We start from the raw sequence: 71,834 nt of genomic DNA on the forward strand, positions 1-71,834 counted from the left end.
CCAAATCTAACATGCCAAATTCTTTCCACAGGTAAATATCAGAGCACTCCCACTTTGAGTTCCTCTCTTGAGTAGTTCCCCCCCCCCCCACCAAAGGGATTTAAATGAATTTTATAACAGGTTTTGTTTTGTGTGTATATGCCTATGCATTTTAGGAACAGCATTTCCTGACAGCTTTCACATGAAAAAATTTCCCCTTTCAACAGGATTCGTGAACCTCTAAGAAGACTCAACCCCATTTACAAAGTGGTTGTCCCTTCTTTTCTCCCACAGTACAAATAATAATAATGAGGGGATATAAACAGTAATTTAAATATTCTATATCCAAGGTTGTCAGAAAAGTAATTGCATTTGTATTAGTGGCTTTGAAACTTTTAAAGTTACAAATAATCTGTTTCATTTATTAAATCAGTTTTTCCATTATGTCTATGAAATTAATCGAAGCACAACCAAGTATTGTTTTGGAACTGTATTTTGTCAGGTAGTTTTTAAGCAAACCCATTCCCTTTTACCCTGTTTGCCTGAATAATAATTATTAGTTCTGTCATTGTGGCTAGTTTGAGGTACTTGCACAACTTTAAATTGCCATTCATCTTTTTTTTTTGGTATTAACTCATTTTCCAATATTTTGCTATTAACATTCTAGCTGATGTTGTCACATCAAGAAACACTCTTTTATTTTCATTTGGGATGCTCATTGTTAGAATGCCAAAATAGATAAGCGTAGAGTTTCTTTTAAAATTGTGTGTTTTAGCATTTATTTATTTTTGGTTCCTCATAGGTCATGTAATTTTTTCTTTTTTTTACTTTGGGAACATATCCATCACATGTGGAATAAGGTTCCTTCATTTTGTTGCATCTCCAAAACTTATTGCTGATATTTATTTATTCTGACTGATTTGGATGGGATCAGGTACTATATGTAAGTCATTCTCATGAAGTTCTGTTTTATCAGATAGCACATGGTGAATTTTAAGCCTTTTCCCATTGTTTTCCCATTTTTCAGTCTAGTAGTAATCTGTGTGGTTTTGATAATATCTTTGTATTATTTAATAATAATTCTTTTCTAAGTCTGATGTCTTTGTGTCAAGTCGGATTTTTTTTTAAAATGGTAATCTAATTTTTTTAATTTTTGTTTTCTTTTTAAATGTTCACCTTTCTTGTATTTCTACCCTTTTCTTCCTGTATATGTGGAGTAACTAAGTGAAGGAAAGCAAACAAACTTAGCAGATAATAACAATAATTTTATGGAAATGTGATAATTATATTAAAATGAATAAAATGCTTAACACACTAAGATTTTATTATTTGCAACTTCCCAAGATAACTCAAGATTTTTGTGTGGCTTTTGCCTCTTCCTTTTCTAACTGTGTCTTTAAGTCCCTAAAAAACCCTGCCCCCTTATAGGATATCACTGCTACAGATGTTAATGCAGACCCAATAATGGAAAACCCTCAGCCCAACTCCTCCTGACTACAAGGCTATTTATTACCTGCAGCAACAACAAAAGACACCAGAGTGGCCACAGCTATCTCTTTCAAAGGATATAGACTGAGGGGGGAATGGGGCTGACAAAGGGGGGAAAGTTGAACTGCAAGGATATTCTCTCACTTTTAAACCTCAAGACTGTGCTCCAGGACTGAAAAGATATGTAAAAGATCACGATTGCCTCAAGATATGTGACTGATATTTAATGGGTTTGTTGTGTTTTGTGTGTTATTATGTAGGAATATTGAAATATGTTTGATAGTGTGTTATTTCCACAAAGGGGGGCCCCAGTTTTTGCGCGTAATTGTTTTTATGTTTAATGTATAGTGTCTTATTGCTTACACCCCAATGGAGGATTCTCATGCATTTTATGTTTTCTAATAGATCAGGCTATTGCATAGTCCAATATTTAGATAAGATCAATTTATGACCACATTTCCTTGTCCCACCTGGCACTCTACCAACCTTCCCTACCCATTTTAAAATGTTTTTTAACTCGTTTTACCAAGGAGAAGCTTCAGGGTCCATGAAAACACCAGATACATGAAGGTATATATGCCTTGATTTCGCTGGAATGATCCCTTATAGAGTTAAACTGACTAATTTGGACAAGTGCCCTTTTTAAGTATGGTTTTGTTTTAACATTGGTTTAGAATGTGTTAACCATCACACTAAATAAATTCTAATTGGGCTCAGTTCTGATTGGGCATGTATCCCAGGTGCACTGAACTTTCTCTGGTCCCCTTAGAACAACTGAGCAACTTTCCTAGAGTGCAAGACAAATGCCAATAATAAAAAAAATGCAATCCCATAGAAAGGCAAAGACATCTCTCTCATTAAATGTCCAAACCTATGCCAGGGACAAGGCGACATGGTCAAGATGAAAGCCCTAAGGGGATTCACCAGGAGGTGTTGCTGTGGGTATGTTGGAGGTGTGAGTCCAGAGAACTAACTTTGACACTTGGGAACACACAAAAAAGGAGAAACAAAACAAACTGCATTTTTCAGTCATTGGTGGACCTTCCTGCTAAATGTAAAGCATAGACCACTATGGAGAAAATGTTTCTCCCAAAGTGCTAAAATGCCACAAGTAATTTAGTAACAAAATGCAACATGTGTTATTTTTATGTGATATCCTATGTTCAGCTATGTGCACTGCTACAGTTGCAAATAGCCTTAAGGGGCCTGACATGCAAGACTTTTCAGATTTACACAAAGGCATCCATTTCCAACATACTACGTTAACATTTTGTGGGGCAAAGAATTTTTTAAAGAAAAAATTATAGCCCCAAAGGAGGGGGGTTGAAAAAATAAAATAAAAATAAAGATACATACATACACACACACACACACACACACACACACACACACACACACACACACAAATGTACAAAGCAAACACGTACATAAATAAATAAACCAAATGTCTGAAGCAGCACAGGAAAACAGCCATTAAGCCATTTTGGCTCCCCAACTGAGCAAATGTTTTCTCTGCAAAGGAAAATGGAAAAGCCTACCCATTGTCTTTTCCTTCACAAATCCTGTCTTAAGGGTATATCTGTGTATGAATAAGGTGAGCCTGTGACCTGGCTCAGGAACTAAGTACGCACTCAGATTTCTGGTAAACATACTCAGATTTCTGTTGTAGACAACCCCTTTCTGTGATGTAGGTATGATGTGCCTGGGGGGGGGGTGTTGAGCTACACCCCTTCTGTGATGTATGTATGATGTTTCTGGGGGTGGTCTTGGACTCCAGGGCAGGCAATTTAAAATGTCTATATAAGGGCGGGCACACCTGGGTTCTGGGTCCTCCTCCTCCTGCATGTTAAGGGGGCACCCTGTTGCAACAATTCAATAAAGATCAGGGGTTTTATTACTCAGCTGATATGCACAGGAAAAAAGATTAGTATACAGGCACACAAAATATATAATTATAATTCTAACCAGTCTGACAATTGAATATAGCTTTGGAGAAAATAGCTCTATGTACGTTACCTTAACCCATTTTTATGAAGCAATTTAATGTCAAAACGAAAGCTCAGGATGCAAGCAGCTCCCTTTTAATCCCATTTTACGGAGCTCAAACAATTGAGCCACTGAGTTTGAGGTCTCTTCTTGCATAGTCTAGTCTAGATGTTTTTGGGACTCCCAATTCACATCAGCACCAGACATGGCAAACAGTCAGGGATTATAGCAGTTGCAGTTCACTGATATCTGGAAGGTCACAGGTTAGCTACCCGTACTCTGACTGCAGCACTAGAAATGTTGGATATTTCTGAACAGCTCTCTGCTCGTGTGAAAGTGTGTTGGGTGAAAGTGTGTTCTGGTGAAACAATTCTAGATTCAGGTGCCATGTGCTGGGAGTAAATTCAACCGAGCACCTGACAATGCCCTAAATGTTTAATTTTTCAGCCCTAAGTTTTAAGAGAATTCCATGACACAGCTTCATTTTAAACACTGGCATGGATCCAAGATTCCTTTGAGCAGAACTATCCTGCTGGTGAAGGGAGTGGGATTCAACTCCCCGCTGCAATGGCCCTGTAAATCTGCTCAGTACAGAAAGAGACACTGGGGGGTTGATGGTGAAAGTGGCTTTCCAGCTTCCTACAGTAGGTACCTTTGCTGTAGTCCCTTCTGTGATGAGGTAAAGGGAAGTCCTCTTTCTGCACATAACTGTTGCATTATGGGGAAGCATTGCTTCTTTTCTCTTGCATTCTGGGAAGTCTTGCTTATAAGCTTTTCTCTGCTTCTGCACACACTGTACAACCTGTTCTAAATACCAAAACATTCCCTCATTGCTAAGTTCATGAAAAACACTATGACCTGTACTTAATACACAGCTGACCACATCTACGGAATTCAATTATTATATTCTTTCATGTTATGATCAATCATTAGTAATTGTTTTAGTCATGCTATATCAATCTTTAGTTATAATTTAATTAGGAGGTTTCATGCCTGTCTAGTTCCACCTTCATTTCCCAGCCTTTAATCTATCGGTGATTAATGTTCACATGTAATTCCCGCCTTGTATTTATGTTAACCAATCAGCAACAAGCTGCTTTGTGTTTGTAGCAACCAATCAGCCACAAGCATACCTGTGGCAATGCTTGTAATATTCAATAAAAGAGAGTTCCCGGGGCTCGCCCCGGCAGACGCCTCTCTCATGACACCTGCTACTCGTCTGTCATGGTTTCATTCCAACAATGAGGAGCCATTCTGTTTGCAGAAGGACATCTCTCTATCCCAATCCATAGTTCTTAAATGGTGTATACATTTCTTCTGAGCCTTAGGTTCGTTAAGTGAAGTTTCAGAAACTCTGTTCTCACATTTAACAGCACACTTCTCTCACACAAACCCATTTTCTGTCAGCATAAAGTGCCACATCACAAAACTGTGTTTCTCCCCCCAAAAAATTTTAAGGAACAATATATACTATTCCATACAAAGACAACAAATCTGTGAAAATATGAGAGATTAAAAATACATTCAAGTCGGTCTGAAACATAACAGGCAAAACTCCCTAGTCTGAAATTTGCTTCTGATTCTTAACAGCTATTTGCCTCTCTATACAAACCAGCTCATTTCCTCTCTACCTAGTGCTTAATGGCTAGGATACATTCAATAATTGGTTGTTTTGGTACTGTGAGTATTTTGTTGGATTATATAAAAGGTAAGCATTGAAGTTAAAAAAGCAACTTTATAAAATAGTATATCCTTGATTGTACCAAGGCATGTTTAGCTCTAAATGAACATATACTGACTCTATCATGATTTGAGGGGATGGCAGCTAAAAAGAACAGTAGGATAAGCACTTTTATCATAAACAGGAGATAGGCAAATAGCATAGGCTTGTCCCTTCTTTTATGTTTTTTCCCAAAAGCTTTTGAATTTTAACCAACTAAGTTGTACTCAGAGCAAACTAACTGAAATTAATGGAGCTATATTAGCCATGTCCATTAATTTCAGCGGTTCTACTCTTAGTAGGACTTACATTGGATACAACCTATTGTATTTTAAATACTTTGTTGGAAGCTGCCCAGAGTGGCTGGGGAAACCCAGCCAGATGGGCGGGGTATGAATAATAATAATATTTTTTATTTTATTATTATTATTATTATTACCTGTTTTTATAAGTAGACCTTTCTTCACCGGCACACATTTAGATTAACAAAATAAGAACATTGCCGGTCATCAAAATGTCCATGTGAAATTTACAACAAATGGAATTTTAACTCATTTGAGTTAAGACTGACATTTTCCACTACTGCTTTTCTTTCTACGTTTACATTTTTTTATAACACAACCTTCTTATAGAAACCATAATCAATCAACAGATGGGGTTGAGGTCCATATTCAAGTTTCCTTTTGAGGTCCATATTCAAGTTTCCTTTTGGTTTTTGAATCATGCTTTTCGTCATCTCTGACTACATTCCAGTCTGCTTTCGTTGGTGTAAGTTCAGGGGCAACAATATCACCATCCTATTAAAGCATCAAAATGAAGAAAAGTTCAGTTGTGCACTGGAAATTAACAGTCAATACATTCTGTCATCTTCTTGGCAAGTGGAGCAAGACACTCACTGGAGCCTTTTTACACATCATATTACAAGAAAAACATTCTTGCGGTGCCCTTTCCCACAGTCAGGAAAAGGTAATGGGTGATTCATGCTGTACCCCATTTATTTGTGGTAGTCCCCTCTCAACAAATTTTATGTACTCATCATTTGCAAGGAAATTAATAAACATAACAGATACAAAACTTCTAGTTAGTGGTAGTATTACAGTTGTTTTAGAATGTAAACCATAAACGCTAGATTGTCCTCCAACGAGATTTCTGAGATTTTTAGAATTCTCAAGTCCCTTGTGTTCATAATGTGCAGACGTAATAATGGGTTGGTGATAGAGGAGACTATGGAAGAATGAACGGGATGAACAAAAGGAATACAGAGAATGAGGTAGATCTGAATCTCATAGCTCAGTTGGTTAGAGTGTGGTGCTGAGAACGCCAAAGTTGCAGGTTCAATCCACGAATGGAATACCTGCATATTACAGCATTGGACAGATGATACTCAGGGTCCCTTACAACTCTACAATTCAATGATTCTACATTGAGATGCACCTTCTCAATGTTAAACTTTTCTTACCTGTGGTTTAGTGAAATTGTTGTCTATACACCACTGAACGAAATATTTTCTAGCACCACAGATTTCATCTGCTGTCTTACAATAAACCCTGATTTGCTGCTCTTCAAATTTTCCTGGTAGGAGCTGTGAAACCTTAAGACAGAAGGAAAAAGAAGTCACATACACTTAATTTTATCACCTTGTCAGAAAAAGTTCAACAAATTTCTCAGCAGCACCATTCAGTTACAAGAATGTTTGCACAGGGGAATTTCACCTTAAAACCACTTGCATTCAGTGGGCACTTACATAGCAGGTGATATTAGAACTCGGTTGCTACTATTGCCATGCAATTCTGTAGTCATTTTCACATGTATTCAGATACTCTTTAAAAAGCTATTGTAATAAAACAGGAAGAAACTCCCCTCCCCACCTTACTTACCTGTTCTTTAGAAATTTTGAATGCCTTCTCGCGGTTATACTTTGAGTAGAAACCCACGTTATTGACAGGGTTCTTCTTTTTCATTCCATAATCCATCTTGATAACCTTCACAGAGGCAAGTCAAAAATAAAAATGTACTAAAGTACATTGTAGGCACATATAGAAGAAGAAGAGTTTGGATTTGATATCCCGCCTTTCACTCCCTTTCAGGAGTCTCAAAGCGGCTAACAATCTCCTTTCCCTTCCTCCCCCACAACAAACACTCTGTGAGGTGAGTGGGGCTGAGAGACTTCAAAGAAGTGTGACTGGCCCAAGGTCACCCAGCAGCTGCATGTGGAGGAGCGGAGACGCGAACCCGGTTACCCAGATTACGTGACTACCGCTCTTAACCACTACACCACACTGGCTCTAGACATATATTAAGAAATAAAAACATTTAAAATGACCATTTAAAGAGATTATTCTTACTTCAACAATAAAGTCTTCAGGCTTTAATCCAGTCTTGTTAGATAATGTGCTGGACTGGGACTTGGCAATTTCTTCAGCCATCTTACTATATCGTTCCTGCAGGGCATAAAACCTTTTACTTTTTTGTGTATTTGAATCACTGTATTTGAATCATACTCTCAGAAACTGATGAACCAGACCCATGACTAATTTTCAAAATAATTTTCTCTCTCATGCACTGTACAATGTGACAAATAAGGTATTTGATATCACCATACCATTTCCATCAGTAGTGATGACTTTTAATGCTGTCACAGCTTCTCTTCAGGCAGACTAAGGCAAAATTAGTTATCCATTAGAGAGAAAGGAAAGAAGGTTGCAACATTTTATTATTGTTGATAAATGTTCAATATTTTGCCGTGCTTTTATTATGTTGAAAGCCAAAGTAGCTGGGGCAACCCAGTCAGATGACCGGGGTACAGGTAAGAATTTATTATTACTATTGTTGTTGAGGGGAAGGAGCAGTGCGGATGCCTTCCTCACTCACTTCATGCAGGATGCCCATGTGATAGGGAAGGGCAGGCAAGAACAGCCTTTTCCCAGCCTCCAGTGGACTTTTTCAGCAGCTTGGATGTGGGAGCAGGAGAGAAATGCAACAAGGATGTTGCCCTCAGTTGCATCATGACTAGTCAGTTTGTGCTGGCAAAGAAGGTGTGGGCTTTTCCAAAGGTTCTTTTCAGTCTAGAAGGTGGTAGTTGTTGTTTCTGCATTGTGGTGTGGCTGGAGAGAGAAGTGACAGAGATGGCCTCCCCAGGCACTTCATGGACCATGCACCTGCTCAGGCAGGCTTTTGCAAGGCATTTGCGGCAAGATAGGGGAGCAGGGGAGAGATTAGTGATCTGTGAAGGAGAGAGAGAGAGAGAGAGAGAGAGAGAGAGAGAGAGAGAGAGAGGTGTTATGTGTGTGTGTGTGTGTGTGTAAAGAGAGATATAGAAGCCAGAGATAAGCAAATTGGTACTGAAAAAATCAGTACTTAACAAGTACTTAACCACACTTAACAAGCTAGCAGAGTTAACTAACCAATGTCATTTGAGAAACTGTGCCCACCTTCGGAATTTCCTTGCCCTCTGGGGGCTGAGTCTGTCCCAGGTACTTATACAGGTCACGCTGTTCTATTTTACATAAAATTTTCCGTGCTTCTTCGAGGTTGGGCTCATCAGAATGAAGAATGCTTAAGAAGATCTCATCTGCCAGTATTAAACAAATCAAGTCATTAAAGCCAGCTTTTCTTTTGCATAATTGAAACATGTGTTATGTGTCAGAATTTAAGAATTGTTTTTTATGCTATTATAATGGTAGTCAGCTAGAAATGATCTTTTACATATCTGCAAAACGAAACTCACAAGACCATATTCAATTCAACAGTCAGATTCTGTTGTGTTTCAACAGGGTTAAGATATAGTTCTGTGGGTCTCTTCTCTAACTGCTTTGGCAGTAAATGAAAGGCACCAGAAGGTAACATTTTTGAAAAATTATATCCTCAAACAAATCAAAGCCCAACAACCTCAAAGTAGCTTATGGTAAAATGTGCATAAAATGAAACCAAATCAGGAAATAACATTTTGAAAAACACATTAAAAATGTTCACTCATAAACCAAAAGAGCACAAAAGAAAGCAGCCCTAACATAGTCATAACAAGAAGAGTCTGTTTTTTGAGCTGAAGACCTTCCTAAACAACCAGGTTTTGTGCAATGTCTATACACCGCAGTAAAGAAGAGCACAGCTAGAAGCATCTGACACTAATTTACAAGTAAGGTAAAGGTAAAGGTACTCCTGACTGTTAGGTCCAGTCGCGGATGACTCTGGGGTTGCGGCGCTCATCTCGCTCTATAGGCTGAGGGAGCCAGCGTTTCTCCGCAGACAGCTTCCGGGTCATGTGGCCAGAATGACTAAGCCACTTCTGGCGAACCAGAACAGCGCATGGAAACACCGTTTACCTTCCCGCCAGAGCGGTACCTATTTATCTACTTGCACTTTGATGTTCTGTCGAACTGCTAGGTGGGCAGGAGCTTGTACTGAACAACAGGAGCTCACCCCGTCGGAAGGATTTGAACCGCCAACCTTCCGATCGGCCAGTCCTAGGCTCTGTGGTTTAGACCACAGTGCCACCCACGTCCCACTTTACAAGTAAATAACACTTTAATTACCACACAACTGGGATTAGAAAGGTGAGAAGGGTCAAAGGCAAAAGGCTGGACTTCCAAACAAGCATTTCTTAAGGCTCTGTGAAAATGCACCTCTCAACGACATCCCCCCTCCCCACTGACAATTTCCTGCTTGTTCATCTGCGTCTTGCTCCAACGTGGAGGAGATGAACAAGGAGCATCTCCACTCCCATCGTTCAGCCCAGACACTGAGGTCCGGCGCTGAGGGCCTTCTGAAGGTTCCCTCCTTGTGAGAAGTGAGGTTACAGGGAACCAGGCAGAGGGCCTTCTCGGTGGTGGCACCCACCCTGTGGAACGCCCTCCCATCAGATGTCAAGGAAATAAACAACTGTCTTGACTTTTAGAAGGCATCTGAAGGCCGCCCTGTTTAGCGAAGTTTTTAATGTTTGATCTTTTATTGTGTTTTTAGTCCTCTGTTGGATGCTGCCAAGAGGGGCTGGGGAAAGCCAGCACCCAGCCAGATGGGAGGGGTATACTTTATTGATTGATTGATTGATTTTTCATTCTTCTTCTTATTATTACAATGGTGGGAAGAAAGAGTAGTAGTAACTGCCACGGCCTGCTTGCTCATTGGGTTCCTCTAGCCAGCAAGCAGGCAGCTAGCAATAATGAGGCAGAGGAGCAGCTGCCATCATTGGAGTGAAGGGACATACTTACTGAGGTAGAGGGGTATACTGAGGGCATCTTGTCCAAGAACCACCAAAAACCTGGGCTCAGCACTAGTAACCAGAAATCTATACATCCCTCATAGCTTCCTTTCCCTTTCTCCGTTGCTTTCCGTTTTATCCTGCCTTCCTCCTCTTCCTCCTCCTCCTCCTCTGCTTATACTCAGTCACATTAGCTCCAGGATTCTCACTAGCCTGAGACAACAGGAGCATTGAACAAGAAATGTTGGTTACAGTTTTGAATCAACACCATCCAATACACACCCATCCTAACAAGATTTTACAGGAGCAATAAATCAAAAAGAGAATTTGCATAAGTGGTCATATATCAACCTATTCAAATTAAACAAAGTTGATAAGCTCTTTAATGGCTTACAGAGGGGTAAAGAGAGGCAGGGAAAAAGAGGAGGCAATTTTTATTTTTCTCTTTCACAAACCACCCCTTAATTTAAACTAGGAGAGGGGGAAGTTTGGAAAATGTGTGGCCATAGGCCTCACCCTTGATAGTTCTGCCACTTGCTTCCCTTCAGCATAAATCCCAACTCTGGAAAGTGAAAGCTCACTTCTATGTGCTGCTTTCTCTTGTGCACAAGCTCAGTCCTTGATCCCCTCCAGGGTTTTTTGGGGGGGGGAGGTGGGGGCAGGACTGTAATCCTATAAACATACATAGAGGGGGTTTTCTGGCATGCATCAGAGGCCTGTACTATCTGTAGGGACTTCCTTTAGCCATCCTTTATACTCATCTTCTACACACAGAATGTGCAATTTAGAAATAGGGAGAGAAATGCTGCAAGTTTGCAATACCTAATCCTAGTTTTCTGGAGAGATGTTAAGCAGGGGAACAAATCCGTTTCTTATACTATAAATAAATTATTACTTCTTCAAACCTAGTGACAGAAAGACTTCACTTCCTTCATATGCATACAGCAGAATATATAACTCTTTTACATAATGCAATGTACAATGTTTCATTTAAGTGCCATAACAAAATGGTACCCTGACAGAAATGCTTCCAAAATTGATGCAATTAGAATTTAGGTGTCAGTCCAATAAGCCCATACCTGTTAGCTTAGTGTAGGCTTCCATGTCTTCTCGCGCTGTAGCGATATTGTACTCTTCCCCTCCAGATCCCTTTATGCGGATATGTGGGTTAGCTTTCAAAAGGGCATCTGTAATCCTGATATGAAACATGCAACACAAATGAGGAAGAATCCATAAATTCAATATTAACTCCAGATCAAGGATTTCACAATGGCTTTGGAAATAAACTTTTCCAGATTAAGACTGGTAGCAAAGAGCAATACAAAAACACCACTGTTTTTCTAGTCATCAAAATCCACTTTGAAAAACGATTAAGGAGAAGGGCAGGGACATTCAACAGAGTTTCTCAATGAGACACTCCAGAACTAGGGCTACAACCTTTAATTGATCAATTGATTAATATTGATTTTTTTAAAAATTAATTAAATTCAAATTGGTTGAATTAAAACACATCCCTAAATAAATCAGGCAACACTTCTTTAAAAATCATTTGTAGCTGGCAAGCACCATTGTAGAAGAAGCATTCCTCCTTCAGTCATATATTATTAAAATGAATTAATATTCAAGCTCATACAAATGTAATTAATCAACTAATGTAAGATTGGCTAGGATTTATTTGGATACTGCCCTGTCTAGGGCATATCAACATACACTTACTTACATAATTTCAATGATGTTGCTTATTTTATGTTGATAGGCTCTGCGGTGCAGGCAATTCCGTGTGTGGAACATGTCATACAAATTTCCAACCTCCTAAAGTCCAAGATAAAAAGTATTTTATTCATCTTTTATATTAAAACCACAGTTCCAAGACTTGTACTTTTAATTCCTCAAATTGGTTGTTTGTTGCTGAACAACCAAGGATAAAATAAAAAAGGTTCCTGGACATAGAAATAATTAGACCCTTCTAAATAATCCATACACAAGAAATATAAAAATGTATTGCAGAACACTAGAGTAATCATTTTTGCAATTAAGATTACTTTCTGCTTATGTGGAGAGGCCTCATGGGGGCTCCTGGAAAGTGGAGCAGTGCATGAAGCACGGGATCCTTAAGATAAGATGATTCCTTGCATGCATGAGAGCAGAATGCTCATTAAGTTGGTGGATACTTTCCTTGCTTCTGTATTGAGCGTTGCCTTCTACAAGCTTGTGGGGTTACATTTCCTTTTTGTTCTGTTTAATGAAAATACAGTAATCCCTTCTCTTACGCACACATATAGCCAGACAACCCTTGGAGCTGCCTTGCAGCAAGCGGGTGAGAGACAGCATCCCCAGGATTCAGAGAGCCAGTGTGTTGAACAGGCCTTGCCCAGCAACCAAGGCCAAGACCTTAAAGGCTCATTTTGTGCTGGGCTGTTTGGGTTACCAGGTTTGAAAAGAGCTCTTAAGCTCTCTGTCTAACTTGCTGGGCAAGGCCTGTTTGACATGCCAGCTCTGGAAGATTATGCATGCTTGTGTGAGATCTCGCAGGAAGTCAGATTATCTCGTGGGAGCGCCCCAGAACCTTGCACAGCCCGTATGCTGAGTGGGCCTTGCCCAGCAAACAAAGCATATCTTAAAAGCTCATTTTGCGATGGGCAACGCTAAGCAGAGCCGGAGTGAAGCTTTTAAGCACTCTGCCTTGCTTGTGACTTGACTTGCACAGACCAGGGAGCACAGTGGAAGAGCAACCAAATGCTTGGGGATTAATGCTGGAACTAGAGAGAATAGACTGCGATGATTTGTACCTTCCTTCCATGATAACCCAAACCTTCCCTACCCACTGTCTCTAAACCTATAGTCATGATGGCTATATTAACTCCATTATCAGAAGCAGTATGCCTCTAAAAACCAGTTTCTGCATATGACAAGTAGGAGAATGTTGTTCTGCTCATGTCCTCCTTGTGGGCTTCCCACAGGCATCTGGCTGGCTATGGCAAGAATGCAAGGTTGAATTCAACGTACTTTTCAACAGTAGGGTTCTTTTTATGTTCTAATTTATGGCCCTTAAACACCAACTCCAACCCATCACCACATGGTCAACCATATGCTATAGTAAGCCTATATACTCCCTACATGTAGTGAGGCTGGTTGAGATGAAAGGTAATGGCTTGACCAATACCCCATGCTCCCCAAATTCAGTTTTTTCCTCAAACTTTCTGTTCTCAAACAGCAGAGAAAACATATATTGCACTGTCTCCTATTCACTTGGAGGTGCACTTCTCAATTTATGCAGCACTAGCAGACTGCAAGTTTATCTCCATCTGGACTCATTATACCCACAGTCATAAAGCTCACTGGGTGGCTTTGTGTAAACATTAGCTTTCAGGTTAATATACCTCTCAACACTGAGTGACAGCAAAATGAGACAGTGTTTCCCTGAGCTCCCTGAAAAGGGGGGGCATAGAAGAACGAAATAGACAAAAATTTGACAGCGAGTTTTTCAAGCTGCCAACACTATTTTAGTTGGCATTCTCCACTTTCCTTAAGAAAGCTTACCTTGTCACGGGTACAAATATGCTTCTTTCCGTCAAATTCACAGACACGAGCAAATTTAATGAAGCGTACGTGATCAAAGTTGTTCTGGATTCCAAGATGGTGACAATCCCTAAATATATTCCAGAAACAGGCAGGAGATAAGGTCATTCAATTACAAATTGAGGGGTTGCATGGACCAAGGAAAAAGGAGGGGGCATTTTAAAATTAGGGGGAGGGATCAAGAAGATGTCTCCACTGGGGGCCTCACCTTTAAATAATGTAAAAGGACTCTCAGGGGATTCTTTGAGACTCTATATCCAGCAATTTACTCAATGTATTAATAATTTAAAAATCAATTGCCAAAGGGTTCTATTTTTTTCACATTCCCAAAATACAGATATACAATCTCCAGACACACATCCATAATAGCAACTGCAATTATCTTCAGACAAATTATGGTTTAGCATGAACCTGCGGCTGCTTTGCTCCTCCCTGGCTGTTCTGCTGCACTAAGCCATAGCTTGGCTTACAACTCTCCTGGAAAAACCAAGAGCCTTAAACCAGAGAACGAAGTCACTGTTTAGTTAGAAAAATATTGCTAAATGTTATTTAAAGTGCTTAAGACAGTGAAAATCTCTAAGTGGTTTCCATAAAAACAACAAAAATGAGCCACTGAGGTCACTTGAGCCTCTAGTGACAGCAATGGATCTAGGAGCACCCCCAGACTACAGCCCTTAGAGGAAATGCAAACAGCCCATCCATAGGGTTTCAATCCAGCCCTCATTTAGCCCAGGCACTGGTTTAAAACATGCATGACTTCTCTTGGTTCATATGTTACAGAGAAACAGCTGGGTATCATCAGCATATGGTGCTACCTTGCCCCAAATCTTGTAGAGGTCACCCCCAGCAGCTGCATATAGATACTGAATTTATTTATAAAAATATTCATATGCCCTGCATCATAAAAATATATCACAGTGGCTACAACAACACAAGACCATAGAATAAAATCATAGAAAGTACATGGAGTACATGTACACGGAGAAATACCTGGGCTAGGTATCTCTCTATATGAGAGGTGGGGGACCTGGGCCCTCCAGATGTTGCTGAACCATCCCCAACCATTGGCCATCCTGGCTGAGGTTGATGGGAGCTAGAGTAAACCATCTGGAGTGCCACAGGTTCCTCATTCATAGTCTATATCCTGCTCATACTGTATATATGGCTTTCTCACTTAGAAATATTTTTTCAAGTATTTTTATTAGTTTTCAATATAACAAAATACAGGGTTAACCAAAAAGCATACGGTTTATATGGTATGACACCATACAGTATTTAAAGATAGATAAAGAGTTTTTAATGATAAGATAGATATCCCATTTAACTTGGACCGATAGGATATTCCACTAATTGGTTTGTCTATAGGTAAAATATTCCCAAGTATAGTTTATCTATAAAATAAATCTTCCAAATGCTTTAAAATGAGCAAGGTCCATACCTGGCAAAGTAATCCCATTTATCAACATCGATGCCACTTGTTTTGTTGGCCACTATCTCATAAAGAAAGCCTTTTTCTTCAGGTCGCCCACGGTAAGGCCACTGGAGAAAGGGGTAGAAATACCCAAAAGCAAATAATACATTACAATAAAGCAATCTACTCTGAGCACCAAACTGGCAAAGAAGCAGGGTTCTAAGAACTCTTTGCACATGCTGGAACAGATTAATTGATACCTGCCAATACTTTATAACAAGAGATAAAAATTGGTGGAGCTAATAATCACAGCCTAGTTTTGTGATGGAAACAACCTTGGCTAGCCAGGTAAATGACTTACACTGGAATATGGATGCAAGGAGCACAGCCCTATTGGTTCTCCTGAACTGTATTCTTATCAGTCAATTGTCTGGTTTGGGTCTAAGTAGTACTACTCCTTCCTGGACAACTGGTTTCAATCAGATTGGCAAGCACACAGAAAAGGACATTGTTGGCCACAGCAGCATGTGGGAAAATGATTGCTTGTACATGAGAGTATAACATTTAGGAAATTCAATTCCATGTGATATTAGGCAAACTCCAGCTTTACATTTTGAATCTGACCCTGGAAACCCATTTTTCCCTCAGTCACTTTTAACAGTTAATTTGAACTGGGCTGCAAAAACAGTATTACTATTTGATTTATAGTGTGCTTGCTTTTGTGGTGGCATTTAAAGATGATAAAAAAGTTTGGCTGTTTTAAACATATTTTGCATTGTTTTGGTGGCTGAAATTTTTATACTTGTACATCACTCTTTAAAAGATGTTCACAGAAAAATATTTATTGAATAAAGATTCACTTTCATCCAAATATCAGGATAAGCAAATGAAGTGCCTGCAAGGTGACCTCTTATTGTGTCACTTGCAAATATTCCCTTCATCCAAAAGGAATGGAACCATTAGATGCACCTCTGTCTTTTGCAAGCTTACTCAGCAATACTTGTATCTGCATAGACATGCACAGAATTGCATGAAGTATGAAGCAGCTCAGATCATTCTTTGATCTACCCTAACGCATAGCGATTCTCCAAAGCCTCATGCAGAAGCATTAACCAGCTCTGCTGCCGTGCATTTTTTAACTGGAAATGCTAGAACAGAGTGGAACCTTCTGAACACAAAGCATATGCTTTGCTGTTGAACTATGGCCCCTCTTCAAGATCTATAAAAAGCTCAACAACCAATGGTTCACAAAAAGTAATGAATCTCCCACATGCAACACCTGTCAATTTTCCTTCAAAAATATAATGCTATTAAGCATTATATTCTATTAAATTGCACAGTATTTACAAAGCAGTAAGACAGAGAACAAGACTTACTGAACTACTGGTTTTTTCAGTCTTAATGGGTCCTGCTATCTGCTCTTTGATAAAGTCTATATCTTTATCCGGCTTGAGACCATAATACTCCAAGACTAGTCTTAGATTATTGGAAGTAATCAAGTGTTCAAACATCTTAACAGAAGCATCTTCATGCTACAAAAAAGGAAGTTTTAATTATTATTAATCACAGCATATGCTGTCAAAACAAGCCATCATAACTGAATGCAAAAACATTAAGACAATTTGCATGTAATGCTACCCCATGGTTCAATGTCAGGTGGATGAGCCTGAAGCAAAGCATTGTGTGTGTGTGTGTGTGTGTGTGTGTGTGTGTGCTCCTGCTCCCCTCACAGGAGCTTGAACAGAGTTCATTTTCACTTCTGCAAAATCCCAGCTTAACGTCAGATTTTTTCCAGGGATCCTGGTTTTAAACAAAATATTTAAAGTGCCACAAAAAGCAAATTTAACTAGCTTGTTAAACAAGCCAGAGTTTCTTTAAATCAGGTTCCCTCATTCAAGCATAATGCTGGGTCTCCCACTGCTGCAATAGCAAACAAATACCAGCGGGGGGGAGAAGAGTTGTTTCCTAGTTTCACATTCTTGCTGCAGCTCAGCTGCTGAAATCACTAATTCCTGATAAGCAATGGAATGTTCAATAACCTGAGATGGCTGAAAATAGAAAGGTACTTAGAACAGCAAATGAAGCAGAGAAGCCACTGAAAGAAGACCCTAGAAAGGTTAATGGAACATAATCTCTGAGAAGAAAGGACTGAGAAAATTCATAGAATTGAAGGGACCCCCACGGGCCATCTATTCCAACTCCTTGCAAAGCAGGTAAACAATTGTGAGGAGAATCAGAATATGATGGCGCCCGGCACAACAATCACCGACAGATGGTCATCCAACCCGTTTAGAAACCTCCAATGAACTTCACCACTTTCTGAGTGAGTCCATTCCATGTTTAGTCAGAATCTTCTTTCTTGTAATTTGAATCAAATGGTTCAGGTCCGACCCACTAAAGCAACAGAAATCAAACTTGCTCCATGTCCCATGTGACAGCTATTCAGTTAATTAAAGATGGCTATCATACTGTCTCTCAGTCTCCACTTCTCCAGACTAAACATACCCAACTCCCTCAACCCCCAGAACTGGACACAGTGCTCCAGGTGGCATCTGACTAAGGCGGAAGAGAGTGGCAAACAGTAGGAATTTTAGTGACTATATTTCACCAATATGGTAACTTTTTTAAAAAAAAAACACAAAAAACTTCAGAAAATGTCTGGGTACTTTGACTATAAAACACTATAATTGTTAAATGTGGTTAACATATTTTTAGGCAAGGCAGCTTTCCCTTAAAAAAATAAAGCAGTAATAACTGGTTGCATACCCACCTTCCATGCAGTTCCTGGACAAACACGAGGGATGAATCTTTTATCATACATGTGTGAAAATGGGCCATGACCTGAAAGTAAGAATTATGCAATTCATTTGTGTGGCAAACGTTTGTGTGTATGCATGCGTGTGTGTGGAGAGATGCACAGACACACATCTTCAGTATATTCTGGTATTTTTTTTAACCATAATAAAACCATTTTGTAATACCAAGCCAAAGACTCAACTTTCAGTCCATTAGACCAGGCTACCCTTTGTGCTTCCCCCAGAGTTTCTAATAACCACACAAAAGATATAAAAACAAAATATAAACATGGAGTAGGTAAAATTTCTAAGAATTCTAAGCAAATTCCCACTGGAATATTATTGTTTCCTATTGGCCCTAGAAAACAGAGAGAGAGGAAGTCAACCAAACCTCTGAGGGTAATTTGTTGCAGGACCTGGGTGGCACCACTGAGAAGGCCTTCTCACCCATCACCTCAGCTGGAGATGGAACATGTTCAAAGAGCACATGGCAGTTCAAACAAGAGGACGCTGTTCTGCAAATATCCTAGGATAAAATTCAGTGCCATACTCTTCCAAACATATTTGTGCAAGATTCCAGCTAGCCAGAAAGAATGATGCCTCCTCCTTCATGCACTGTTATGGGGGTTCTCCCAACTCCTCCAGAGCCAATGCTTTTTTGTGGTGGAAAGAAAGGAGGGGCAGGTCTGTTGCACAAGAGGAAGATCTTGAGCAGGCCTTCCACGGACAGGGCTGGTTAGGTTAGTCTTGTCCTTAGTTTAGAAACTTAAAAGTTTAAACCAATACTTCACAGCAAAAATCACCTGCCCCAAATCCAGCTCCTATCTAAATATTTTAGAATGGCATAGTACTTTTATTTACCTAGCATGCATCAATCACTTCATTAATATATTTGGGAAGTGGCTTACCCAAATCATGACAAAGACCAGCGATCTGAACACACAAAATATCCCTATGGTTGATGTTCAACTCTGGTTGTCGCTTCTGCAGTGCCTCGATCAAATGGCCTGCTAGATGGCAGACCCTGTTGCAAGAAGGCAAAAGGTTCAGTTCTCCAGTTCTTTGGTTTATAAATAAAATAAAAACTTGCCCCACATTATATATTGTGAAATACCACTAAACATACTCAGCTCATGAATTGTAAACCTATAGAGCAAGGTTGGTCCAAGGACCACATTGCTGGTCAGCCACATCTCCAAGGCCCACATGCCAATGATGGATTTGACCAGTGTATGCACACAGGGTTAATCTCAATAATATCAGGACCCAAGCTAACTGCTGCAGTTGTGGTTAAGCAGCTAGCAGCAGCTGTAGTCAGACCGCAATTGCTTCAGCTATGTAGGCCAGAAGCTGCTTCCTGCTTCCTGTTTCAGAGATGCAGAAATGCAAGGTGGAGAAAACACATAGAAAGGAGGGAGGGGAGCTTAGCTAGCCATATGCCATATAAGGTAATAAGTTGTAACCTTACCAGCTGATTGGGGAGACAAATGTATGCCCCCAGGTATAAGAATGCTTGCTGGACACAGTATAGGGGCCGCCAGTCTTTGGAAGCTATTCCGCTGGCTGCCTCTGCGCAGAACTCAATAAACTCTTTTCTCCAGAGAAGTGGACTCCTGGTGCCTTTGTCTCCTCCGGGTCAGGGGGATTGCAGGCGAATGGGCTCCAGCCCTTGGGATCCTCAATTAAATAAGGCTTCAATGCCACCCACAAACACCCACATTCACTTGACATACAGGACATAGCACACATTTTCATTCTCTCACACCTGCTTATTAGTTGACTTTGGGTTTGGTGAGCCTACAGCCCCATGAAACCAAATATTGAACACACCAGCATATGAGATGAAGGGCACTTCTAACTTTTAAAGATATGGAAGTATGTTACTAGGAAATTGGAAGGGGGGTGAGAGACCTCCCCCCCCCACAGGCAGAGACATTAACAAACCATTCACTCACACATTTCCCTGCCTTTCACCTGTCAAACGAAATCCTCTAGTGTTAAGAGAAAACAGCAACAAACAGTGGTACCTTGGTTTATGAACTTAATCTGTTCTGGAAGTTCTTTCTTAAACTGAAACCGTTCTAAAACCAAGGCGTGCTTTCCCTAATGAAGCCTCTATCTATGGACTGGCTCAATGGGCTAACTTTAGAAATTCATAATAAATGAAGTGAGTCTGCAGGGCCTTCCCAAGGAGTCATGACTGGTGATATTCTGCCCCAAGGGTTTCAGACAGATAATCATCTCAATCACAATGCCTAACCACCCCATAGTGGGATGAAGCCTCAAGACAAAGGGGTGTATTTTACTTGACTCAGGGACCTGGAAACTTTAAATACTTTCCTTTGTACTGTGTTGGAGTAAGTGTGAAAGACTATATTTGAGTGACAGGGGCAGTGATGTATCCCAATATGTATTATGGGAAACTTTGAAATACTGATGTAACCCACTGATCAGGGCTTCTGGCTGCTTCATCTTTGTAGTACAGTGGTATCTCGGGTTACATACGCTTCAGGTTACAGACTCCGCTAACCCATAAATAGTGCTTCAGGTTAAGAACTTTGCTTCAGGATGAGAACAGAAATCGTGCTCAGGCAGTGCAGCAGCAGCAGGAGGCCCCATTAGCTAAAGTGGTGCTTCAGGTTAAGAACAGTTTCAGGTTAAGTACGGACCTGAGGAACAAATTAAGTACTTAACCCGAGGTACCACTGTAGTGGAAAGTCTTGTTGCAACAATAAAGATCAGGCCTACTGGCTGCTATTTTGCTTCTATGTCCTGCTTTGAAATCTCTTGCTTGTGACCCTGATCTGAACCTAAGAGATTAAAGGTTAGGCGATTGTGGTGTGCTCCAAGGACTGTTACAAGTAGCAGTGTTTTTGTTTTACGATAGGTTACTGTCGAATTCAATGAAAATGCAGTTACTCATGTTCAGAGGCACAGCCAGTCTGCAGTAACCTGAGTGGTGGCGTATACCAGTTCAAGAAAAACAGAGATCTGCAAAAAGAACATGTGCCTTACCCAAGGGAATGCTCAAAACGGTTGTGCGATGCTCCTGGGAAAACATAATAAGTGCCACCCAATTGTTTGATGTATCTTAGACGCTGAAATTGAGGTGTGTCAATGATCCGAACAAGAAGAGGATGCATTTCAATGTGACCATGAATCGGGTCATTAAATACCTGGAAGATGTAAAACAAAATGTAAAACTATTGCAGATGATATATGAAAAGCTGCAGAAGAAAATGCTTTAGCTATAACTTGCTTTCGCTATACACAAAGCTGGGACAATCACTGGATAACAAAAAGCATATATGGCTGCCCCTGTATGCCAAGATGAGCTCCAGCAGATTTAGCGGACAAGACCAATAGGACCAGCAGTCAAGAAGGTGGATTCTGCACATGATGTAGAGGGAAGTGAGGGGCAGATGGACCTCATCAACCTGGGAAGGTAGCTGATCTAGGAGAAGGAAAACCGACCCCAATCGAGAAAAAAAGCAGATAGTTCAATACCACCTTCAAAAATAGACTAACATTGCTTTCAGATTAGTGCAAATGCTTCTCTCACCTTCATTATGTCAACATGCCTTTGTCCCTGTTTGCTCAGACAATTCAGAAGCCTCAGTCTCACTCCGGTCCTGAAAGTTATCAAGTATAAGTTGACCATTCCATATTTTATTAAATAATGTAGTGGACGCTAATATTAAGTTAATTTCTACTGTTCACTGCAAGCATTTTTAAAGTTTTCAGTAAAAGATCTTCAAAAGATCTGGAACATAATACTCTTAAACTCTACCAATTCCATGAAGATTTATTCAGATGTCAAACTGTAGTGGTTTTAAAACATACTTTCTCCAAGATATAATTTGTGCTCAATATTTGCCAATGTGGTAGAAAAGAAGATGACTATACACCATTTTCATGTACAGGCTCCATCATTTGTGCATCTGTTTCTGCACACACGGTCACCAACATATATTTGCTTCATTAATTTGATGGTGGTTTTGTCTAGGAAAGCTCATCTAAACAATATGCAAAGGTAAACCTTGTTTAATGAGACTGTGCAAAAATGCAGGCTATGGCAGAGAACCTCACAGTTTCTTTACTCCTTCCCAGTCCTTTTTGCTGTTGTACCACGATGACCTAAGCAAAGATTTTGCTTAGCATGTAATCCAAACCAGGGCTCATGGTTAACCTCTCACCTAACTAACCACCAGCAAATAGTTAGGGTGTAGAGAGGCTAACCATAAGCCCTGATCTGGATTACAGTGGTGCCTCACAAGACGAATGCCTCGCAAGATGAAAAACGCGCAAGACGAAAGAGTTTTCCGTTTTTTGAGTCGTTCCGCAAGACGAATTTCCCTATGGGCTTGCTTTGCAAGACGAAACGTCTTGCAAGTTCTTGCGAGTTTGTTTCCTTTTTCTTAAAGCCGCTAAGCCGTTAATAGCTGCTAAGCCATTAATAGCCGCTAAGGCGCTAATAGCCGTGCTTCGCAAGACGAAAAAACCGCAAGACGAAGAGACTCGCGGAACGGATTAATTTCGTCTTGCGAGGCACCACTGTACATACTAAGCAAAATTTTGACTTACGACAGCATGGCAGCAAAAAGAATTTTGGAGGAGAAAGTGGCTATAAGCAGCTCTCTGGAAGCCTGTGCCATCTCACTAAACCAAGGTTTGCTTTAGCATGTTAAGAAGTGCCATAAATCTGTCTGGAAGGGGTGCATTTCTGCATCATAAACAACAAATATGTTTGATTACCAAAAACTGCACAATATTCCAGTAGGCCTCTGTGTAAAAAGGTGTTTTTCATAAATTGTGTATGAATAGAGGTGTTATGGTAATATTAAAGGTATTCTTTCAATACAGTTTTAGTGACATCCGTCAAGTGTGAGATTGCAGAAAAGTAACATCCATTGTTATGATGATTAATGTTGCAATAATTATGTAACACAATATGGCAAGTTCAAGTCCTGTTTCAGTTTCCTGATTTCATGAAAATGCTTTACACACTGGCTTGGTTTGCATGTCACATTAAATCTTCGTTACAACAGAACTGCAGATTAATGTGAACCACTGTTGAAATCGAGGCAGCTTCACTCCTCCTCTGCTGATAAAAGATCAGGGTCACTAATCTATATTTCTTTAGCAAATGTACAAAGCTCAAGGTATGCACTAAATATAGCAATGAACCATTTGGGAATTAGAAACACAAGCAGTCCAATCCTATGTATGACTATTCAGAAGTATGTCCCACTAAATTCAATGGGACTTACTCCCAGGGAAGTAAATATAGGATTGCAGCCAAATTCAAACGTCAATAGATTTAAGTTTCCCTTACCCAATTCCCATTTCTTCAAGTTCTGATTCAGTGAGGTAAAATAAAGTTGAACCAGGAAATTTTTTTCCTGAGGAATTAAGGAGACAACAGTTAGCTTGTTTTGTTACTCTTAACATTTATGTTTCTGAAATTCTTGATAATTCAAAATTCTCAGGGCAGATGACGAATGAAAATCACTAGAAAAATGAGAAACGTTGAGCAACTATGCTATTCTGAATTCTTGGACCCAGAGATGTCTTACATGAATAGAAAGACAGCTTAGAATGTAGCACCATTGAATTTTCCTGTTTTCCCTATCCAGGTGCAGCCCACTGTGCATCACACCCTGTACCAGGCAATTACTCCAATTACAAGGTGGACTTGCCTTCATGGGAAGTTTTTAAGCAGAGGTTGGATGGCCATCTGTCATGGATGCTTTAATTACCGTATTTTTTGCCCCATAGGACGCACCGCCCCATAGGACGCACCTAGTTTTTTGGGGAGGGAAATAAAGAAAAAAATATATTTCCCCCCCAGGCGCGGGGCTGGCGCGGGGGAAGCCCAAGCTTCCCCCGACCCCAGCCCCCAGAACAGGCTGCTGCCTGCAAGCCTGGCGGGACCTCCCGCCGGGCGCACGAGGCTTGCGGACATCTGCCCGAAGCATGGGACGTGCGTCCTATAGGGCGAAAAATACGGTAAGTTTCCTGCATGGCAGGGGATTGGACTAGATGGCCCTACAGCTATATCTAATATGTTATAGAATCATATCATCAGTAGAAGCTATACACTGGTACCTCCAGGTGCGGACGGGATACGTTCTGGAGCTCCAGTCGGATCGCAAGGTTTTCACTACTGTAGGTGCCTGTTCTGCGCATGGTGCGGTAGAGGGCTTCTGCGCATGCGCGCACGGCAAAACCCAGAAAAAATGCTTCCGGGTTTTCTGCGTGAATATCCCAAAGGATACGTAACCAGAGGTGTACGTAAGTAGAGGTACCACTGTATTTGGTATTACTTGTTCCTCCTTAGACAAATAGGGGGTAGTGGAAGTTCTGTAACCACCACTAGCCAGTATTCATTCATACTTTCACATGAAGAGTCGCCAGTATTTCTTTTCTGCAAGTATGCTTTGGTGCAACCTGAAATATTTTGCACTGGGCATAAGCTAACTAACCTAATTAGCCTCTTAATAACATAATAACAATAATAAACAGTTTACAGTTATACCCAAATTGAAATAACTGCCAACCCCAACTAAACATTTAACCAACATCAACCCAACAAAAAGAAAACAGAGGAACCAAAATTAGAACCCTTCAAAATATTTTAAAACAGAGACTTCCGGAGGCGGCGCGTTCGGTAATGGCTGCCTGCTCCTTGTAAGGAGAGGGAAGCTCCGCTGAAAACGGGTCGTCCGCTACGGCGAAGCGGAGACCCACTTAGGAAAACCACAGGTGGCGGAAGCCTGTGGTCTCGAGACCCGGCGGGCGCCAGAAGCAGCCCCCAAAACGTTGAAGGGACCCCGTAACGGGGCTCCGGATCGCGGAGGGGGTAGCGGCGCTGTGGGTCGTTTCGCAGTCAACGGAGCGAAGCCGCGTTGCTGTTGCCGGTCAGCGCTGACCTTTCTTCCTGAATCCTCCAAATTCGGAAAGTTACAACCCGTGAGTAATTTGGACTTTACAATTTTAAGACTTTAAAGACTTTTAAACTTGAAATTTGGCTGAAAGCGGAGTGACGATAAACAGGAAGTCCGTCTTCCGCTAACACTGAACTTGAAAGCAAAGAGCAGGAGGAGTGGAGATTAAGACAGATGCTTTAACCAATTGATCTGGCACCCATTTGAATTACTTTTTTCTGTGTGGATAAAAGATTTTAAGTGGCTGTTTTGTGACCTATATGGAGACAAGGATACCCTTCTTCTGCTGAACCAGTGGATTACAAATTAAATAAGAACCCCAGGTGCTGGAGCTGCCTGAGTAACTGAGCACCAGTCTGCAAACCTGGATACTTTGAATTTAGACTTTGAGACATTCTGAGCTCGAACTTGCTACTTTGAAACAACTGTTGTTAGCACTTTTAGAAACATTGTTTTGTTTAAAGAAACAACTCTGCCAAAACTTATCTTTGTGGAGGTTTTTGGACGTTGAATCAGTTATATTAGATATATAAATTTGAATTGGATCTGATTTCTCTCTAAAGACATTTCCAGCTCCCTCTAGAGGATTTTGGAACTACAGCAGTGACTTTTTGTTTTACTTTCCTTTCTCGGCCTCCTGCTTGACTGTTGCACCTGGGCTGCTGTTTTCTCATGGGAACAACTCAGGTGACCTTGGTTTCTTGATAACTTTGGAATGAGTGGAACAAGAAAAAGGGGAAGAACCAGACAAACAACTTTAACTTTATCTGCAGCCTCACAGCGTAGATCATCTGTGCCTGCGTTGCTTTCCACTTTGCCTCCTGAGGTAGAGGCGGCCTCCCTGTCACAGGCAGGGGAGGGAGAAACAGAGGAATTACAATTGGAAGATATGGCCTCAGGAGCAAGTGGTTCTGTTTTAGAGAAAATTTTTGAAAAATTGGAGGCCTTGGATAGAAAGGTTGACTTGTAAACAGCTAAAATTGACCAAAATACAGAAAGTTTGAATAAATTAACTGGACAAGTTGCACAAAATGTTCAATCTATTGGAGAATTGAAGGAGGCTGTAGGTGAAAATCGGAAACTGGTTGAGGATACTAGCCAAAGACTGGGAGAGCTTGAAAAAGAAGTAAGACCACTCAGCAAACAAGTTGGAGAACATCAGATCTACTTTTCTATGACAGAATTGCGGAACAGGGAGGCCAACTTGAGGATACGGTCAATACCAGAAGTGGAAGAAGACAACCTAACTGAGTTCTTGACTAAAGAATTTTCCAAGTTCTGGAATTTAGAGGAAAAAGACTTTAAAATAGTATCTGCTTTCAGGCTTGGAAGGCTTAGAAGGAAAGAGAAGCCCAGAGACTGTCTGATAATACTGAGATCTAAGGAGGAAAGGGATAAGATTTTGGGCCTACACTACGGAAAGTCACTGGACATTTTGGATAAAAGAATTGAAATCTACAAGGACATTCCTAAACAATTGTTGGACCTTAGATCTGACTATTCGGAACTAGCAAGACTGCTGAGGAGTAACTCAATTATCTTCAGGTGGGAGTTTCCCCAAGGACTATCTTTTACTTTCAGAGGGAGAAAGATTAAAATTAGAACACTGGAGGATAGAGACAAGTTTTTGGCGGCACACGGAGAAGATCTTCACAAAGGACTTGGAGTACTCCCAGGGCCCGAATCTTCGGGGGAGCCGGCACCCTCGGATCCTCAAGAACCGGAGAACAAGGTACCACCCCAGCAAGAATAACCAGACTTACTCAGGATGTCTCTGCAACTTTTGAGTTGGAACATAAATGGCTGTAACAGTCCGGAAAAAAGGAGAAAAATCTTTCATATATTAAAAAAGGAACAATTGGACATTATCTGCTTACAAGAAACACATGTGATTAGGCTCCATAGAAAAGTGTTAATAAATAAAAGACTTGGTCAGGAATTTATATCTTCGGACAAAGTAAAAAAGAGAGGTGTGGTGATCTACGCAAAAGAGAGCCTTTCACCTAAAATTCTGTTTAAAGACGAACATGGAAGAATTTTGGCAATAGAAATACAATACCAAGGAGAAAAAATTTTGATATTAGGAATTTATGCTCCAAATGAAGGGAAATCGGAATTTTATAAGAAGTTGCATGAGACTATGCTGGACTATCTGGACTACAACAACATCATTATGATGGGAGATATGAATGGGGTTGTATCAACTAACATGGATAAGTCACAGAATCAAAAGGTTACTAAAGACGGAAGACTACCAAAGACCTTTTTTGAAATGACAGACAATATGGATTGGATTGATATCTGGAGAGTGAGAAACCCTTTGGGAAGGGAAGGAACATTCTTCTCTGAAGCCCAACTGACCTGGACAAGAATCGACCAAATATGGATAACTAGAGGTCTGGCACCCAAGATTAGAAAGGTGGAAATCTGCCCAAAGACATGCTCCGACCATAATGCACTGAGAATGGACATGACATTGATCCCAACCGGTTCCTTCAGATGGAAGATGAATGATGGCTTGTTTAGAGATCAAGAGATTGTAAAGAAGGCCCAAAAAACTTTAAAGGACTATTTTGAGATTAACATGAACACTACGGTGGAAAAAAGAACTATCTGGGACGCAAGTAAGGCTGTGATGAGGGGGTTCTTGATACAACAGAATACTATAAAGAAAAGGAAACAAAATGAAAGGAAGGACAAAATTCTGGAAAGAATTAAAGAGTTAGAGAAGAAGCTAAGATCTAATCCGAAGTCTCAGCCGACTCTCCGAGAAATTAAACTTCATCAAGCGCAATACTCCAAATTGATAAACCAGGAAATAGAATGGAAGATCAAAATAATGAAACAAAAAACTTTTGAATCGGCCAACAAATGTGGAAAACTGCTAGCTTGGCAGTTGAAGAGGAGACAAAAATTAAATACAATAACAGGCTTAGAGATTGAAGGAAGAAGTATTCAGAACCCCGGAGAGATCAGAAAGAGTTTCCAGAGATATTTCAAAAAATTATATACTCAAGGGCCACAAGACGAAACAGAGATGAAACGATTTTTGGAGAAAAATGGACTAACAAAGTTGTCAGAAGAAAACAGAACAATCCTGAATGGCAAAATAACACGACAAGAGATTGAGCAGGCCATCCAGAACATGAAACAGGGCAAATCGCCAGGGCCAGATGGGCTGACCTCCAAGTACTACAAGATACTGAAAGACTACCTGATACAACCACTGTTGGAGGTCAGCAACGAAATTATGGAGGGGAAGAAGGCGCCGGAGTCGTGGAAGGAAGCCTTTATTACGTTGATACCAAAGTCGGAAATTGAAAAGACACAACTTAAGAACTACCGTCCCATCTCCCTTTTAAATGTGGATTACAAAATATTTGCAGATGTTTTGGCAAGTAGATTCAAGAAGGTTTTAAGCGAAGTAATTCACAAAGACCAGGCAGGCTTTCTCCCAGGCAGACATATGTCTGCTAACACAAGGAACATTATAGATATATTGGAACTTTTGCAAACAGACATAAATACTAAAGCAGTTTTAATTTTTATAGATGCGGAGAAGGCCTTTGACAACATATCCTGGAAGTTTATGAAGGGGAATTTAAAGGAAATGGGAGTGGGTTCGGGGTTCGAGAATGGGATTGATGCAATATATTCGGAACAAAAGGCCAAATTGATAGTTAACAATGTGGTTACAGAAGAGTTTAAAATTGAAAAAGGTACACGACAAGGCTGCCCGATTTCCCCGCTACTATTTATCTCGGTTCTGGAAGTGCTCCTGAATATGATTAGAGGGGACAGGCTGGTGGAAGGGATTCGGGTTGGAGGGAAACAATATAAACTTAAAGCGTTTGCAGATGACCTAGTTTTGACACTACAGGAGCCAGAATCTAGCACGAAAAGAGTACTACAGCTGATTCAGGATTTTGGTCGACTGGCGGGATTTAAACTAAATAAACAAAAAACTAAGGTCTTGGGAAAAAACCTGACAGATACTGAGTTGGTACGGTTTCAGAGAGAGACAGAATTAACTGTGGTTAAGAAAGTGAAATACCTAGGGGTAAACATAACAGCAAAAAATTTGAGTCTATTTAAAGATAATTATGAGAAATGTTGGTTGGAAATTAAGAGAGACTTGGACAGTTGGTCAAAATTAAAACTTTCATTGTTAGGCCGAATAGCTGCCATCAAGATGAATGTATTGCCAAAAATGTTATTTTTGTTCCAGACTTTGCAGATTGTAGACAAAACGGAGTGCTTCCGGAAGTGGCAGAAAGATATTTCTAAATTTGTCTGGCAGGGCAAAAAGCCCAGAATTAAGTTCAAGATACTAACGGATGCGAAAGAAAGAGGGGGCTTTGCCCTGCCAGACTTAAAATTGTACTACGAAGCCGCAGCGTTTTGCTGGCTAAAAGACTGGCTACTTCTTGAGGACACGGATGTACTGGATCTGGAGGGTTTTAACAATGCATTTGGATGGCATGCATATTTATGGTATGATAAGGTTAAGATCAATAAGGCCTTTAAGAACCATATTGTCAGGAAAGCAGTATTCAATGTCTGGATAAGATACAAAGACTTACTGGAGAAAAAAACTCCGAGGTGGCTGTCACCCATGGAGGCTAAGGCCCTAAAAAAAGCCAATATGGAGGCCAATTGGCCAAAATATTGGGAGATATTAGAAAGAGATGGAGAAAATTGGAAATTGCAGAGTCTAGAGAAAATAAAAGATAAAGTGCGAGACTGGCTACACTATGCTCAGATTAAAGAAGTATTCAAGAATGATAAAAAGTTAGGATTCCAGGTGGAGAAATCGAAGTTGGAAACAGAACTGTTAGAACCTAAGACTAAAGTACTTTCAAAAATGTATAATTTGCTGCTGAAATGGAACACACAAGACGAAATGGTTAAATCGGCAATGATAAAGTGGGCACAGGATATTGGGCATAATATTATGTTTGAAGATTGGGAAAGGTTGTGGACCACTGGGCTGAACTTCACTGCATGTAATGCTCTGAAGGAAAATGTAATGAAAATGATATACAGATGGTACATGACCCCAGTTAAATTGGCTAAGATATACCATTCGTCTGATAATAAATGTTGGAAATGTAAGGAAAATGAAGGAACATTCTTTCACCTCTGGTGGACTTGTCCTAAAGTGAAGGCCTTCTGGGAGATGATATATAATGAGCTGAAAAAGGTGTTTAAGTATACCTTTACCAAGAAACCAGAGGCCTTCCTCTTGGGCATTATCGGCCAGAATGTGTTAAAGAAGGATAGAACATTTTTTATGTATGCAACAACGGCAGCAAGGATACTGATCGCCAAGAATTGGAAGACTCAAGAATTACCCACCCTAGAAGAATGGCAGATGCAGCTGATGGACTATATGCAGTTAGCTGAGATGACCGGCAGAATCCGAGATCTGGGAGAAGAGAGAGTTGAAGAAGACTGGAAGAAATTTAAGATTTATTTACAAAAACATTGTAATTTGGCGGAATGTTGATAGGGATGCCAGAATAGAAATAATTGTCTATCACTAAACTAGATTTAAGTTTAACCATATTTTAATGACTGAACCTAAAGACTTATCTACAAAATGATAATTTGCTTGGAAATAACTTTATAACGATGCAAGTGTGTGGGGGAGGTGTGGGGGAGTCCAAAGTTATGATGAAAAGATGTTAAATAATTAATGTTGTTTTACTGAATATGCCTTTTTGTATTGAAAAACCTTAATAAATATATATTAAAAAAAAAAACAAAATATTTTAAAACATTTTAGCCAGTTGCCCCAACCCAAAAGTGCACGCATGAAAAGTAATGTGGGAGATTTTTGGATCTAAATAAATGAATGACCTGACTTCTAGCTTTGATGATGTTGCATCCTGATGGCACATGCTTTGGCGATCCTCTGATACATACTTGGTGCATATATCTTTCCCCCACTAGAATATGTGCCTCTGATGTTATTTCCTTATTCTTTGAGAACATTACAAGGAGAGACAGAACATATCAATGCTGGTTAATGCACAAATGATCCTGTACTGCCAATGGACAGCTAAAGATGGGTCATTAAGGGAGCAAAGCAGAGCAGGGGCCAGATTTGTCCCTGTTGAGGCTATAAAGCTACATTCTGCATGGTGGGCAGGGATTTTAGCTAAAACGTTTGACGCAATAAATGCCACTGGCTTAATACCAGGAACGTGGAAGGAGGCCATTATAATTCCTATCTACAAAAAAGGCCCTCCTGGTGACCCAGGGAATTACCGGAATATCAGTCTGCTATCGTCCATTGGGAAAATATATGCCCGTTTTTTGCTGGCAAGGTTGACGAAGTGGTCAGTTGAGGCTGACCTGATTGGGCATGAGCAAGCTGGATTTAGATTAAACCGATCCACAACAGACCAGGCAATTATTCTTTATCACTTAGCCCGGAAATACTCGACACCTCGACGGGGCCAACTTTGCGCAGCTTTCATAGATTTGAAAGCTGCGTTTGATAGTATTCTGAGGCAATTACTATGGGATAAACTTGCCTGTTGGGGAATAGATAGAAGGCTCCTGTGGCTTATCTCCCAACTTCATGCCGGGTCCGTGGCCAGGGTGAGATTATCCCCTGCTGGAGACCTAACTAACCCAGTGCCAGTAAATAAGGGTGTACGCCAGGGTTGTATTTTAGCACCACTTCTTTTTAACTTATTTATCAGTGATATGAGGAACCCATTAGCCGACTCACAAAAATTTATCCACACCCCTCGTATAGCAGATTATCGTTGTCCTTTACTTCTTTACGCAGATGATGCGGTACTACTCTCTTACTCCAGAGTGGGTTTAAGGAGGGCACTAAAGATTTTTGCGACATATTGCCATTCTAATCATCTGTCTATCAACCACACCAAGTCCAAAGTACTGATATTTTCAAGGAGTCGAAAACTTTACTCATGGAAATTGGAGGGCACAAAAATCGAACAAGTACATAAATTTAAATATTTAGGAATTTATTTTCAATATAATTTAGGGTGGAAAGCACACATTGAATACCTTCAAAACAAGACAAAAGCCCTATCACACTCCCTCCTCCGTTTTTTCTACTCTGAGGGGGCCCTATTCATCCCTGCGGCCTTGAAAGTGTATAGCATCAAAGTGATGGCCACAATGGCCTATGCTGCACCTTTATGGGCTGCCTTTGCAAACCTCTCACCTTTAGAGTCACTTCAAAGCCAATTCTTACGCCGACTTCTAAAATTACCAACATGTGTAAGTAATGCGGCTATTCGCTTAGAAATGAAGATCCCCTCAGTGGAGTTAGTTCTATGGAGGAGAGTCTTGATTTATTGGATATCCCTATGGCATAAACTCCCGAACCACTATCTCATTCAATGCATGTGGCGGGATGACTTCACAAATTTGTGGTCAGGAAAAATCCATGCCAAATTGCTGTCCTATGAGATCTCGCCCACTGAATTGCTCAAACTGGATCTAAATGTGGCAAAAAGGTGTATAAATCAAAGGCTGGATGATGCGGAGCTATACCAAAATTTCTTAGCTGGTGGTGGAGCCTGCTCGCCGTTAAATTTCGGCATAACCCCTATCTACTGTGCTCCGTCCTACTTAACATCGCTTATGGCTGCGTCTCACCGATATGCCTTCATTAGAGCTAGGTTCAATGTTTTTCCAACAAACGTGCTGAGACATAGATTCACTAAGGGCCAAGTCCCTTCAATGTGTGCTTGTGAAATGGAAACATCTGAATCTCTACATCATGTTATGTTTATCTGCCCCATGTACAGTTCAGCTCGTGCTAGCATACTAAACTCCATAATCCAGCCTATGGCTGACAAACCAGTAGACCTACAGCTTGCCTGGGTTCTTCAAGATGCGGATCCTTATATTACCCTACAGGTTGCTAAATTCCTAACAGCCGTCCTCTCGTATAAGAGACGGAATGGAATGTTAGCTGATTATTGAGAGTTATAAGAATTTTCTATAATGACGGCAGACATTGATTTTAGCGTAGTGCCTAAATTTTAATCTCAATCTTATATTTTTCTTTTGAATTGCTAATATCTGTCCTTGTGAGCTGTGAATTGTGTTATATTACTTGTGGCTTGTACGAGTCCGCTGTTTTATTTGATTTGTTTTGTTGTGTGGTGTTCTATGATGGGCGTAAAACCGAATAAACATTTTGATTTGATTTGATTTGGGTCATTAAGGGAGCAAAGCAGAGCAGGGGCTCTGTGCCAGAGGGCAAACAGGTGGGTCTACCTCCCTGTTGGAAAGACAAAAGGCCAGAGTAGAGTTATTTGAGTCAGACTGGGGTGGCTTGCAATCCTTTTTAACTAAAAGGCTTGTTTGAGAAAGAAGCGCTCCTCCTTTGGAAGGAAGGGCTGCATATAAATCAAATAAATAAATACAACCCAAGTTAAAAGGAAAAGGGGATTTAAGGCAGCAACCCTAAACACACTTATCTGGGAGTGAATCCCACTGAGCTCAATAGACCTTACTCCGGAGTAGACTGTGCTGCAAATGACTCTTAAGACACAGCCCTTTTAAAATGTGGGTTTGGGGGGGGAGTTATTGGGTTGTCGTTTTTATTTTTATTACGTATTTTGTGGCTTTATATCTTGATTTTATATTGTGAACCGCTCTGAGTATAGAGTGGTATATAAATTCAATTAATAACAATAAAACAACAACAACCCTATGACCATTGACTTCGGAACAAGCCATCCTGCCAGGAGTAGCCAAGCCCGCCCTCAGGCGACGGAGCCCGTTATGCACCGGCTCTGCAATCCGCTTCATAACCTCCTCTCCTCACGGGGTCAGGAAGCGGGAACCGCTCGAGAGGAAACAGCAGCAGCAGCGTCGCCTCAGTCAGGCTACAAGGAAGAGGACGACGACCGCGGCTTGAAAGATGACTATAGTCTTCCCGGCGCAACGAGGCTGCGCAGGCGAAGCGGCTCTCCGGTCCCGCTCGTCCCGCCCCCCGCTTACCTCGCAAGTAGCGCACCAACTCCGGGTCTTCGAAGCCGCTGCTTCGCAGGAATTCGCACACCTGCTCGATGCCCCAGTCCCGCGGGTGACTCTCGCAGGGATCCGGGGCGCGCTTCTCCGGCGTGTGGAAGCCGTCGTCCGGGCTGGCGGGACGGGGCCGCTCGAATGCTGCTTTCCCGTTACCACTCGACATCGTCCTCGGCTTCCAGGCAGGGACACCGGGAGCGAATGAGCGACCCAGCTTTGCCTTATATAGGAGAAAACCCGCCAGGGCCGGGAATCACGTGATGGCAGTCCTCCAGTCAAGGTGGCTTGTGCGGCATGCGGCTTCTGTGTCAATGCTGGGTGGTTCTGTGTTGTTTTTTGGAGGGAGGAAGCTTAGCTGTCAACGTTTCCCTTTTTTAAAGGGAAATTCCATTATTCTGAATAGGATTCCTCACAAGAAAAGGGAAAAGTTGACAGCTATGAACCAGAGGGTTTCGTAACATGATGTACTACTGTACTTCTCTTTCTCCTCATTGTACCCTACAGTAGTTCACAACTGGGTCATGCATATTGCTGGCACTGCACTCTTGTTCAGCTTCAGAACACCCGATGTTTCCTTTTGAATCCCATATATTTAAAAATACCAATTTCCATTGATGCAAAAATACATTTGGAGATCTTCAACTTTGGAAACATTTTTACAAATCTGTCTAATGGAACAAGTTAAAGCAGCTTTTTAAAAACCTAAAAAGAGCACTGCTGGATCAGGACAAAGGTGGCTCTAGTCCAGCATCCTATTCTCATAGCTGACAACCAGATGCCCAGGGTTCAAAAGTAGTTTTCTGTCACTTGTTTAAAGGGAGGGAACAGTGATAAAGACTGGATACAAAAATCTGAAATTTCAGATACAAAATCTGAAATTTTGTTCAGATTGTCAGGAAAATGAAATGTAGGGAAAACAATTGTCCAGGAGAAACGAAACTCAAAGTACTGGCCTGGGAAAGAGATATTAAATACCTGAATTACTTGAAGGATTAAACTTCCATTCAGTGTTTAGTCATCAAAGTTGGGAGGGATAAATTCCCTCCATCCAGCCCCAAGATTTACTGTACTTGATTACTGCCTATCTTACAGATTTAATGAGCTCCAAAAAGCAGAACCACACCTGAAAGAAGTGCAGCTGCAATTCCAAAATATTTCCAACATAAATTAAAAAAAAGACTGAGGCAATGGATCTGAGGCAAGAGGTGGAGCCAGGGTGGGGTGAGGTTTGGGAGCAACTTTGGTGGATTGACTGGTATGGCCATACAGATGGATGGGTCAAAGTAATAAATTCAGGGGCCTTGACAAGAGACACTGCAAGTAGACTGCAATGTAAATAATTCAGAATCAAATGTACTGCTATCTGTTTTTGGGGACAGAGTCTGTGGGTGCAACTTACCCATAAATCCTGGAATTAGTAAAAATTAGAAACAATCAAGGTTTGATTAAACTGTGCCAAACACACAAAAAACCTGCTAGATTTGGTTTAGGAGCCTGGCCAGCTCAGCAGAGCTAGCTGGATGGGGGCCATTGGAAGAACAATAGCTGATGGCCAGACATTGACTCATCAAGGAAGCCATCAAGAGACTGAAGATGTACCAGGCAAGGAGGGGTGGAGCCCCTCATCTAGCTATGGGCAGAAACCAAAGGGGTTTAGGATTTCAGGATGGGTGACATAGGCTGGGGGGGGGAAAACAATAGATTCCCCCCCACTGGGTTAGCAGTGATGGGCAGCGGGGCAAGGGGGCAGAGCACCATGTGGGATAGTTGGGACAAGCAGTAACAAAGACACAAAACATGGCTTATTTCTCTTGCAGACCCAAGCCTGCTGCTCCTATGAGAAAAGCAAAGGACCCTCTTGGGTGTGATGGTGGGATTTTCCTTTATCCAAGTTCAGGTTCATAAAGACACCACAGTCACTGCTGTGCCTCATTGTCCAAGACGAAACATAAGCCTGGGGTAAAGCATGCCTGCAACCCCTGGAATCTTGTATGGCTCGTGGAGATTGGGGTGGCATTTAACAGTACATAAAGCTAAATTCTCCCTTGGGGGTGAGTGGAGCTTTACCCTGAAAGGCTGTGCGTATTATTTATTTCAAATAAATAAATAAATAATTCCAAACCACAGGCCCAGAGGAGGGCTCTGGGAAATTGTTGGGTGCAGGAATACCAAAGGTGGCCAAAAACACCAGTGATCAGTTCTGGTGCTTTATTAAAAAAGGTATAGACTTTACAGCCTGTCAGCAACCTTTGCTAGACCTGGAACAGACATCGTAGCAAGGAGATGGCTTGTCTGCTCCCAAGCAAATGTGCACATATTTTTTATACAGTGGTACCTGTTTTCGAACATTTTGGAAGTTGGAACATTTCCATTTTCAAACGCCAAAAACCTGGAAGTAACTGCTTCAGTTTTTGAACACTTTTGTAAGCACTCTGTGAATTTGAACAAAATTTAGAATCCTCATAAAAATCTGGCATTCGTTTCCTCTTTCCTTTGAGCTTCGTTTCTCCTAAGCAGAAAGTGAAAGCTTTCAGTTTCTTGGAAGTGTTTTGTCAGACGTTGCATTGTATTCTGTGACTAGGATCCGGAGTACTACTTTACGTAAGCCTTAGGGCAGTGATTCCCAATTATCTAATTACTGAGGACCTACTATTTTTCAGAAGATAATCCACGCCCTCAAAATCTGCTCCAGAGGATTAGAAAACAGTTTACAAAAAAGGTAAATAAGAGTGGGAAATATGTTTGCAAGTTTTTAATGTTTGCAATTGGTTTAAAAGAGTAAAAGGACAATTCCCTAGATGCCTAAATCCAGGAGAGAGTGAGAGTGTTAGAGATCCTAGAGATAAGATTGCTGCTAAGAGCAGCTGCAGACTCTCAGTGTAGCATTGATTTATGCTTAGAATATTCAGCTCTGTATATAGTTTTGTATCATAGTTGTAGTTACAGAATAAAAGGAAGATATTTTACAGAGCTGCTCTCTGAGTGGTTTATACTCTGCAAGACTCTGCAAAACTCTGCTGCGCAACGACTGTATTATTGAGACAGTGAATCCGGTGCTCTCAGCTCTAAGCTGTGAGTCCACAGCACTGTGACCTGTTCCTGTGAGAAAGGAGGTCTCTGGCGGTGCTACCCAGCTCGCCTAGCCCAGTCGGGGTTGAGGTGCATAAGTCCAGTTGGCGCACTGGCTCTAGGGCGATGCTGACAGTTTTGTCAGACGTTGCATTGTATTCTGTGACTAGGATCCGGAGTACTACTTTACGTAAGCCTTAGGGCAGTGATTCCCAATTATCTAATTACTGAGGACCTACTATTTTTCAGAAGATAAGCCACGCCCTCAAAATCTGCTCCAGAGGGTTAGAAAACAGTTTACAAAAAAGGTAAATAAGAGTGGGAAATATGTTGTTTTTAATGTTTGCAATTGGTTTAAAAGAGTAAAAGGACAATTCCCTAGATGCCTAAATCCAGGTTTGGGGCAAATACTGTCTTGGTGAGAGAGCCCCAACAGAGATTTAATACAGTCGTACCTCGAATTAAGAACTTAATTTGTTCTGGAGGTCTGTTCTTAACCTGAAACTGTTCTTAACCTGAAGCACCACTTTAGCTAATGGGGCTTCCTGCTGCCAGCGCACCGCCGGAGCCCAATTTCTGTTCTTATCCTGAAGCAAAGTTCTTAACTCAAGGTACTATTTCTGAGTTACTGGAGTCTGTAACCTGAAGCTTCTGTAACCCGAGTTACCACTATATGGCAAAATATGCATTAAAGTAAAGCATGGGAAAAGGTTGTTAGACCTTTAAAAATCCCCTTCTAAGTTTCTTTCCATATTTCTCCTTTCTTCCCACAGCATTTTTAAAAAGACATGTTCGATAAGTTAAAAATGGTTTGCTTACAAACTCTTCAAAGGTCAGATTCATGTGCTTTTCCATACAGCAGCAAGAAAACACAAACAGTTTAACTTAGTTTCAAAAATTGGTAAATGTTTTTAAATTATTTGTATAGAAATTATAAAGATAACTTGCTAAAAGCATGTGGTCTGGGCTTGCAAAAATCAGCCTATACATTTTTCTGGTTGGATTCACATGGTGTAAGAAAATGAACAAATACCTTCAATAACCCCTTCTCCCAAGGTTAGGGATGGAATGGATGGATGGAGAAAGGAATGATGACAATCCTAAACTACTACTTCTCTTTCTCCTCATTGTACCCTACAATAGTTCACAACTGGGTCATAAATATTACTGGCATTGCACTTTTGTTCAGCTTCAGAACACCCAATGTTTCTTTTTGAATCCTATATATTTAAAAATACGAATTTCCATTGATGCAAAAATACATTTGGAGATCTTCAACTTTGGAAACATTTTTACAAATCTGTCTAATGGAACAAGTTAAACCGGCTTTTTAAGAACATAAAAAGAGCACTGCTGGATCAGGACAAAGGTGGCTCTAGTCCAGCATCCTATTCTCATAGCTGACAACCAGATGCCCAGGGTTCAAAAGCAGTTTTCTGTCAGTTGTTTAAAGAAGGGAGGGAACAGTAATAATGACTGGATACACCTAAATTCTTGGGTTCTAGCCACAACATAGCAGAGTCTGTATGGACATGTACACCAGACAATTCTGCCCAGATTTTCAGGAAACTGAAATGTAGGGAAAACGAAAACGAAACTCAAAGTACTGGCCTGGGAAAGAGATAATACCAGAATTACTTGAAGAATTAAACTTTCATTCAATGTTAGTCATCAAAGTTGAGAGGTGTTATGTTTCCAAGGGGTTGCTCAAGAGCAAGCAGGCAAATAATAATAATAATAATAATAATAATAATAAATTTTATTTATATCCCGCCCTCCCCAGCCGAAGCCGGGCTCAGGGCGGCTAACAACACTAAAATAGTGCCACATTATAAAAACATCATAAGAATTAATTAAAATCAAAATTGATGGCAACCATAAACTAAAGTATTGTAAAGATTGCCAAAGGAGGGAGTCAGGCTGTGCCCTAACCAAAGGCCTGGTGGAACAGCTCTGTCTTGCAGGCCCTGCGGAAGGATGTCAAGTCCTGCAGGGCCCTAGTCTCTTGTGACAGAGCGTTCCACCAGGTTGGAGCCGCAGCCGAAAAAGCCCTGGCTCTAGTTGAGGCCAGCCTAACCTCTCTGTGGCCTGGGACCTTCAAGATGTTTTTATTTGAGGACCGTAAGTTCCTCTGTGGGGCATACCAGGAGAGGCGGTCCCGTAGATACGAGGGTCCTAAGCCGTGTAGGGCTTTGAAGGTTAAAACCAGCACCTTAAACCTGATCCTGTACTCCACCGGGAGCCAGTGCAGCTGGTATAGCACCGGATGAATGTGATCCCGCAGCGAAGACCCCGTAAGGAGTCTCGCTGCGGCATTCTGCACCCGCTGGAGTGCACCCTGCTCGGCTGTGAAGCCTTGCTTTTGCTGCAAAAATAAACTTTATCTGTCCGGAGCACCACTCTCCCGTGGCTGACTCATTCACTGGCAGAATCTGTGAGTGGGCAGTTCTTAAACTTTCCCCAGCAAAGCAATTTATTGACACCCAGTCTGTGCCTCCCCTCTCTGCACGGAGGGCGTGGGTAACGGAGGACCCCTCTCCTCCCCGCTTTGCCCAGGCAAGGTGTCCTGGCACTGCCTCGCCTCCTCCAAGCCCTGCAGCTCCTCTCCACTGGAGGTGTGGTTACTCACCTTCATTGAAGAAGAGCTGCTTCCCACGATCCTTGGAGGCTCTCTATAATCCATTCAGCTTTTCCTCTCTCCCTCCTGAACCGATGGCAGTTCCCTGAGAAGAGGGATAAATTGCCTCCACCCAGCCCCATGATTTACTGTACTTGATTACTGCTTTTCTTACAGATTTCATGGGCTCCAAAAAACAGAACCACACCTGAAAGAAGTGCTGCTGAAATTCCAAAATATTTCCAACATAAATACAAAACAGACTGAGGCAATGGATCCAAGGCAAGAGGTGGAGCCAGGGTGGGGGTAGGTTTAAAGGTTGGGAACAACTTGGGTGGATTGACTGGTATGGCCATACAGATGGATGGGTCAAAGTAATATATTCAGGAGCCTTGACAAGAGACACTGCAAGTAGATTGCAATGTAAATAATTCAGAATCAAATGTACTGCTATATACTTTTGGGGCCAGTGTCTGTGCAAGTCACCCATAAATCCTGGAATTAGTAAAAATTAGAAACAATCAAGGTTTGATTAAACTGTGCCAAACACAAAAAACCCCTGCTGAATTTGGTTTAGGAGCCTGGCCTGCTCAGCAGAGCTAGCTGGATGGGGGCCATTGGAAGAACAATAGCTGATGATGGCCAGACATTGACCCTTCAAAGAAGCCATCAAGAGAGTGAAGATGTACCAGACAAGGAGGGGTGCAGCCCTTCATCTAGCTGTGGGCAGAAACCAAAGGGGTTTAGGAATTCAGGATGGGTGACATAGGCTGGGAGGGAAACAGTAAGATTATTAAATTCACTCTCACATGAGAGACTGATGGCTACCAACTTGGATGACATTAAAAGATTAAACCGATTCATAGCAGGTAAGACTATCATTGGCTACTATCCATGATGGCTACCTTCTTATTTCCACTGTTGGAGGCACCATGTCTCCATACCAGTTGCTGGAAATCACAAGTGGGCAGAGTGCTGTTACTACCAGGTCCTGGCTCTGGGCATGCCGTAGCCATTTGGTGGCCATTATGAGGATGCTGGACCAGTTGAGCCTTTAGTGTGATCCAGCAGGGCTGATTTTATGCAGGGGGGAAGAGAGAGAGGAGAGGTCCCGCTGCAGAAGCAGATCTCTGTGCAATGTTGTTTTCAGTAATGTTAAATTCAGATGGTGATCCAGGAAGCTCATTGCCAAATGGCTAGGTTGCCTTATATCTTGTACAAAAGATTTCATATTGCAGAACAGTATTTCAAAATCTTGTGAATTAAACAAAAAAGGGTGATGCAAGGACACACACACCAGCTCGTTCCCAAGGTTCCCATGCATTTCACAACGCTGAAAAATACTGCATTGCTGACTCATGTTTAGCATGTTGTCTATTAAGATCCTATATATTTTTCATATACAATACAGCTGTTGAGCCATGAAGTACTCATCCTATATTTCATCTGATTCTTCAGACCTAAACGCAGAACTTTTGCCTGTTTTGAAATTCATTTTGTTTTGATTTAGTTCTCCGTTCTTTCAATATAATCCTGAATATTGCTTCTGTCTTCTAAGGCATTTGCTACTCTGCCCAATTTGCATCGAGTCATTTGCAGATACAATGAGCATCTCCACCACTCCTTTGTCTTAGTTAGGTGTCAACACACATTTTGGTCCTGGGGAGGCAAGTAGAATTTTGAATGTCATGAGCACCACCCTCTTCAATAGCACCCCCCCCTCTCTCTCTCTCTCCACTCTGCTGGGTCACTCCACACCCTCAATACAGAAATTCTGCAAGCACTCACCATGAACTCCTGTGCCCCTTGAATGAATCTCTTCAACTGTGAAGACTGTAACTATGACCAGTTCATCTGAGCACCACAGGAGGGTGCAATACAGAGGAGACTCAGTGTGGAAAGTTTGGGGGAATGGACCACCAAACAGAAATTGACGATCACCTTTGGTTTTTTTACTTTGGAAATCTCAGGCCCTGCATACAACCTCCATATTGGAGCAAGAGAAACCAATAAAAATGAAAGCAATCAGAAACAAGTGTTTTAATTAAGGTACATATTTACACGGATTTTTTCCAAAGTATTATGGAAATATATAATTCTATCAAGTCAAATATTGCAGGATCAATAACCTCTTGTAGACCAAGTTGCAGTTAGTACAAAATATAATACAACCTATTAAATCATTATTAATAAGAAATTCAGCATCAGCCTTTGAGATAAGAAAATATAGATAGGTTTGGAGGGCAGATACTTTGAGAAAGAGCCCTTGAGAAATTAAGATCAACTGATGTGGGGAGAATGCAAAAAATAACAGTACACATAGCTGAGTCTACTAAGCTCAGTGCATTTTTATGCTACACGGTAAAAATGTAACAAGTAACACGCCTTCAAAGCCGTCATTGCCACAGAGGTACTAACTTTATAAAAAGCTCAACATTTTAGATCCTGTGGCACTTGGGGATTTTCATTCCCTATCCAATTATTAAAACACAAATACACTGACATTTTCTGTATTGAAGCACTAATTATTTATCAGCTTCATTTCCTTGGAAACCATGGCTCTTCTATTTCACCTTACTACCTATTAGACTGGAAGACTTCAGTGCATTCAGTGCAGCCATGGAAATCTTAGTTGCTGCCCCCCATGTCCCAACAGCAGCCGGGGGGGGTGTGGTCCTCAGCATGTTTCTGTGGGATTCCAAGCCTTTCTAATCCCTTGACATGCCCTCAGATAAAGGGGGACATATGCCACTCCTGGGACTGGTCTACTTGTTTTCCCTCCATTTAAGACCAATGGGATAGAATATATTTCATGTGGGAGGCAGGACACACTTTCCGCCCTATTGGCGTGAGCCCAGCAGGGCTGAAGATTTGTCCTACCAACCAGAGAACTTTGCCTATACCTTCATTGGGTGCTCCTCATCAAATCTCTTCTTTAGAGACTCTTAAGCATAAAGAGTTCAAAATTAATTTGGTACCCAATGCCAGTAATAGAAAATGAAGACTAAATCCTACAATAGTTACATATATCTTATGTACAAAAGCACCCAATTAAGGCTAACTTTTGTGTAGATACTACACAAGCGAAATTATACTTTTGGGGGACAGTATTTATTAATAGGAATGTAGTAACATTGGCTACAAATTATAGCTTCTCACAGAAGAAGCAACCAGTGCACATGTTTAGAATGCCAAGGTTTCCTGCCCCCAAGCAGTACAATGGGCAAACAAGAAGTGGCTTGAAGCAATTGCTAAACCCTCATTTTCCCCCACTTTCTTAAGCAAAGAGCCCCAGCAAATCACAGGAATTGGAAAAATGTATTGTCCAAAGAAAGAATGCATTTCTTTTCTTGTTGCTGGTTGAGGGTTTTAAAAAAAGTATTATCTTACCATGTTTATTTGGGGGGAAAGTAGCTAATACTCAATTTGCAATCATTATGACTTCACACAAACATGGTACATTTCCTACTCCTATGACTTGGTGGGGGCAATTTCTTCTACCTGAGATCAGAGAAAGGCATATGTTCATTTGGTGCTTCAAGCCACTGCAGCCTTTCCTGTTTTTGGGGACAGTTGTGGGAGAGAGATATTTCGGATGTCAGACACTCAGATATGGTTGTTTGTAAGCAGCTGCAATGCATAGCCAGGCTCATCAAAGTGTAAGCAGGCATGTTACCTGAGGAACTAAGAAATCAACTGCACAGTATGACATGCTTTTCATCGTTGGCTTACAGTATGTAAGCATCAGTCACTACAGTGAAAGCAATGTAAGCTCCGGAAGTTACAAAGAGTGCTTCTGTCTAAAAGCCTTTTTAAGAAACGAAAATAAAATGAGATAATAAGATAACAGAAGATAGTATTTCCCCAGTACAGCCTACAATAGAAAATTGTAGGCTACTTTCACCTCTGCTGTTGCACCAGCAACAAAAACAATCCCAAACCCTATTTCATCTTATCCTGCAGACAGTTAGCCATCCTACCTGCAGCTAAGAGTACAGCCCTTGAAAATTATGCTCATGATTCAAATCAAAGCACTATCCAAGCATCAGATAAAAAAGTGACACCTCTTCACTCTCAACTAGGAAGTGAAAAATACCGGGTTTTAGTATATGAATGACTAGAAGTAAGAATTGTCCAACTTATGTCACATTAAAATAATGTGCAGAAGGTAATAATGTTCTTTCAACAAATAAAAACCAAGCTATTTCTCCAAGTGAACTTCAAACCAAGAGAATAATCACACTAAGGAACAACTGACTGGTTATTACATCTCTAACATGTGGTGGCTGCAATCTGAAAACTTTGGTCCTTCTCATAGTAGGAACTTGCTCCCACTTTCAGAATAAAACTTAAAAAGCAAATAGCTGCACTTATAAGCTGTAGAACAAAGGATCTAACTCTAAAGTTCCACTTTTAAAAAGGAAGTACCATAAAACTACTTCAATGTTTTGACTAGTCCACCATCCAGGTAACATAAGCAAAAATTGAAAATTGAAAGAGGACAGTGTTTTGAGCTACATGAGACAGATCTTAACAAGCTTTGGCCCACATAGTATTCTTGCAGACCTAATGATTTGCTCTTTCACTGACAACATCCTGAAGGCGTTTCAGTAAAACATCATCATTTTCCTGGCACAGTCTCTTTGCTGGTGATTCTGTGTCACTGTCAATTGAGATTGCTCTCTTCTTAGGCCTCTGTCCTCCTTGTTTTATCATATTGTTGATTTCCTTCAAACTCTGAAAATTAAAGAATTACAATCAAAGCTGGTAATAATTAAAGATAAAAACAAAAAGAGCTTAATATGTGTCTTTATTAGAGTATATTAGAGAGAAATCCAACATTGCACAAACTTCCCCTTCCTCTAATCTGTACAAGTCAGTTCACTTATGCACCAACTCAACTAGATATTACCCTTAGCTTTCAAAAATGTTCAGAAGTGCGGTATAATATTCCATCTTTGATTAAATTATTACAATCACATATAGTATTAGGGCACTTCAAAAAGGTATGGAGAAGGTTTTAAACACTTAAACAGCATTAATCTTACCTTAGAAGGACTCCCATTAAATTTATATAAGAGGGCAGTTTTAGGTGTCAAGCAAGCACCATTCTTATGAGGTGAAACATAAACAGAATGTTGTTGGGATATCCGCCGAGGAGATACAGGTTGATGTTTAATGCTAGGAAATGGGGAAAGGGAAGGTGCTTCAACCTTGGAAAGAAAAATTGCAGAGTTAAATACAGACAGGCCATTCTCTAATTTTACAAATGTAAGATTTAACGGAAGAACACAAGCTCAAAAATGACAACTGTGACGAAGTTTATTTGACCATCTATACAATTTTCTATGTCAGGTATGTTACACTCTTAATTTTGAAGGATCTTTTTCAGCCACTGAAGAGATTCCCAAGGCTGCTTCCATAACTTATTCACCAAAAATACCAATTCAACATCAAATAGATACCATTAATTTGATATTAGGCTTTGAAGAGAATTCTCTGCTACCCAAGACTTGGAGGAACCTGTTGTACAGCAGTTAAGAGGGGAACAATATAACATGCACCTCTTTGAATCTCTCTTTAGAATACACCACATCTAATAACAATTCTATTTAACATACCACATTTGTTATGTATGCATTACTTAAAACTTAGGTTACTTATCATCACAGTAATACTGAAATTTAGGGCTGTTAGGTCTTTTACATACAGTGGAACCTCGAGTTGCGGATGTAATCCATCCCGGAGGCGCGTCAAAGTGTTTGCATCCAGAAGCGCCACGCCTGCGTGTGTGTGCGCGCTTTAGTGCTTCTGCACATGCAGCAAAACCTGGAAGTAATCCGTTCTGGTACTTTCAGGTTGCTGTGGGACACAACTTGAAAAGGCATAACCTGAAGCTGACGCAACATGAGGTATGACTGTATTGAAGGATCTTTCGGAGAACCTAATGATTTCTCAAGATATTTTGAATATAAATTTGCAACCATTCAAATTATGCTTATGTAGAAGGCTAATGACCCAAAGTACACCACGGTACTACTTCTTATTGGTTACACAAAGTAAGTTTTATAATTGATTAATACAAACAGATTTAACAGGAGTCCACATAGTTTTCCCCCAATTACTCTTATCTGGGTGATTACCTCTGGGTGATGTTTATCTGATGTGGGTTCTAATTTCAGTGCGAAGACCTGCACTCTTCCTAAATAGACGGTGTCATAAAATGTTGGAAGATCCCCTCTCTCCTCCTTTTCCAAGCCTTTGGGAATTTCTGGTTTTGTTCTCATAGGTGAACAGCTCATCTTCCTGGGTAAGTCTAATGAAATGAAGGTGTAAGAAAAATAACATAGGCCATTATTATTATTAAAATGATGGGGGGGAAATTTGAAATGGTAGAGATACAGGCAGATAGATAACTTCTCTCTTCACCATCCACCCAATCTGTAGTGCTGCTATAATCGGTCCAACAGCACAAGCCTTTGCTTGTTTACTTGGAAGTAAGTAACTTAGGTACAACATCCCCAGTCTTAAGTGGTTGTAGTAAATGTGGATTGAGCCAATGTATATAATGTCAAACCAGTAATAAAATCAGTTCACCATGTAATGAATTCTGGCCAAATTACCCAACATAGGTGCTCATCTTGCCTTCTTTCATCTTGTAACTGGAGACCGAGGAGACTCTGTGACAAGGAGTGCCTTTCATCAGTTTAGGGTGGTATGCCAGCTCTGGCCTCCTGGACAGAAATAGCCCAACCCATGTTGAGTAGCATCTAGGATTGACTGCTGTAATGCATTTTATATGATGCTTCTGAAGGCTATTTGCTGACTGGGACAGGTTAATGAGAACGTATTTCAACAGCATTGAAAGAACCTTGTTGCTTTCTAGACCATTTCCAAACACAATCAAAGTGCTGGTGCACCTGCTCTCATGAAGGCCTGCCTCTGCACTGGGGTCATCCATATTCATGACATTTAGGAATCTTGTAAAAACACATCTCTGCTCCCAGGCCTGTGTTAATGCAGTATAGTATACAGTGGTGCCCCGCAAGACGAATGCCTCGCAAGACGGAAAACCCGCTAGACGAAAGGGTTTTCCGTTTTTGAGTTGCTTCGCAGGACGAATTTCCCTATGGGCTTGCTTCGCAAGACGAAAATGTCTTGCGAGTCTTGAGATTTTTTTTCCGCTCCCCCCCTTTTTCTAAGCCGCTAAGCCTTTAATAGCCTTTTAGCAGATAAGCCGATAAGCCGATAAGCCTTTAATAGCCGCTAAACCGCTAATAGCGCTAATCCACTAATAGGGTTGCTTTGCAAGACGAAAAAACCGCTAGACTAAGACACTCGCGGAACGGATTAATTTCGTCTTGCGAGGCACCACTGTAAGTTTAACTCTTCCCAACTACTTTTGTATCATTTTCTTCCTATATTTTCATGTTTTAAAATGTATTCTAAGATTGTTGTACACCCCCTTGATGTTGGTAGTAGTACAGAAGTTTTAATCAAACTGCAATTTTTGGGGGGAAACAAATATCCAGAGACTGCATGAATGGATACACCTGCATGTGCCTAAAGAGATCCTTAAATTCCAACCTTACAGGACCATCCTATGGTTGTTTACTTATGCGTGTCGTGCTGGTTATTCCTACTCTCTCCTTGGTTACAGAATTAATAATAATAATAATAATAATTTTTATTTATACCCCGCCCATCTGGCTGGGTATCCCCAGTCACTCTGGGCAGCTTCCCCAGCCACACACATAGTTGTCATTTTTCTATCTCCTGCTAGGGGTGGTTTGGTCTAAAGAATCTATCATGAAAGGACTTGGACTAAAAGTCCAAGTATCTGATTCTACCACCAACTTTAGAGTCATATCTTTTCATCAGATTTATAGAACATGGGCATCAGGGTGGTATTCAACTCAGTTTTAGTCAACTGAATACTCAAATGCCATTAATTTCAATAGGTCTACTCTGAGTAAAACTTAAGATGAATTACCCCCCCCCCCAGTTTTGAATGTATGTATTCAGGAATTTCCTTCCCCTTAAACCATTCAATTAAATTTTAAAAATAGTAGATCTATTTACTTACCTTCTTCTGACATCTCTTCCACTTTTATATCTGACGCTGCCTCTGTGGACGCACTTTTCAGTAAAACACTTCTGTAGACCTATAGCACATGGAAAAATGCAGGTTTTGGAATTGCTGGTAAATTGAAAGAAAAGGTTTACAATTTCTCAAAAGTGCAGGTAATATTTAGGTAACAAATGTATTATCTTTACTAAATGCCTTAACAAAATGCTTGTAGCTTGAGAACATACTTACATGGCTATTTGCTTGTGGCTGGTTTCTATAGCATTTCATTATGTCCTGAAATGTTCTTTCATCTTTGGATACCTGAACAGAAGAAGAAGAAGAGTTTAGATTTGATATCCCGCTTTTATCACTACCCGAAGGAGTCTCAAAGCGGCTAACATTCTCCTTTCCCTTCATCCCCCACAACAAACACTCTGAGTTGAGTGGGGCTGAGAGACTTCAAGAAGTGTGACTAGCCCAGGGTCACCCAGCAGCTGCATGTGGAGGAGCGGAGACACGAACCTGGTTCCCCAGATTACGAATCTACCGCTCTTACCCACTACACCACACTGGCTCTACAGAACATTGCCAAACCCATTACACAATAAAAACATTCCTGTAGACATGCATGGACTTGAAGGGTTGGGAGAGCGCTTCTACATGCGTAAGTGAGCTTCCAATGACTTCTCCTGCAGCTCTTTGTGATGCTTGACAACTCAATAAATCTTTAGGACACGAGTAGGCAAACTAAGGCCTGGGGGCTGGATCTGGCCCAATCGGCTTCTAAATCCAGCCCGCAGATGGTCCGGGAATCAGTGTGTCTGAGGGACAGTGGACCGGCCCCTTGCTAAAAAAGTTTGCTGACTGCTGCTTTAGGAGGAAATTCCCAACAGAGCATAAGGAGCTAGACCTTTGAGTTGAAAATAAGCCAGTGCTAGTGCATATGAATACATGATGACTGCATGTAGCCTAAATGAGGTGTCCGCCAGCAACAATCTTTATGGAGAAACACAAAACTGGTGGGATGCTGTGCACTTGAGGTTTCTCATAGTTGCATGCCATATGGCTAAGTTTGTGGCTGACAGTAGGAACTGAAGTGTTCATAAATGCTTATGTTGTGAGCTGCCCTGAGATCTATAGATGAGGGCGGTATAAATTTAATAAATAACAATGATAAATAAATTACATGGTGGGAAGTAATTCTACGGGACCTCAAAGGAAGTAATAGAAGGAGTCACTTTTTATTATCATTGTAAAATGGCACATAGTTTGAATTAATGTCTTTTGTTGCATACTCCCACTCGCATCATTTATAAAGATTGTGACAGCAAATATTGTTGGAGCTCACACCTAACTGAGCACTAGTATTTAAATAAATTCCTTGCTCTTACCTTTGCTCAGCAACTGCTTTGGAAAGGGGATGCCCAGCAAATACTTCCCACTCTCCAGCTCCATAACTACAAGTATGGGGTAAATGGAGAAAGGGCTGTTTCCTACAGCTACTTAGTGCATTTCTGTTTCTAAGGTACAATTGGCTAAATTCATACCTTCCTAATTCACTTGGCAGTTTGAAGAGCTCAAATAAGATAAACGTGAAATGACTATGTGTTGTTCCACACACTGAGAAATACTTAAATATTAGTTGGCATTTGCTTCAAGAGATTCTATAGAGGACTTGTGGTACAGGAAAGATTCTGAAAAGCGCCTCTGGGGTGCTTATATATAGCACATATAGCACTTCTGGGGAACACAAGGACAGCTTATCAAACTGCTACATAACACAGTTTTGAAGGCTCAGTATCAAAGCATCCAGGTTTTGCATGCAACAACTAATCCATGCTGTGATAGAGAGCAGGCCGCAATATGTTCTTATTTGATTGACACAAAGGGAAATTACTAATATTAAGTATTTGGGATGGAAAAAACACAGAATCGTTAGGTTTGTATTTGAACAACTTATATATCACTAAACAGGCAGCTGGAATGGTGATATGAAAGTCATGCCAGAATATAACATAAAAACAGTACTGCATTCTGAACAGAATGCCTTACCTTTGCCATGATGAACAAAGCACAAATTAGGAGCTGATCCAAGTGCCTATCTTTCATTAGATCTGTACAATGAACCAATGTGAATTCGAAACATGTCCATATCTTCCTGCGCAAATCATTGGAAACATCCAGTTTTATGCACAGATCACGCAACCGCACACTTGCCAGATGATACACCTAAAATGAATTACCATGTAACACTAAGTGAATTTAACAGATTTTTTTTTGGGAATGTTAGGAATTTGAGCGGAGGAACAAACAAGGAATAGGAATGTGAGGAAATGGAAGTGTACACTATTTTCATTTCAGGCAATTTTGCTCTTTAATACAGACTATGTATGTTTTAGGAGATGTTTGAAACAGTGGTATGCACATTTCTCCTGCCTCGTTCAAAATGCTGTGACCCACCATAAATGCTCCCCTTTAAAGCCACTCCCCATCTTGGCCCAAAGGCTTCTAACGCTAGCATATAAATACAAGGTGTCTCTTTCCCAATGTATCTGGCATATGCATTTTCCCTTACACCCATTTTAATTGATTTTCATGCTCTACTGTAGGCTCATTGCTTAGTTATATCCCATCTCCATTTAGATGATTAAAAACATTTCATCCTTATCCCCTAGGGGCGATTTATTCCAAAACAGATGCTCTCCAGCTTCTGTTGGTTCTCTCCCCCCCCCCCCCGGGGTCAGTGCTTCCATTCACACAAGTGGAACTTTAGATCCAAGCCAGCATGTTGTGACTTGGAGTAAATCTATTTTGTACAATGTTGCAACGTAAATCCTGCTGGCTTTAATGTAGAATATTTTGTTAGGGCTATTACTACGAAGCATTATTTTGTGGCAGGGGGAGGGGGGGCGTTAGGAACTTTAGCAAAAAATATCTTCTAGAAACACTTTTTACCTTTCTGAAAAATAGTGCAAGAGATCCAGTTTTCTTTGGCCTGCTTCCAGCTGGCTGATATGCCTCTTGGGCTTGAGTCATATGATGACTTGGAGACACACTGATTAAAGCTTGAGCAGTGAGTGGGGCTTGTCCAAGGCTGTCCGCTTTAGATTCTTCAGACAAGTTGACTGAAATCGGTATCAAAGTGATCCCTCCAGTATTATTTGCAATACCTAGGGTATATCCACAAGTTACAATTTACGTATTTACAACACACTTGCAAAAGTTAATTGCAAATGGAAAAAATATTTAAAAACGTTTTATATAAGTGTATTGATGTGCATGTTATTTACTCATCAATATAGCTATACCATATAGTGCCTTTATAAATACACACCAAAATGAATTTCCCACAATAGTTAAAAGGCATTCAGTGAACCAAAAGTGTTTATAGCCAACAGTTTCACATTTATTACTCTTCTCCAAGATTACCAGCATTATAATCTAAATTATAAATTGCAATATATATTCAACTTACCATGCAATGTAATTTTTTGTCCTGTTACTGTAGCTGTTGTCATTGCAAGAACCGTCTGCTCAGTTGAAACAGGCACATTTTCATCAACAAAGCTTGACACTGGGGCAATTTTCAACCTAGTCCCTTCAGTCAGATTTTTTTCTGCAGGTTTTTCTTTTGGGCTTTCATCTCCAAAAAGTCTCCTCTTAGCACTTCCTGCCACAGGAGAACTATAGCGATCATGAACAGAAATGGGAGACAATGGTTGCATATCTAAAATGAAAGAGGGGACAATGTGTCACAACAAAATGCAACTGATCACAGAGAGGTTAACTTTATCATTTCAGTAATTAAATTTTGAGACGCAGAATAGTCATGCACCAATACTACATTTTCATAATTTCTAAATATTGATTTAAGTTCCTATTTGCACAAAAATTCTTCCCCAGAGTCTAAACAACAAGGTCACATTTACCACTGAATGGAATTTTTCATTTGTCACAAGCCATACATTAATAAGGAATAATGAAGCTCAGCAATATACAGATTACAGTGTGTGAGTGAGAGGCCAACATACATTTAGGCTGCTGATTCTTAACACTCCTTGACGGATCTTTTCTTTGGGAAACAACTTGTTTAGAAGTAAACATCTTTGAATTACCAACAGGAATTATGTGTGTTCTTGTCCTCAAGCAGAAGCAACCCTTCTCAACGAGTCACATAAAACTTGTTTTCCTCCTTAAGAAGCGCAACACTTTCCTATCTAGGCCAGTGTTCGTAAGCCAATAGTCTGTAAGCTTGGTTAGGTCTGCTTAACTGCTTAAAATGACCCATCAGCCCTGAGCAGCCTCTCTTCTCCCACTTGAATGTTACTATTGCAAGCAGGCTGGAATTCCTTCCAGTTTCTGGAGCATTCTAACCTGCTAGCAATCATGGTGCACAAAAAGCAGGAGAGACACCTTAGCAAAAAACAGAGAGCTGGGTCTATCTTCCTCCCCATTTGCAGCACTTTGGAGGAAATCCCACTTATCCCTCTGCTGATTGGTGCAGATTAGTTGGGTGGGGGTATGTCTGCCTGCCTCTCTATGTGCCTGGTCACTTTTGGTACAGCTTACCATTGGCATGTGCCTTTCAGGAGTTTACCAACAATGAATGCAACCTTTAGAGGCTTTTATGACTGACAGTACTACCCAGATATATGTATAGCAGTAGTAAGATATTGAGGAAAAGGGGAGAGAGATGATGAGCTTACCCCGTCTAAGACTTTCCCCAAGATTTGTCCGAACCTCTTTGACTCGAGGATGCACTATAGGAGATACCGGCATCATGGGAAGATGTCCTAGTCCTCTTCCTCCATTCCCTGTTTCAAAATTACATGGAAATATTACCTGGGAAGGAAAATGTGACAATTTTGAAGAGGTAGGAATAATACTGTTTTGCTGTCTATTATACAAATATTTCTTTAATGGGGAACTGAGTAGTTCACCACAAATTTCGCTCCTTGATTTAAGGGGTGAGGGATATGACTTAAATTACTCCCATGTGTTCAACTTTAATTATTTGCCTGTCAACATACTTCTTCACAGGTAGGGACCTTGTTTTCTGATGCTTGGAGGGCATCCCACAGAGCAGAATCTTTTGTCCAGGCTAGGCTTTCAAGAATCTGTTCCTCAATGCTGTTGAGATGTTTTACCATATCTCTAGAAAGTCCTTCTTCTGATCGAATCAATATTTCAATCACCTTGAATGAAAAGAGTATTTTGGTCACAGACACACAGTAAAAATCTACTTCAATAACCATTTTCACTGCCTCACATTAAGAATTGTATATCCAAAGCATTTTCCCTACAGCTCGTTTCATCTGGCGTTTTGGAGGCTCTCCTGTATTCTTTCAGCATTTTTCTCCAAAGTCTTCAAACTTCTCTCAGCCACACCAAAAATTTCCATAAAAACTGAATTGCTTTCAGACTCTTTTAGTCCAGCGGTTTTTAATTTTGGAATTTCATATATGAACTGCCCTGATATCTACGGATATAGGGTGGTATACAAATTTAATAAATAATACAATCCCAAACATTTTGGATATGATGATGATTAACATTGAGACCTCAGACATTAAAAACTTCCTGATACAAGGATGCCGTCAGATGTCTTCAGAAAGTTGTGAAATTGTTTATTTCTTTGACATCTGACAGAAAGGCATTATACAGGGCGGGAGTCACTACCGAGAAGGCCCTCTACCCAGTTCCCTGTACCTTCATTTCTCTACAGTGAAGGAAACACCTGAAGGCCCTCAGAACTGGACCTCAGTGTCTTGTCTGAATGATGAGGGTAAAGATGTTCCTTCAGGTATACAAGGACGAGGCTATTTAGGGCTTTAAAGGTCAGAACCAATACTTTGAATTGTGCTCGGAAACATGCTGGGAGACAATGTAGATCTTTTCGGACTGGTGTCGTATGGTCTCAGCAGCCGCTCCCAGTCACCAATCTAGCAGTCCCATTCTGGATTAGTTGTAGTTTCTGAGTCACCTTCAAAGGTAGCCCCACATAGTACATAACACAGTACCCAAGAAAATTACTTTACATAGAACACAAACACTCATCAGCGTACAAAATTTTAACCTATCAAAAGATAGTAGACTGGCATTATTACCTAGCTGTCATTTCTGTAAGAAGTCAGAAGGAAGGATTTACCAAATTGCAAACCAACTTTAATTCAGTTAGGCCTTCTTTTACTAGTCTTCCTAACTCCTTCCTTCAACCCTTCGTTGAATGGCATCTCCACCTTACAAAGTACAGTGGTGCCCCGCAAGACGAAATTAATTCGTTCCGCAAGTTTTGTCGTCTAGCGAATTTTTCGTCTTGCGAATCACGAAATCCCATAGGAATGCATTGAAAATCAATTAATGCGTTCCTATGGTCAAAAAAAGTCCAAACAAAGCCAAATTTGGTACAACAACAGTTTATTAACTGCTCTTTAAAGTCACACATACTGTAAAGAGCAGTTCAAAAACTGAAGGGAAAATAAATTAACTTTATAAACAAAACATGTCTTTGTTTTTAGACAAAGGAAACAAAGTCGCGAGACGTTTTCGTCTTGCGAAACAAGCCCATAGGGAAATTCGTCTTGCGAGGCAAATCGAAAACGGAAAAACCTTTCGTCTAGCGAGTTTTTTGTCTTGCAAGGCATTCGTCTTGCGAGGTACCACTGTAGTATGGAAGCTAAACAATTTCATCACTAACATACAAGTTCTATATTTGTTTCATAAGACAGAAGTTAGACCTAACTTGGACCAATACTAAATGCCTGGGCCACTAACACATTACATTTTTATGTGTGCATCAAGAGGCTTCAAGTGTACATCCAAATCTGTTAAGTATGCATGCAACAATCTTGCACTGCCAAGGCACTGTGACTGACCACTTCTGTTCCTATCAAGCATGCATAGTCTGTGAAACAGCCCTTTGACAACTTAATATACAGTACATGAAGTCAGTGCTTTGCTTGTGCTTTACCTTATAAAAATAGAATGGCCTGAGGTTAAGAATTTCAATGATCCAGGGGAAAGTTCGTGGTGAACTATATGCAAACAGCACTATCTCCAAACAACATGCCAGCAAGGAACGGTGGAAAATATCTTGCTCTAAAAGGGCCTAGAAAGAAAAAGCAGAATGTTTAACCTCTCAGTCATATAAGAAATTGTAATTCAACATGCTGTTTAAACCCTGCCAATCAAACTTGAGATACTCAAGCTGTTTTGTCAGGAGAAGTTGAAACTTAGTTATATGGAAGGTGCTCAAACACTAGAGAGTTCACAGCGGATATTAGCACACTCTAATATCTAATGCCTAATAGTCCTGTTCTGCTTCTGATTTCTCTCTTTTTAGAAGTTCTGTCAATTATTCTACTTCAAAAAAGATGTTTCATATAGTAAGAACCTAGGTGAAGTATAACAGGCAAACATTCATTTCAAGTTTTACTGGTGGTAACAAGACATTTCTTCAGAATTACCACTGGTTATATTTTTAAGAGAAGATTCTGTAGGTGATAGGGACATGGGTTTTTGAAGTTCCAAACACAGCACTGAATTATTCAGTCTTATAAAATCCTGCTGCAGTAATAATAAACTAATACTTATATAAAATGAAGCTTCTAATAAATAGATTAACAGAGTATCTTCACCCTAAAAAGCTAACATAGGTGAGACCAGTTTTGTCTCTGGGGAAGGACCGAGGAGGAGAGATGGCTGCCTCAGTTTGGAAGGTACTATCATCTGAACAGTACATAAGTGAACTAATTAGAAGGGAAGTAGTACAAGGGAAGGTTGAGCACATTCAAGTTACCTTATACAGAACCAGTTCATTAAGATCATAATAGCCCTGCTGGATCAGGTGAAAAGCCCATCTAGTTCAATACTCTTGCTCTTGCATTGGTCCACCTAGCTAATTATTGCCTACTCTAACTAGAGAGCTCTCCAAAGTCCCAAGCAGAGTTCTGTCCTAACAACTTTTACCTGGAAATTCTGGGAACTGTACCTAGGAACGTCTGAATGCAAACTATCACTGAACCCCTCATGCAGTCATCAGAATTAGAGAAAAAGCCTGAAAATTCTGATCCTTGGATTTTGCTCACCAAAATAGGCTTTCCATACTGCACCCCACCCCCGAGTTGGTTTACTTACAGACATGTCTTTGCCATGTAACCTCCGCATTTCTTGTACCATTATGGTTTCCAAGATTTTATAATAAAGGATTTCTGCCAATTTTAACCGGTTAACAGCAAAATCTGCAATTTAAACAGAAAGTGTTTACATTTTTTACAGTTTAATTGTATTATACTTCTATAGTAAGACCCAAATGTTTGTGACTTCATATTGATGAAGAAAACATCAAATGGCTCAGGCTGCAATCCTGTAAGAATAATGCAGTAGGGGGCTTACTTTTTGGTGAGCATGAATGGGATGGCACAGTAAATGCAACAGACCAGGCTTCCTCAAACTCAGCCCCCCAGATGTTTCTGGCCTGCAACTCCCATGATCCCTAGCTAGCAAGACCAGTGGTCAGGGATGATGGGAATTCTAGTTTCAAAACATCTGGAGGACCAAGTTTGAGGAAGCCTGCAACAGACAATTCATGCTAGCTACAAGTAGGACCTGAAACAAAATGTTGCAGTGTGGAGTGCTCCCTGTTCAGAATCGCAGCCATTCTAAAAGGATGTCACATAGAGGAGGGAGAAAGGTTGTTTTCTGCTGCTCCAGAGAAGCAGACACGGAGCAATGGATCCAAACTACAAGAAAGAAGATTCCACCTAAACATTAGGAAGAACTTCCTGACAGTAAGAGCTGTTTGACAGTGGAATTTGCTGCCAAGGAGTGTGGTGGAGTCTCCTGCTTTGGAGGTCTTTAAGCAGAGGCTTGACAACCATATGTCAGGAGTGCTCTGATGGTGTTTCCTGCTTGACAGGGGGTTGGACTTGATGGCCCTTGTGGTCTCTTCCAACTCTATGATTCTATGATTCTGTTCTACTCCCTGTCCTCCTAGCTTTCCATTCCCTCACCTAACTGACAGCCAGGCAACCAGCCAACATTCCTTGGTCATTTCAGGCCTCTCTGGAATGTGGGGAGAGGGGGCATTTGAAGAGTTCTCTATATTTCTGCAAACTTTGGGTTTCCATAAGACTGCTGATAACTGTTTTCTATATGGGTAGTCTTTATAGCTTCCTAAGGAACAGCACTCTTCCCCTAAAGATGGAAATTAGTACAGTATATTAAAATAGCTACATGAAGTATTCCCAACATGCCATTTACACAAAGAACTGAAAGTTGTGTTTTTGTTACCTTTGGCTTTGAAACATATGAAATTTAAAATAATATAAATAATATAATAATTTATTATTTGTACCCTGCCCATTCTGGGCAGCTTCCAACAAAGATTAAAAATACATTAAAATGTCACACATTAAAAACTTCCCTGAATATATAATTGTTACTTCCATTCCTACCTATGTGAGATCCTGGCTGATCATCAGTTGACCGTGTATAGTTCTGACAGAAAACGTCCCCTATCTCTTTCACTCTGTTCATGATCGTTTCCACAGGATTTTGTATACAAGACCTATAGTATAAAACCAATAAATTAACATAATATATATCTTTTGATATAAAGGCTTCCGCTTACCACATTCTTTTGTAATTAACGCCTTCACTTTACTGCATTTTAAACTAGAATACATTGGCTGCATTTGCACATAATGTTACATTTTAACAATGGTTTGCTCAACAAAGCATGAGTTGTCTAACGGACATGCAAAAAAGGCATGACTTGTTTCTTCAAAGATAGGTTTGTTCCCCAGATTAGTTTTCCAGCTGCTCTTGTAACCTGATGAATGTCAGGGGTGGGATGCCCAAATAAACCATGGTTAAACAAAGCTACTGGGTTCACAGATAACATCAAACCATACTAAAAACAAGCGATGGCTTGTAAGCCAACTACAAGATATGACTTTACACTGTGGTTTGCCTTCAGAAAACAAACTATGGCTAATCTCCTGGGCTCATGTGTTCAAACAGATCATATCTTAGCATTATGTGTGAACCAAACTGTTATGAAAGGCTTAGTCTACAGAAAGTGAAGGATTAAACTTATAGATTTGATGTTGTTTATTTATTTATTTAGCTTGAAATTATTTATCCCATTCCCCATTTGGATGTGCAACACTGCCTTACTTCAGCCATTCCCCACAACAACTTAACAATTGTCTATTCTAAACAAGGAGTGACTGAACATTTTGAAGTATAACTAACTTCCCAAATGATCATTGCCTTATAATAATCTTAGCACAAAATAAGTGGAAAAAGAATGCCCTAAATTTAGTAAACCACTTCCCAAAACAGAGCTCTTTAGTTCTGGAATTCCATTTCCATCTAACTTCTTCTTGCTGTAAGAGAACTGAGCCTAACTAACCCCCACCCCTGAATACCCAAGGCTGGGAAGCCATAAAGTTCAGTTCCTATAGAACGAACACCTACTGCTGCCATGACTAGCTGGAAGATTGTTGGATAAGGTGAGAGTATGATCAGTTTTAATTTTTAACTGCATTACTTATAGTAAAGGTAAAGGTACCCCTGACCTTTAGGTCCAGTCACGGATGACTCTGGGGTTGCAGCGCTCATCTCGCTCTGTAGGCTGAGGGAGCCAGCATTTGTCCGCAGACAGCTTCCTGGTCATGTGGCCAGCATGACTAAGCCGCTTCTGGTGAACCAGAGCAGTTCACGGAAACGGTGTTTACCTTCCCATTAGAGTGGTGCCTATTTATCTACTTGTACTTTTGACGTGCTTTCGAACTGCTAGGTGGGCAGGAGCTGGGACCAAACAATGTGAGCTCACCCTGTCGGGTGGATTCGAACTGCCGACCTTCTGATCAGCAAGCCCTAGGCTCTGTGGTTTAGACCACAGTGCCACCCGCATCCCTGCATTACTTATACACTTACTGTATTTCAAATCAGTTCACACAACTTCAAGGAACCAAACAGAAAGAAGCAACTTAATGAATTACTAACTGCAAGTCATTATGTTTCCCAGTCATTATTCAAAGAGCTTCTATAGTTTGACACCCCCCCTTTTCTTAAATAGCAATCCGCATGCCATATTGCTAGCAGTTTTTTTGACAGTTCCTTAAATTTCAGGAAGTGTTTTGCCATGTAATATTGGAGTTGTAATCCAGGAAAGACAATATGTTTCTTTGGATCCAGTCCCCAGATTATGATTAGATCATTTGATAAAAACCAGAATGGGGGAAGACCTACAGATCTGAGAGAAAGAAAAGGAGTATCCACTTACTCAAAAATAGCTATAAGCTGTTCACTAGGTGCATTTTTTAGCCCTGCTACAATGCTTTGTAACCGGCTTACACTCTGTGTTGCGGAAGCAACAGGAGTAATTACTTGTTCCTTCTCTCTAAGGTATCTCCTGCCAGTCAATGGAGTTGAGGGTGTGAAGGATCTTTTCTACCAAGTCAAAGAGAAACATCTTTCAATTGTTTTGGCCCATGGTTAACTTTACAAATACCATCAAACTTTAGATCATAGCTGCAGAACATGACATGACAAAAACATACCCAAAATAACAATCCCAGAAACTACTGACTGTTCAGAATTGAACTATATGTTACACCACTACTTCTTTTTTAGACTGTGGATTGTATCCATTGACAGGTGGGCTAGCCCCACTCTCCTATCAAAATGGCTTGCTTAGAGTGGTGCATAGGCGCCGACTCCATGGGGCTTGAGGGGGCCCTCCGCCCCCCCAATAATCTCCGGCGCCCCTCCAGCAGAGTGCCATCGCCGCCCCTCCCCCAGCCCAAAATGCACAGGGTCGGGCTGCATGCCTCCTGCCCTCCCTCCCGAGCAAAAGCTCCACCCAATTTCCTTCGGAGCTGATTAATAGGCGCAGCACGCTCTCCCCTATTCGCTCACGAGGAGGCGGCGCCACTTTATTTGCATATTCATGAGCTTATTTATTATTCATGAGCTTTCCCGGGCCCCCCCAATATTTTTTATAAGTCCGCGTCCCTGGAGTGGTGCAACAGAGAATCAGGTCCACTGGTTAGATTCAGTTCCCCACCAGTGGTACGCTCTTGTTTGGCTTACTGTACTGTATGAACAAGGCCACTGAATTGGTGTTCTCCCCCAATCTGCCAAAAAGTTATTTAGTTATTTAAAAGAAGTTTGTAAAGATGAAACCATTTCTCTCTATTTTGTAACACCTGTTTACTTTCTGCAAGCAGCATACCGGTAGTCAGGAAAACCAATTAATTCCCCTGTCCTTCTGAAAAGTGTTGGTATTTATTTCTCAATGGATATGTGGACAAATCACCTTTTAAAATGTGTTTTTAAGAACAGAGTTTGGATCAGATACACTGTATGTACCTTATACGTATAATTCTTTCATACATATGAGCCTGCCTAAGCATTAAGATAAGTTACAGAGGCCTTGCTTTTTGGCCTGTAGATGAGCGTTGTTAGGCACATGGATACAGTGGTACCTCAGGTTAAGTACTTAATTCGTTCCGGAGGGTCGTTCTTAACCTGAAGCTGTTCTTAACCTGAAGCACCACTTTAGCTAATGGGGCCTCCTGTTGCTGCCGCCGCACCGCCGGAGCCCGATTTCTGTTCTCATCCTGAAGCAAAGTTCTTAACCTGAAGCACTATTTCTGGATTAGCAGAGTCTGTAACCTGATGCGTATGTAACCTGAGGTACCACTGTACTAAGAAAAGTGCTCTCTCAGTGGTGGCACCACATGTTTGGAACTCTCTCTCTAGGGACATATGAATGTCCTCGTCACTGCTCATTAAAGGACAAGCAACAACTATGAATATATTTTTATTCCAGTTTGCTTTTGATTGAGTTGTGCTGGGGAGTTATTTTTTTCAGGAGGTTCCAATTTTTGTAATCTATGGTTAAAATTTTGAAATTGTAATTATTTTATGTGTTTTATTATAATCTTGCAAACTGTATTGTGAGGGCAGTGTCCCCTAAAAAGGCATTAAAAAATGTACATAAATAACTTACTATTGCTTTTTATGTACAGAGTTCAAGACATGTTGTCTTAAAATACCTCATCTACTTTTCTTGCTGGAGGATACGAAAGCAAGCACACTTCTGTAAGACAACTAACATTACCTTCTCAAAATGCTGTTGAAGGTAACACTCTACATGAGCTCTTGTCATCACCTTGCCAGATGGCACATCAGTAGAAAACTTCCGAGGAGTTCCAATTTCTTCTTCTGCATCTTCTCCCAAGAAAACTCTCTCATCAAAGTCTCCTTCTGTCAGAACATATTCTTCATATTCTTTATTCAACGCTTTGCTGGAAGACAATATACACTATTATGAATTAATGTTAAAAGAAATCAAACTGGTAAGATTTTATATTTTACCCATTGCTATACACACATGCTCTCAGTGCTCCCCTACTCTTCTACCTATGGTTTTCTAGTTTCTACAAGTTGAATTTTTTTTTTAAGCCAACTGTTGGGATAGAATGGAAAAAGGAAGCACTAGCAATTAGGGGGTCTGAAAAAGCCTTTTAAAATGTTTTACATCATTATTTTCATAAAATTTATATACCACTTGATTTTTTTAAAAAAAACCAAAACTCAAAGCGGTTTACCAAAAGTAAAACAGTAAATCAAGAAAAAAAATACAGCAGTACTTTAAAGCATACAAAAAAAAGTACTAAACTTTCTAAGCATCTGGGTAAACGTAAAGGGACCCCTGACCATTAGGTCCAGTCGCGGACGATTCTGGGGTTGCGGCACTCTTCTCGCTTTATTGGCCAAGAGAGTTTGTGTACAGCTTCCGGGTCATGTGGCCAGCATGACTAAGCCGCTTCTGGCAAACCAGAGCAGTGCACGGAAATGCCATTTACCTTCCCACCAGAGCGGTACCTATTTATCTACTTGCACTTTGACGTGTTTTCGAACTGCTAGGTTGGCAGGAGCAGGGACCGAGCAACAGGAGCTCACCCCGTCACGGGGATTCGAACCACGACCTTCTGTTCGGCAAGCCCTAGGCTCTGTGGTAGTGGTTTAACCCACAGCACCATCCGCGTCTCTAAACAGGAATGTTTTTAGCAGGTGCTGAAAACAGTATTGTCGTAACTCGAACAGAATCCGTTCCGGAAGTCCGTTCAACTTCTGAAACATTCGAAAACCAAAGCATGGCTTCTGATTGGCTGCAAGAAGCTCCTGCAGCCAATCAGAAGGTATGGAAGCTCCGTCAGATGTTCGGCTTCCAAAAGAACATTCAAAAACTGGAACACTCACTTCCAGTTTTCAATTGTTTGGGAGCCGGAACGTTAGACTCCCAAGGCATTTAGGAGCCGAGGTACGACTGTATAGTGAAGGTGCCTGTTTAGGCACTGCCACACTATACGATCAAGTTCTTGCTACTTGATTCAAATCTGGTAGCACCAACAAGACCCAAACAAATGTGCTTGGACATTGCAAATTGTTTCACTTCCCTATAATTTTAAATAGCAGAGCCTATAAAACAAGTTTTTGCTTTAAACAAGAAATCCACTAATGAAGTTCAGCTCCTGACTCAACGGTCAAGGGAAGGGCCATAGCTCATTGATCTAGCACCTGTTCTGCAGGCAGAAGGTCATAAATTTAATCCCTGGCATCTCCAGGTAGGGCTGGAACAGATACCTATCTGAAACCCTGGAGAGCCGCTGCTAGTCAGTGTAGACAACACTAAACTGAAAATACCAATGGCAGCTTTTTATGCTTGCATGTCATAGTAAGCATCAAACCATGGCTTACCATGACTCTAGTAATTTAGCTCTATTCTGGGGCAAACCCTTGGTTTACTGTTAACAAGCATATGCATATAACTCAGTTTCTCCCACTTTGCTCCAGCCTGCCTGAAGCTAGGAGAAACAAACCATATATGCTGGTTCACACGTAACACAAGTCCAAGTCTCATGATTTGTTTCTCCTGCTGCAAGTAGGCAAAGTGAAGGAGGAGGGACTGGGCCGTCTGCATTAGGGTTGTGCTTGTTCCAAGTAAACCAAAGATTTGCCCCAAAACCAAGTTAATTTACCAGAGCTGGAGACTGCAAAATGAAGCAGTTTCCTAAATTCACATGCCTGGATTGTGCAGGAAAACAAGATAATGCCCTTCAGGATCTTGTGTAGAAATACTCCAGAATAGGAATGCACGGTATTTTAAAATCCATTGTGTATTTTATTGCCATAGCTTGCAATTCATTATTAGTAATACCATCAGATGGCAGAAGAGCCATTTCCAAAATGTTCTATCACCAGATTCACATACTGAAATAAAAGCATTCAGGTAATTTTTGAATGCGGAACTTACTTGTTGTCTGCAAAGTTACTACAATCCAAAATACAGTCTCCTTTTAAAATCTAAATGAAAAAAACAAAAAAGAGAAAAGCAGTTCAAATAATAAGTAAAACAAGAACAAGCAAGTCAGTCTCTGACATCACAGCTGCGTAACATCAGTTCAAGTGGCTCTGACACTTACGCATTATTTAGTCAGAACCAAAGAAAGACCACCCAGAAATGTTCTCCCCTATTTATATCAAAGATAAATATGTGTTTAAAGCAGGCTTGAAGTTTTGATTAAAAATAAACAAAAAAATTCCAAAAGAACACTTCTGCCAATCATCAGTCCTTTATAACCTACTCAATAATTAACAATGACTTTTGAGTGTATACCTCTCTATCACAGAGCTTCGAGATATATGGTTTAAAGTAGTGTTCCTTTATGGTCTTGGCTTCTACCAAAAGACCATCATGTAATTCACATAGTGTGGCAATAATACATGGAGGCCCTTCGGAAGTCCTGACATCAGCTGTATGGAAGTCTTCTGGCAAACCTTAACCAAAAGGAAAAAAGTAAGTGTCTGTGATGAATTAGAAACTAATTTCAAGACTAGTACACACACACAAAAATTGCATTGGGGGCAATCTTCATACCTTTAAAAGATGAATTCAATAGATCTCTCTTATGTGGACACAGAAGTGCATTTGCAAAAACCAGATCCAAACAGCACAGAAGCAAATGGTATGAGTTCACTAAATCACCTCCAATCATATTGAAATTCCCTTTGGAACAAACCACATAAACACAATTAAGATCATATAACCCTTCAATTGAATATAGGGAATCAAGTTAAATCATGACTTACCTTTTGTGTAAACAAATAACGTCCAACAGAAGTTGAATAGGTCTTTAACATTGCAGGGCACCCGTCTACAGAAATAAAAGTCAAGGTTAAGTTCTAGAAAACTGTTCTTCCAAAAACTGTTCTTTGAAGATATGCAGCCAGAGCATTAACTTGAATGTAATTAGCAACTACCATAAACTGCAGTAGGGACGCGGGTGGCGCTGTGGGTAAAACCTCAGTGCCTAGGACTTGCCGATCGTATGGTCAGCGGTTCGAATCCCCGCGGCGGGGTGAGCTCCCGTCATTCGGTCCCAGCTCCTGCCCACCTAGCAGTTCGAAAGCACCCCTAAGTGCAAGTAGATAAATAGGTACCGCTTTATAGCGGGAAGGTAAACAGCGTTTCCGTGCGTTGTGCTGGTGCTGGCTCGCCAGAGCAGCTTCGTCACGCTGGCCACGTGACCCAGAAGTGTCTTCGGACAGCGCTGGCTCCCGGCCTCTTAAGCGAGATGAGCACGCAACCCCAGAGTCGGTCACGACTGGCCCATACGGGCAGGGGTACCTTTACCTTTTTTATAAACTGCAGTAGCAATTTTAAACTTGAGTAGTACAATGGATTCCTCCATTAGCCATACTTCCATTTGTCATGTTCAATAACCCTTCCAGCACTATCACCATCCCACTGACTACCTAGTTCTTTTGTAGTCCAAACTACACTATTTTGCAGAATGCTTCTTGTGCTTATCTCAAGTTGGGCACCACAGGAATTGTATTACATCAGCCTTCACCAATCTGGTACTGGCTGCAGATGATGGAAGTTATAGTCCAAAACATCTAGAGGGCACCAAACTGGCAATGGCTGCATTACAATTAGCTTCATTATATTATTATTATTATTATTATTATTATTATTAATTATTATTTTACACAATATATAATTCAAAATACCCCAGCATTTCAGTAGTACCTGTGTTTCCTGCTTCTTTGTAGCTTTGGTTGTTCTTCATCAGGATTTTTAAATATGACCAGGAATATTGGCTTAAACTTCTTGAAAATCACTGCCGACACTTCAAAGTTTCTCTCCAGTCTCTCCACTCGCTCCCGAAACTCCTGAGGCATATTTGACATGTCCATCCACTTTTTCATTTTACTAAAAAACTGAATTAAACTTAAAAAAGAATGACATTGGATTGTAGTCTTTACTATAGTTCGTATCAGTATACAAGGTATGTACTTTACAGTTCTTGCGTTGTTGAAGAAGACCCACTTACACAAGCAAGAAAATCACTTGATTACAAAATGTTTACATGGCTCACAGTTGAATGTATGAGGTGACTTAATTGCAAAGTCCACGTCTGAGATGTCATGAAGGTATATGAAGAAACTACATTAGCACTGCAATCATCAAGTAACATATATGTTTGAACTAGTGTTAGAATTATCCTTTGACATATGCTATGCTATTTAGTTTCTAACGCTAAAGGAGTTAGCCTAACTACATTCAATCTGCAAGAATTTTCTGAAACCTCAAAGTACACAACTGTGCAATTTGAAAATAAATTTCCAGTTTAAGTATTTAAGTATGCACAGACCCATTTTTTTAAAAAATTGTAAATTATGAACTTACAAAGCATAAAATCATAAGCACGCCAAATTATTTAATGTCTTCAGACTGAAAAAAGCTAAAAGCGGTATGGGCACTCACCCATTTATTTTAAAAAAAGTAATACCTTAGTTTTGCTGAGCGTAGTATCCTGGTGAGTGAGACACAGTTTCCTTCCCTCAGGCCACTTCCTACAGTGGGGATAATACTCTTACGGCAAGCAACATAGAGAGCACAAGCCAACCAATGTACTGTTTCCCCCTGCAAAGATAAATAAACAATGGCCTTTTTAAGAAAACAATCCTCAGTTTATACTCTGAAATAAAGAATACAAAAAGATGCAGCTTCAGAAATGATTATTTAATTGACTATTCAGGGAGGTAACAAAAATGTTTTTGATTCTTTTAAACTAAACTAACTACTAAATTTCTCTTAAAGAATAACTTGGTACCAACTCTGCTTGATGTACTTATTAGAAGATACAATAGAATAAATAACGTCAAATTCTAATCAAAACAAGCACTATGAGTTGAATAGCTATTCGGAATTTGCATGAACTCTCAAGCAAGCTCTGACAAGCCCATATTCAATCATTTTCAAACTGTGTTCCAGGGTACTCTGGGATTGCTCACAGAGAAAGTTCTATGAAAAGCTTCTATGAAAGACAGCTTGTCCACTGCCACCAATCTTTTCTTGAGGTATGCTGTGCTCTGAGGTCCACTGAAATTCACCAACATCCCACATGACTGGACAATCATAAAAGTTTTCTAACTAGATTCTGAACACACAAAGAATTCTCTGCATAACACAGAGCAGATGAAATGTTCCCTTAAAAAGACACCAAGTTTTAAAGTCACTGTCTTGGATGCAAGTCAAATATCTGCAAAGTTACCGAGCAACAGCATTATCCGTCATAGAATGTGTGCTGAGAAGTTATTTTCAGCTCCTGCTTCAATTTTTAGCATTAGAAATGAAAACATGGAAATGTGCCACTGAAGGAGAAGAAATATGGCACAAGTTTTTATCTAACAAAGAGTTTTCAGGCCAGCCAGGTTAGCTATCTTCTGCCATTGTCAAATGTCTATCGGTTATTAGCAAGGAGACAACACTTTGCTTTCAACTTGCAAAAAACTACCAAAATCCTAGAAACCTGACTCAGTCTTTCATCTCTTACATGTACAATATTAAATATTTGAGCTCAACACTGAACTCCAAAGCTTTCAGTCATGTACCTAACATACATTTTGACTGAGTGGTTAAGTGCTGGAATCAACTTGGGAGACGGGAAATTCTTGAGAAATCTCTCAGCAAATAAATAAGCATGAATGCTCAGTCAACAGTCAACATCCCATCCCCTCTCTGCAAACTTTGTGCAAAGCAATCAGCACTAATGCTCAACAAACAGGTTGCCTGGTAACAACTCGGGGGCCAAGAGCAGGTGGCGTTCTCCATGTCCATATTAAAAGGAAACATCCCCCGTGTCCTTGCCCACAAGGTATGGGAGGCAAAAGTGTCCTGGGCACAACTCATCAGAACCAGGGCACAACTCATCAGAACCTACAAAGCTCCTTAGAAGGCTATGATTATTTAATTACAGCTTAAGAATCCTTAATAATGCACTTTTAAGTGAAAGCTGAGCGGCATAGTAATGAATCCATTTTGGTGACGGGGATAACACAAATGGATGTAATCAGTGAAGAAAGGAAAGTTTTGAAACCTTGCTTTCTCACTGGTACTTATTTACTGAAGACCTCGAGTTAATTTCTGGCTCTTGTGGGAGGCCCCGTTTAAAAGGCCGTCGCCTGCTGTCAGGCAAGTTCGCGTGGAGGAGGAGGCTGGCGGCTGCCCCTCCGTTACCTGGAGTAAGCAAACAGTCTCAAACGGCTCGGTCAGGAGTGAATGGAGGAGTGAAGCCGGCAGATGCAAGAGGGGTCGGCACCGGTGGGGCGGGAGAGAGCAAGCAATAAAGGGGGTCGGTGGGAGGGCAGCCTGCCAGGGGACCCGCGAAGTCCGGAGCCCGGCCTGAAGCTACTGAAAGCTCCCTAAAAGCCCTTCATAGCGGCCCACAGCCCAGGGGGGGCCCAGCCGCGTCGTTCCTTGAGGCGAATTAAAACCCTCACGCAGCCCGGCGCGCTGAGGCCACTGGAGGGCTGGTGACCGGGGAGGCGACCGACCGACCCTCCCTCCCTCCGCAGGACAGGCTGGTTCCCACCTCCAGGCTGTAGGTGCCTCGCAGGGCCGTGAAATCCCGAAGGGCCTCGGCGGCGCTGCTGGCGTCCAAGTTAAGCTCCTGGCAGAGGTGGCCTATGGCGGCCCGGATAGGGCACTGGCTGTCGGCGGGGTCGTCGTCTTCCCCCGGCATGATGCTGCTTCCCCCCGTCCCGCGAGACCCCCCGCGTAAAAACAGGCCTCCCGACCGCCCACAATCCTTTGCGCCGAGCGCGCCAAAACGGCCTCAGCCACTCAGCGAGCGACGCTCGACTCGGGCTCCTCCCCCCGCCCGGTGAAGCCTCTTTAAATATCTAGCGGCGTTTTCGCCATCGGTAGATTCGCAAACTTTTTCAATGGTCTTGTGCGTGGATGGGGCGGGGAATAAAATGCACTCTGATGTCCCAAACCCTACTGATAATTGGTCCCCCCGCTGAATTTTAAAAATGGATAGATATTACATACACGCACACGAACAAAGGCGCAACAGACAGCCTTTGCATAGGAGTCTAGAGGAGGGAAAGGGCCAAGCGAGGGTGAGCTGCTCAGGGTATCTGTCCAAAGGACAGCAGGGTAAACAAACTCTTCCTCAGTAGAAGTAGTTGTCACTTTTCCAGCTCAGGTTCAAAATAAATAAATAAACAAAAAACGCAATTATTTCCTCATAGCAACAGGAAATTCTTATATATCTGGAATGGCTTCCTGATAAAATCTTAAGCTTCCAGGTTGGGGGAGGTCACTTCTGGACGCTCGAGCCACACCTCTCACGTCATAAACAGTAATAAACGGAGACGAGGAAGAGCTGCTATTTATTGCCTAAGATGGTCATCCCACCCCTCTGTAGTTGTTATTTTTTTTTATAAGGCTACGTATACTTCGCTTTAGTAAAATTGTTCCTGTATACAGCATACTACTTCCCACGCTAACTCTGCCCTAACTTTTTGGACTTTTCTTTCTTTTTAAATGGCACTATCATGGCTATAAAAAAAAAAGCTTTATAAGCAATGTTTGGTCCTTGTTCTCAAAGACTGTTTACAAATGAGAGAGGAAAAACTCTGGCTGATTAACCAAATCAAGCATTTTAATTTAGACGCCTGAGGTAAGAAATAAGACAAACAAGGTGTGCACATGCACACGCACATGCACACCAGGCGGTTGGTTTCTATTTATGCTTGAATATTTTTTCCCAGTTATCTAGATTAGGGTGAACCTACACTGAAAAGTAAGCCATTGGCTCAGACAGTCAAAGGAGACCACCCACTATCTCAGTCCAAGATACTTCTCAGATTGGAGCAGTGCTATGGAGCCAGTGTCACCAAGGTAAGCAATGTACAATTAGTGTTCAACATCACTTCCTCAAACTACCCAGAAGAACTTTTAACTTTCTTGGAAAATAGTGTGTAACGGATTTGTGAGCCATGTTAGTTACTGCATGATCTGCAACCGTGCAAGTTCTATTGACTATGCCAACTGAAGCCACTCATAGTACTCCACCATTTTAGGTTTTGGCGGCAAAAGGTTGTAGTGTTACCCTAGTCAGGTAGATAAAATAACTAGCGCTGCAAACATGTATTAACTTAAATTGATTAATTAATCAACAAATGAGTAAATTGCTCAGTTGTTGTGGGTTAATTCTAACTAATGAAGACAAATTTTAATCCAGTAGGCTCTGACAATTAAAGGTACACATGGCTGAAGTATTCTCATTTTGGTGAGGAAATATGAAAAATTAAATAATACGAAAAGGAACAACAATAAAAAACTAACAGCCTCTCTTTCCAACAATTGGTAGCTTTTGTTTCTTTGACCATAGGTTGTCCCACATTTTCTTCAATATTTCAAAAACGTACACTTGATTACATGTAGATTTAATTTTACCACTTAATCAATTTTTCTAAAAAGATGATCAAAAATACTTTAATCAACAGCTTTAAAAACAACCCATTGAGACAGCACACTTAGAACCCAGTTATCAGTCTTCTGAAATGTGTCATTAGCTGCTTGGCCTGGGGCCTCCTCAACATACTTTCTTTCTGCACTTTGGAAGGCAACTATTTTTTCTTCTGTTCTCTCCTTTAAATATACTTGAGAGACAGGACATTTGGCTCATCAGTTGACCAGACAATTCTATAGCTTGGGTGCTATGAATTAGGGCTGTATTGGGGGAAGGGGACAAGTAGGGTGGTTTCAGGATTTAAAAACTTATTATCAGGAATAGCAGTGCTTTTACACATTTGAAAAATGAGGTAATTGTAATTGTTGAACTGAGATGGGAAGTAAATGTTCACATATCTCTGATAAATTATCAATCTGCTGTGATGGCAGGAAAAGATGTTCAGAATGTAGTCAGACTTCCTTTATACTTCTCCATTCAAATAAATCATTCAGTAATCAGGTGGTTTCTTAGTTGATACTGAATCTAGTTCAAGGCATAAAATAATGGGCTTCAGCTTCTGTAGTTTGGTAAGACAGTCTGTCCCATGCTGGTAAAAGCCACTTCAGGCCTGCTTCCTGCACAAAGAACAGCATTCTCCGGCCTCCCAAACAGAAGGGGAATCTATCAGACACAATCCATACCCATACAACATTGAGGCTGGTTGGTGAACTATATTATTATAAGAGATTCTGGATAACAAAAGAGGTTTTACAACATATAAACATTTATGGGATGAAAATGAGATTTCTGCTCAAGTCAAACACTGCATAACAAAACATTTAATTGTTTTTATATTGTGGCTGTCCTATATCCAAAGGCTCAGCATTTGAGGTCCTTATATCTTGGCCAATCTGTTGCATGATGCAATAATCCAAACCTCCTACAGTTCGTTTCACTCTGAAATACATTGTTTCTGTTTCTTAAGGAATACTGGCAGATTTAAGAAATAAAGACATCACTATAAAATATTCCTAAGAGCACTGGAGAGCCAGTGTGGTGTAGTGGTTAAGAGCGGTAGTCTCGTAATCTGGGGAACCGGGTTCGCGTCTCCGCTCCTCCACATGCAGCTGCTGGGTGACCTTGGGCCAGTCACACTTCTTTGAAGTCTCTCATCCCCACTCACCTCACAGAGTGTTTGTTGTGGGGGAGGAAGGGGAAGGAGAATGTTAGCCGCTTTGAGACTCCTGAAGGGGAGTGAAAGGCGGGATATCAAATCCAAAACTCTTCTTAAGAGAGTTTTAGAAGCCTTACATTGGAAACAGTTACTGACACCCTTCACCATGGCAGTTTTTTAATTGAAATTCTCAGGATCTAAACAGGTGAAACCAGCACTACATACTTTATTTTTGCTAATTAGATGTGCTGTGCAAATTCACTATGGGATCTACATGAATCACTAGATTTTAAATGATGAAACTCTCTTAGTGTCTTCTGGTCCTTGAGCTGGAAATAGCTCTAGTTGTGTAGCTTGGAAACCTCCATCCAGCTGGGTGCCAAAACAATATGGAATGTTAATGTTAAAGAATATTTGAAAGCACTGTCTGATAGAAGGATGGCTTAAAATAGTATTATGGTTTAGTTTGCTGAAAAGTATGTAAGTACTGTATTGTGCAATTAAATCAAATCTACCCAGTCATAAAAGTAATGCATAGTTTATACAGTGGGGCTTCTTGGGTCGTATGGGAAGTAATATGAAAGAAAGATAAGCTACAGGCCAAAACAGTGCTCATGCTGAGAAAAAGGCAAGTCATGTTTAGTTCCAAGTCAAGCAAAACAATCAGAAATAGATTTCCTAGAAAAAAGTATATACAACTTTCGCAAGGCTCTGCCAATATTTTTAAAAATGCATGATATAGGCACTAAATTAAAAAATTAAAAATCTGACTTTTAAATCTATTTATCATTTTTTACAAGCACAGACAGTTTATTTTAATAGCACATTTGATGAAGCATCTATGTTTATGTGAGTGTTCACGAAATAAGTGGGAAATCTGCATTTGTTCTCGAAGATGATTATGGGGGGGGGGGGGGAATAAGTAGCCATTGATGCCTTTC

At 40.8% G+C, this 71,834-nt stretch overlaps 2 protein-coding genes and 3 long non-coding RNA genes across 11 annotated transcripts in view; 3 read left to right on the plus strand and 2 right to left on the minus strand.

Annotated features, from left to right (window-relative positions):
- Nucleotides 1-2,861: 2,861 nt before the first annotated feature.
- LOC308588357 lies at nucleotides 2,862-4,893 on the plus strand. Its single transcript, XR_014008632.1, has 2 exons — nucleotides 2,862-4,132; nucleotides 4,700-4,893. It is a non-coding gene; the product is annotated as an uncharacterized lncRNA (long non-coding RNA).
- Nucleotides 4,894-5,168: 275 nt separating this feature from the next.
- LOC308588048 (deoxynucleoside triphosphate triphosphohydrolase SAMHD1-like) lies at nucleotides 5,169-34,310 on the minus strand. The gene is made up of 16 exons (XM_081196241.1): nucleotides 34,103-34,310; nucleotides 23,491-23,557; nucleotides 21,718-21,787; nucleotides 21,171-21,331; nucleotides 19,064-19,179; nucleotides 18,131-18,201; nucleotides 16,737-16,892; nucleotides 15,388-15,488; nucleotides 13,911-14,019; nucleotides 12,091-12,182; nucleotides 11,450-11,565; nucleotides 8,605-8,744; nucleotides 7,519-7,614; nucleotides 7,051-7,155; nucleotides 6,633-6,764; nucleotides 5,169-5,970 (listed from the first exon to the last, which is right to left on the minus strand). Exons 1-16 carry the CDS (start codon nucleotides 34,293-34,295, stop codon nucleotides 5,845-5,847), a joined length of 1,851 nt encoding a protein of 616 aa, XP_081052367.1. The 5' UTR covers nucleotides 34,296-34,310; the 3' UTR covers nucleotides 5,169-5,844.
- On the plus strand, nucleotides 31,277-33,302 carry LOC308588465. Its single transcript, XR_014008794.1, has 2 exons — nucleotides 31,277-32,365; nucleotides 32,399-33,302. It is a non-coding gene; the product is annotated as an uncharacterized lncRNA (long non-coding RNA).
- A 7,530-nt stretch (nucleotides 34,311-41,840) lies between the features above and the next one.
- RBL1 (RB transcriptional corepressor like 1) lies at nucleotides 41,841-67,997 on the minus strand (the record flags this gene model as incomplete). Of its 5 annotated transcripts, XR_014008583.1 has the most annotated exons (23): nucleotides 41,841-43,709; nucleotides 43,747-44,552; nucleotides 44,864-45,028; nucleotides 45,959-46,131; nucleotides 47,902-47,980; nucleotides 48,136-48,207; nucleotides 49,939-50,115; nucleotides 50,842-51,056; nucleotides 51,362-51,613; nucleotides 52,593-52,728; nucleotides 52,917-53,081; nucleotides 54,857-54,994; nucleotides 56,023-56,126; nucleotides 57,342-57,454; nucleotides 59,180-59,346; nucleotides 61,022-61,208; nucleotides 63,221-63,270; nucleotides 63,584-63,744; nucleotides 63,845-63,973; nucleotides 64,057-64,121; nucleotides 65,000-65,200; nucleotides 65,763-65,896; nucleotides 67,848-67,997. XR_014008583.1 is itself a non-coding variant. In XM_081196068.1 (22 exons), 22 exons carry the CDS (start codon nucleotides 67,995-67,997, stop codon nucleotides 44,382-44,384), a joined length of 3,153 nt encoding a protein of 1,050 aa, XP_081052194.1. In that variant the 3' UTR covers nucleotides 41,841-44,381. The 5 variants fall into 5 exon arrangements, 3 of the variants coding, with proteins under 3 accessions (XP_081052194.1, XP_081052193.1, XP_081052195.1); XM_081196068.1 differs by having other exon boundaries at nucleotides 41,841-44,552; nucleotides 61,073-61,208; XM_081196067.1 differs by having other exon boundaries at nucleotides 41,841-44,552.
- A 179-nt stretch (nucleotides 67,998-68,176) lies between these two features.
- LOC308588422 overlaps nucleotides 68,177-71,834 on the plus strand; it is a 12,632-nt gene continuing 8,974 nt past the window's right edge. The window contains exons 1-2 of one of the 3 annotated variants that reach the window (XR_014008741.1): nucleotides 68,177-68,379; nucleotides 69,034-69,163. This is a non-coding gene — a long non-coding RNA (uncharacterized lncRNA). The other 2 variants (XR_014008742.1, XR_014008743.1) reach the window with 2 other exon arrangements.

The sequence above is a fragment of the Podarcis bocagei genome, assembly GCF_964188305.1.
Source record: "Podarcis bocagei genome assembly, chromosome: 5".
NCBI lineage: Eukaryota > Metazoa > Chordata > Lepidosauria > Squamata > Lacertidae > Podarcis > Podarcis bocagei.

Excerpts from the sequence above, each read along its gene's own strand:
- LOC308588048 (XM_081196241.1), bottom strand. The coding sequence starts at position 34,295 with ATGTCGAGTGGTAACGGGAAAGCAGCATTCGAGCGGCCCCGTCCCGCC. Across the intron at positions 18,202-19,063 it reads TGGTCTTTGTCATGATTTGG|GTCATGGCCCATTTTCACAC; the intron begins GTAAGCCACTTC and ends TCTTACTTTCAG. Across the intron at positions 16,893-18,130 it reads GTCCAGGAACTGCATGGAAG|CATGAAGATGCTTCTGTTAA; the intron begins GTGGGTATGCAA and ends CCTTTTTTGTAG.